Genomic DNA, 71,482 nt, shown 5'->3' on the forward strand with positions numbered 1-71,482 from the left:
TTCATCAAAGCACATCGATTCCCCTCTCACACCCTGCACGCACTTCAAACAAAATAAACAGGCGTCTCAGTCTCACGCATGTCTAGGCAGAACTGTATCAGACCGGTGTAACGTTGGTAAATCTTCCATTGCACAGAATGATTTTTTGTAGCACGCGCAACAAATGACAGTCGAAAAGATACAATTACAGTGCTGCTATCAATTTGCTTGGTATAACCGCATTTATAGTTTTCTACAAATGCAATCAATCAAATTGGCCTCCATCACTCAACCAACGCTAACGGTAACATTACCTAGGTCCTTACTGATAATATAAGATTAACGTATACCTGCAGTAAAAACCAAGCATGTCCGATAAACATCCTCAGATTTATTTCGGCTTCAAGAAGAAATGGGAATTACATTTCATGTGAACGTCGTCCTATCCTTATTAGATGTTCTCTGCGGTAAACTAGTCCTGTAGGCTTCCTACAGTCCATTGCTTTTCTAACCCATTTTTAACTTCCAACAAAATTACGTCTCACTGCAACGATGCGCCATCTAGTGGACAAACGACTACTTATCGCCAATACTGGAAATGCAGCCATGATGATGATGATGAATATTTGGCTTTCTTTTAATCCTACTGAATTTTTTAATTATGTATCGGCCGTTCTAATACCGATAGTATGTGGGTGCCTGTGTGTGTGTGTGCATGTGTATATGTGTGCACCGCCATCTACAGGCCAATGAGTGCAAATCACAAATGAGTGATTATGGGCCAGGTTGAGACCAACATACCATAAAAGATTCTTCATCCTCGGTGCCACGGTTCAGGTAGTTATTTAGGAAAAACAGCTTTTTTTGCGGTTCGTAGTGGCCCCCGGGGACGAAACAACATTTTTCCGTAAAAGTCTAGTGGGGCTACATACCCACCAAATTTCATGTGCACCGGTGTTTCGGTGTCCCGGGTATCGTTGACCAAAAATTCAGGAAGTAGATGACGGGGAAAAAAAACAAAAAAACTTTGACAATCATTATATGACCGCTTCGCTAGAAATGGAAAATGGAAGAAGCGATAAATAGATACAATTTCAGTCGCTCGCTATCTCACTCAAACACACTCAAATACACTCTCACTTGAAGACAGAAACACACACACCCATCTGTTTCATAGCGTAACCTTCAAAAAGTCAGGTCACTAAGTTTCCAACCGCAAGTGTGTTTTTTTCACGGTCATTTTGAACAACCGCAGCCTTCATGTTCTCAGTTAACTGCTGCTATTTTTAGGCGTCAGCTTGAAACAGTTTCATACCAGCCATTACTGCTGACATGATTTTAGCCTACTGAGAAAAACAGTATGAGCTTAAAGCAAATGAGCCATCCATGTGGGTGTGAGAATATGCACGTATGATTTGTTCAGATTGGTTGTGGGATATTAGACATGCAAAACCATGATATGAATGCAAATCCTAAAAAAAAAAAAAAACAGTTCTAAATATCTGAAATTAAATGGCTGTAGCTGTTTTTCTCAAAACCAGTTACAGGGCCTACTGACACATTACATTAAGCTGCTCTTGTTTTTGGAACTTAAACTCTCTTTAAAATGTTTTTTTTTTTTTCAAATACATGCATTTTAAAATGTACATATTTAAATGTTTTAATTAAAATTTGAATTCTCTTCTAAATGTCAGCTTTTGAGTGAGACTCAAACAGAGGTGCTGTTTCTGTTTGACACAGTGAGAGGTGTCAGCTTCAGGCACGACCTTGTCTGACGTTTTTCTCTCACTTCAGGAAGCTGCTTCGCAGCAGAGTGACAAAACTGACAAACAACAGACGTCCAGCTACACTTCAGAAGCGCCGCGGCCGAAGCTGCACACAGATCATCACAACAAACCCAGGGTGCAGCAGGTCTTTGCCATTTTTCTGTGCCAAATATCTGGTGAACTACCAAATGTTTGATCTTCATTTGTCATGTAACGCCGCAGAGGGACAGTCAGTCATGCACTGAAGTGAGTATGAACTTTGATTCTGTCGTAGATACTTATTTGATTCAGCACCATTATACTCAGACGGCTTGCTCTAAGTGCTGTTACGTTACGCTTTCTGACAGTAATCATATAGTAGGCCATGGTCACCTTTGTGCCAACATCCATAGGACTACTGAACAAACAATACCCCCCCCCACACACACACACACACTAACTAAGCTTTTAACTTATTCATCATTTTAGATCATTATTTGTCTTGCTTTTAGAGTACTAGAGTGTGGAATGCATGTGTGTATGTATGCCTGTGCCTAACCACAAATGAAGTGAAACAAATGAAAGAAAGTTCTCTTGACTTGAGCTACAAAATGTATGAGTTAGATATGTATAACTTTTTCAAACTGATGACCAAGAATAGCTATGCACTTTGAGTAAGAAACACTGAATAAGTTAGGCCTGCGGTTGGACTTATGATGTTTGTCTATACCTCGAAGGTTGAACTAAAGTCATATCTGTGGATATCAACTTTTATTCTAAAAGTCCATTTGAAAATACATTTTTATACAGAGTATTGCAGGAATCCTTTACGTTTGCTGCTTGCGCTTGGACAAATTCATACATTTTCGGCTTTCATAAGCAATCATGCAGCATTTTAATACAAGCCCCTTCAGGAAGTGGGTATTTCACACCTGAGGTCTTACTGTGGTTGATAAACATCCTTTAGACTAGTTAACTGTCATACTGACTATATGCATGCTAAAAACACAGAGTACAACATAGAATAGATACACTTCAGTCTCAGTAAAAATTCAAGACATACATACAATTTTATACAATATATAACAGTGTGTTAACATACATATTGTATAGGGCTTTAATACATAGGACTTTCATACACAGTCACATACAAAAAATACTTATGTAGGACTTACGATGCATGTTGAAGGGCATTATGGTATTTAGTATGACCTACACGTGAGGCTTTTTTGTCCTGTAAGGTTTGTAGATGACAATTGTGATTCCTATATGCTCTTTGCAGACCTTTATCACATGGATAATAATATTACCATATAGCCAAGAGGCACGTACAGGCATCCACACAGACAAACAGAAGAGCATCATGGGAGATTTGCCCAGCAAACGCAGAAGGCCATCCAGCACGTCCAGCACAGAGGACCCAGGCAGCTATGGTGGACAGGAAAACACAACAGGTCAGAGACAGTGCTGTGATCTTTAAACTGTAACCCTAAATTATTATAAGACTGGAATATTAAAAAAAATCTTAAATAACACCAATGGTCCTTAACAATATCATCTCATGTTTCTCAGGTGGCCAGACTGGCTTTTCTGTGGCCCTATATAATTTTCCTCATGACGGTCCAGCAGCTAACACTATCTGTATTGGTGACAGACTAACCATTATATCAGAGTGAGTAGATTATGTCCAGCGTACAAACTTTAAAGTAAAATTGATATAAAACTATGTTATTCGGTGTTATCCCCAACTAATTTATATGCCGTGTGTGTGTGTGTGTGTGTGTGTGTGTGTGTGTGTGTGTACAGTGTTGGCGATATGTGGAAGGTAAAAGTGGGATCAACGGGCAAAGACAGCTACATCCCCAAAACATATGTCGCCAAAGTAGTGAACAAGTAAGTAGCCTACCTATCTCTTGACTCTCATTTGTCTCACTGCTCAGAAGTGCCTGTGGTACTCACTGAAACAAGTGGGAGTTTAACACATACATGTCTTCTAAGTCTAAAGGTGAAAAGACACAGTGTGAATGTTTCTGTGTGTTGAGGGTGGGGGTACAATAACATACTGTTGATTTTCATCTGACGATAACATTTAACTATTGACTTAAAGGGAAACTCCGCTCTAACAACAACCTAGGGTCTGTTTTCGGATGATAACAAGTGTACATTTTCGTTTGGGACCAAAACAACCTCAACTGGTAGGCCTACAGTTTTCAGAAAGACCGGTATTTATAACCAAATAACATGTAGCCTTTGGGGACAATTTTGCTTTTTTAAGCCATTAAATAGGCTCAAAAAAAAACTTTAGCCTAAAAGCAGACAAAGTAGGCCTAAAGACAGGGAATTGAAAAAGACTGTGCAGTTTGTTCAGCATTACCTTGTTCTTCTTCAGGTTGCTGCCAGAAAGTCTGTAGGTTACAAGTATCATCCAGAAATAGAACCTTTAGTTGTTGTTAGAGTGGAGTGCCCCTTTAATATCACATAATCAGTAGTTTTTCGATTTTTATAATTATTTGTCACAAATATGTTTGTCTGCCAGTTGTGTCTGCCCCATTTCACACCTTCAGGGAGGAAATGGTGTGGTCACAATGTACTGATCTGAAAAAAGTTTAGTCTAAATGAGTTGTGAACATGATCATGTTCATGTTGCATGAAAATATTTTAAAGAAATATATCAGAAATGTTTCTGGTCTGATGTTCTTTGAAATACTGAAGCATTCTTTGCGTTTCCTGTCATCTATAGATGGCAGTATAAAGGCATCAGCCGAGCTAAGGCAGAAGAGCTTCTACTTAGACCTCAGAACCAGTCGGGCTCCTTTATGATCCGGCACAGTCAGACCGCCAAAGGTCAGTCTGTATGAGCACTCAAAGGAGCATTCAACCATCTTATAGAATTGATGTCTCTTTCGCATAACACATCTTTTATATATATTATGCCATTATTGGGAATAAGAAAAAATAAAGCATTTTCATTCATTCATTTATGTCTGAATATGAGGTTTAGTGATGATGTGAAAGCTCTCCAGCAATAATGACAAATGAAATACTTTATAACATTTTCACACACAGGCTCTTATTCACTGTCTGTGGTGCAAGGGCGAGGCTCAGGTCTTGTAGTCAGGCACTACCGGATCCATTGCTTACTCAACGGCTGGTTCTACGTGTTTACCACTCACACCTTTCCCTCCCTCAGCCGGTTGGTTGACCACTACTCTGGTGAGTTAACAGGCTTTTATATGTAGCCTTCCACTATCTTCCATTTAACTTCAAAAGTTCCTACCTGTCAATAATTGTTTAGAGTATTTTATTCAAATAGCAAAAATATGCATAAAATACTAAAATATGTACTGAGATATGTATGACAGAATGCCACCTACAAGAGAGTTTGTATCCATGGTGCATGGTTTGTCCATAGAGGGTACAGCTCAAAATGAGGTTGATGAATGAATGAGATAAAGCTAACAAAAATGTGTTGCTATTCATGTAGATTCCGTAGACGGATTATGCTGCTTGCTGACAAAGCCTTGCCACATACAAGACTCAACCTCCTCCACAGTACCCATACCAGCCCCTGTGTTTGTCAGAAAACCCACCTTTAACTGGAAGAGAGCAAAAAGGTACAGCACATGTGCTTTGAGCTCAAGTCAAAGGCACAAATGTTTGGTTATGAAACTGTTTTTTTTTTTTTATGTGGACGAGGGTGATGCTAGCTGATGACACTTACTTCAGTGTGAAATGTATGACTTTTTGCCGCTCTTTGTTATCTTGGTATCTTTTCTATTACTGTTGACAGTGGGAACAGTGAAGACTAACATGTTTGGCAACCAACCCCTGATGTCATGTTTTGGTTATGTTTTCTTAGATCCATGATATTTCCCAAAGAGGAGGAGGAGGAGGGGAACTCTGAGGATAGCCCTTTCAGCGAAGGACTTCGAGAGGCCATGAACTCCTATCTCTTCATGTCTCAGGAAGAGCCACTGGACAGCGAGGACTGTGACACAGCAAACGTCAGCCATTAGGAGTTACCTTTTGACAGACTGATAAACGTTTACTGGACACTTTCTTTCACGGTTGTGATAGATTTACCGCATAATACTATCCAAAGTGACATCTCGCATTCTGAAGGAATATTCTTTTTTTTTTGCACAATCCTTTGCTGTGTAATGGACACAGCACAGTGCAAAACTTATGCAGCTCATTCAGAGGTTTAAGGTCATCTTTGGCATTCCTTGCACATTTTGAAGAACCCGCTATCCTTATAAATTCTAGGATACTCCTGGATTCTTCTTAAAATAGCAAGGGGTTATAGCCCAATGAAAAATTTTACAGTTTGGACAATTTTACTGAAGAGTGCCTCAAACAGATGTAGATCTACAATAGAAGAATCTAGTAAGCCTTTTTGACTGTAATACAAGTACAGTAAAAAGCAATCGATCAAAAGTGGAAAGTTCCTTATTGTTGAAGGAATGAAAAACCTGGCTGTACATAATCACAAAGAGCCTTACAGCAGTATAACATATTATATAATTGGCAGGTCCTGATTAGACTGTCCTATACTTGCTCTGTTTTTGCATCCCTAATTGACCTGTCGCTAAGCCCCGCCCCCCATTGTTACCGTGTGAAAACTCGGACAAACATATACCATACCAAACATATTGATACCAGGGGCGGATCTAGATATTTTTTCCTGGGGTGGCGAAGGGGTGGCATGAGGTTCCAGGAGGGGGCCATGGACATTATTCAAAACTTAAAATTCTACGGATTTCATTGAATATGTTTTGTTCTCTACATTACATTACATGAGGTGGGAGGCAAATCGGAGATGTAGCTGGCGTTTTGGATGATGTGGGTCTTAATATGTGAATTTCTTTCTCTGTGTAATCACTATACAGTCTGTGTAGTCTGTACTTAAATTATACAGTGTCAAAAAGCAATTCTAGGGTGGTTTGGAGGTATGTTCCCCCAGAGAATTTTGGTTATACCTACCTAACCTAGATTTAGGTTATATGGATTGAAACAAGATTCTGATGATTTGGGGGTATTTTTAAAACATGACCCCTCAAATGATGTCTTCTAGTGAGTTTTGAGGGAATATGGACAAATTTAGTCATACAAAATAAGCCATCAGTAGATTTAGGTATCTGAATTGAAACAAGATTCTAATGCAGGATTGTTGCAATGATAACCATGACTGTGAATTTCCATCTGATTCAATAAAGACTAAGTAAGTACCTTCTTAGTCAAAACATTCAGGGCAGCCGTGACTAAGTAAGTACCTTCTTAGTCAAAACATTCAGGGCAGCCATGGCCCACTGGTTAGCACTCTGGACTTGTAGCCGGAGGGTTGCCGGTTCGAGCCCCGACCAGTGGGCCGCGGCTGAAGTGCCCTTGAGCAAGGCACCTAACCCCTCACTGCTCCCCGAGCGCCGCGCCAGGATTAGTGTGTGCTTCACCTCACTGTGTGTTCACTGTGTGCTGAGTGTGTTTCACTAATTCACCAATTGGGTTAAATGCAGAGACCAAATTTCCCTCACAGGATCAAAAAAGTATATATACTTACTAATACTTATACTTCTTTTTGGATTTATTATAAATTAAATTTAAAATGTACATAACAAGAATGTAATTATTAATCTACCACCTCACTAATAAACATGCAAACACGGTGGACAGTAACTAAGTACTGGGTATGGGTATCTAATTCAATTATTTAATTCTTTGGAAGGTTTTTACTTCAACCCCCACTACAATTAAAGGCCAAATATCTTTAGCAGGGATTAGAAACGGTTCAAAGAATGAAAATGAAAACCGGAAATTAACACAGTTTTTGGAAGCACGTAACTGAAAACGGGAGCAAAACCAATTGTTCCGGAGTGAAAACGTAATTTTCATTTTAGATAACCGGTTAATAATAGTATTTATCATTCTGATTAACCTTTGTTTGAATATTATTCAAAACTCCATAGGCTTGGAAAGTCACCTGCCCACACAGTGTTCCCCAGACCCCTGATAAGATGAATTTAGTCAGATGTTATGAATCGGTATCTCCCCTGCATAATTGGCTAGAAGTACTAGTTGATATTAATATCCAACACTATGTATGTAGTCTAAATTACTGAAACAATTTGTGAAATAAGATACCAGAGACATTAGGCAAATATTTAGGCCTGTCATGCTGGTAGCACCATATATAGGTTAGGCTATTGCAAGGCTTAAAGCTATTATTAGGTCTTATAATATTATAAGACCTAATATTATATAGGTATTATAATATTATGATATCAAATAATGTTTTTGCTCAGAACGAACCTAAATGGAAATCAGTCCCCCTCAGTCCCTGATCTTTAGTGCCAAATTATGTTTTAATCTCAGTCACTACTCACTCACTCACAAAGTGGTGAATAATGAAGTACATGTATACTGTATTAAAGTACCTTTATAAATATCCTATTAAGAAACGACCTCAAACACGAGTGAACAAGCAACATGTTAATTTCTTGAGGACACAAACTTCTGTGCTGGCCTCAGCTTGTTTGTTCATCTACCAGCAAATGATTGAAATCTATCACCCAATGGAACTGGACGATTTAACTGGAATCTAAGCAATTCACTCATGCACAAAGCTTCATTTGTGATGTGCTTTGACATCATCAAACGTCTAGCCTAGCCTACTCTGAGTAGGGTTTGTTTGAAAATAGTAGGCTACTTTTACTTATTGTGATTGAGTAGAATTTCACCGTGTATGAAAAGAAAGGAAAAAGAAAAACACAACCGCCACCAGCTTGACACCGATTAGATATTCTAGTTTGATTTGACATAGGCCTATCGACCAAATTTAGATAGTCATAGATGCAGGGAAAGTGGATGCATGACAATTTTGAGAACCCGTGTTGAATTATCACGTGTATTAATGGGTTGACATCGACAGCAGTATTTACAATCAAAGGTTATAAACTAGCGAAACACACAAATAGACTTTAGACTTAAAACGTTAAACGTTAAGCTACGCATGAGCATGCCCTTATTATCTGACCTGACCATCATCGAAAAATTCGATGACAGTCTTGCGGATGTAAATGACGTAGACTAACAGTGAGGTTGTTGCCAGGTTAACTGATTTATGGACTGACTATGGGTCTGATTATGGACTTTTTCGACTTGGTGGTCAAACTTACCACTTCGTTGTAGGCCTACAGACAGTTGACACATAGTTGCATGCACTGTGCAATCTGCTGCCAATGGTGAAATTTCGCGGGGGTCACTGCGCTGATGGTGATGGGTGAAACCATTGTGAGGGAGCGGGGGATTCTAAATCGGCGATTTGTGTTTGAGAGGAGTTTGGTGCGGGTTTCACACCTTCTCACAGTCCAACATGTATGAACATAAAATATACTTAAAAAAATATTTAAAAGATTTATAAATGGGGTGGCAACAGGGGTGGCAAGACTGTGTCCCAGGGGTGGCAGTTGCCACCCTTTGCTACCCCGTAGATCCGCGCATGATTGATACAAAGATATGTTAGGTTACGTTAATATTTGATGTAGTAAGAATATAGTAGTTGGTTAATGAGCATTTTCATCTTGGGATTAAACAGGGAACCTGTGCCCACGTTGTTGGCTTAGTAGCCTAGATTATGTCGAGCTGTTGCAAACGCGAGAGACGTCCTGTAGGCTAGGCCTCCTGTTGAATGAAATGAAAATATAGGCCTACCCCGTTTTCTAGCCTCTCGGGGTACCGGCTATCAGTATTACACGTCCCCCATGCAAAACGTTTGACCATGGTTATCCGTCGGGGTTTTTTGAGTTAATAAACTCCATAAATAACCATTAATTTGCCATTTTATGCCTGCTCCCTGTTGTTTCCTATGGAGTTGTCCGAGCTGATGTCCGAGTCCTGTTCAGGCTGGACTGTCATTGGCTCATCAGCGTTCGAAGGGTGGCGCTTAGCGACAGGTCAATTGTGCTGTTACTATGTTAAGTAGGATTCTAAAAGGGTGTTCCAAAAAAATGTACTTGTTCACTCATGATGATGACATGAGCAACAAATGTAGGCTACCCCCTTCTGTTTATAGGCTGATACTTTTCAGGGTAAATAATCATATTTTTCCGTTTGGAAGTATTCATTTATTCAAGAGTTTTTTTGCATTTAGCTGTTCAGCTGAATTGTTACAAATAAGACAAAAAAAACATCTTGGCTGAAACTTCCAGATCTGGCCACTGATTATATTTATTCTATTTTCATTCTTAAATGTTTTGTTGGGATTTCCTGATGTGGACGGCAAATGAACGCATCGTGTAACAGACTGACATTTGCAGGCAGGTTAAGGACAAATCCCTAGTTGCACTATAGTAGGTCTATATTAGATACCGTTGAGTGCAAAAGTCTGCATCCTCTTACTCTAAAACGACACAGTATTTAATGCACAGTCTGCATCTTTCATCAATAAAAGTAACAATAATGGCTAAAGTGTGTGAAAATTATACCAGTGTAAACGTTTGCATCCCCCTCCTTTATGGTTATGGGATTTTGCAGACACCTTTCCTTTATGAAATGTTCTGTAATGCTTTGTATTCCCTTTGTCCTTTTCACCTCCTCCAGTATCTTCATGTACCCTCTAGGCAACTTTTGTATCGTCTCAGGTGTAAGTTCTTCTTTCATTTGTCACAAATCTAGAGACACGTTACTGTAGGCCATGTATGGCCTTCTTGAAAAATCTGTGCACATTTTCTATAATAATCAAGTATGGAGACTGGGAAGCCCAAGCCAAAACTTTCATCTCAGTCAGTAGAGAACATTGTGCAATATGCACATCCTAGGTGCAGGACAGAAACAACAAAATAGTCCACACACTTCATGATTTTTTCCCCCTTTTGTTTTATTTGTCATGCTTGGCTTAAATTAACGTTTCTAAAAGTTAATCTAAGCCAAGCATGACTCAATGAAACAAAAGAAAGAAAAGAATCAAGAAGTGTGCAGACTCCTTTTTAAAGAATATTAACACTTTCATCTCTTTAATGAAACATTCACTGCCTTTTAGCTTTTTGACTGTGGATACACTTTGTTTTAAAAAATCTTTTGATATTGCATTGCATTCAAGTTTGGGTTCTTTATTTCTCATATGTGCAGTGGCCTCACAATGAAATTGTATCCCCCACCTCATGCAGAGACCCAGTGTCTGATGCATGCAAACATCAGGAGCCTTCACTTTAACTGGGAATCTACTGGTATTTGCCTCTCCTCATGGGCAGTTTTCTTTCTTGCATGTGACATGTCCAAAGTATGACCAAATAATTTGACTTTGGTCTCATCATGAGACAATAATAACAATTGCGGGAATGTTCCCTGAAGATTAGATTTTGGATGAACCATGGTTCCCATGGAAAGTTTTCTTAAAGGAACCATATGTAAGATTGTGGCCAAAACTGGTACTGCAATCACTTTCAAATTACTGTAGAGCGGTGTATCCCCTCCCCCTCCAAGGTTGCCAACCCGGATGCCAAAACACTACTATGTGATTAGTAGATAGGTAGAGGGTGGCGCTGGCGCATCAGGCCAAAACACAACATGACATGACAAAACACAACATCAACATCAGTTGAGGGCTGCAACTTCACTTTTTAAATGCCAATATCCTGGCCGGACTACTGTTGTCAGTGATATAATTATTTGAAATGAACATAATTTCTTAATGTCTAGTGACATATCAGGGCCATTTTATGATTAATTGAAATACTTTTTTTACATATGGTTCCTTCAATATTCTATAAACGTTAGCTTTTGGTTTCTTGTTACCTTCCCGGAATGTTATGCTAACATTCCCTAACATTGCAACCTTAACCCTTAGATCCATGACCTACCAACACTCTTCCATGAGTGGGGTCAAAAATGACCTCAATTAGAATGAATGTGTTTTATACTGTAAACCTAAGAAATGTATTTAATTGTGGTTAAAGATGATGATTTGATGATGATGATAATGATGAGAACAATAATAATAATAATAATAATAATAATAATAATAATAATACTTGGTTGCCTCATGGCAACATTGTACCATAATAGTAAAAAGGTAAATAATTCCTATTTTTAAGAATTAAAGCTAACTTATTAATGTAAAACACCTGTCCTTATAACTTAACACTAACACAAAATATTTATCTGGTTTTCAATCTGGTTAACAAAAATCTAATTTTAAACTCAGTTTTTGCCCCCAGGCCACATTGTACCATTGCGGAATGTAAATCAATATTTTACAGATATGAAGCTATAATAATACAAATTATCATATGAAATAATCAAAATCACTGTTATTTACTAGTTAAAAGCTCCATAAATCTCCCCAGGCATTCTCAGGTACAGTATATACACACACAACCACACACACACACATATCCATGAGTTTGCACACTTACACCCATGCATACTCATGTATGCGTACTGATGCACACTTATACACACACACATTACAACATCCACTTTCCCTCTGAGACCTGTACTTGACTTTCTGAAAGTTTAGTAAGCAATTTGCCTCAAAAGAGAAACACAGAGGGTAGGCCTATAGCAAATAGAGGGATCAGTCAGGCCTCAAACACTTAGATTGTCAAACTTGGGGCTACAGAGTACAGGGTAGCAAGTCCAAAAAGCCATGGATGTTTGTATGATAGTTAAGGCACATACTCAACCATAGTGATGGCATTCTATAAAACTTCATGAAGCACACTCATGCACTTCACATATATAGGTTCTTCCCTACTTAGTAAATTTGGTATGGCCATATGCCAGTCCGTTATGGTTCAATGTTGCCTCAGGGCAACATGCAGTTTTTTTGTGATTTCCTATGACACCTACATTTATATGTTGTGAAAAGTTGTTGATAATACATCAGTAAATGTATACCTAATAGTCACAGTTGATAAAAATCAAAGGTTCCTAGGGTTAACCTGTGAAATCATTTTTGACCCCACGTATGGAAAAGTGTGGTACTGATACAAAAAATGCCTTTACTTAAAAAATATACCAATTAGATACAAATCCAAATGGCCTCATGTCAAAGGCAACCTATTTGACGAATACATGGAAGATTAAACAATAAAAAACATAAAATGACCAAGATATTGCAAAACAAACTTTAATGTAATAGAAAACCTGTGCAGAAATCTGCATGGTAAATTGTGGATAAATATGCCCAGAACAATGGGCTCAAAGAAGACCCAGAGGATATAAAAGCTGCTCAGTCAGAGCTGCTCAGCCTCTACACAAAGAGGTTGGTTAAGATTATAAAGGGAAGATGTAGAAAGTACATATTAGGCCAATATAACATTAAATTAAAGGGAATGTAAAAAATATCACTATCTTTTTCTTTTCATAGGCTACACTCTTTTGCCATTTTTTATGTCATTGATAGCTCTATTCGTTGCATGTAGGTTAGTAGTCTAATGCAGTGCTTAAAAAACCCAGATCCGAGGTTTTGGGTAAAAAGTAGTTTTTAAAACCAGACACAGTAACATATCTTAAGTGAACTAGCCTATCCTTTTAATTTTTTGGTGTGTAGGCCTACATCCCTATCTTATTAGACTTTAAAAAATCTTTTAAATAGCCTATTTGTGGGTTGGTGTAATTAAGACAGTGTAACACTTGGGGCGTTACAACGTCTGCATCAAAATCAATGTAGCCTTTTTAAAACGTTACAGTTTGATACAATGTTTACATTTACCAAACTTGACAAGCTAAAATAAAAAAGGAAGTTGTGTGACATCATGCTTCGGCTCCTTTAAAGTGTGTTTTTAACTTCCTGTTTGGTATAGTACAGGAAGAAAAGGTAATGGCGACGCAATTGGGGTCTGAGTCCCCTTGTAAGGGGGCAAGACGAAAGAGCCGTAATGGGAATATAATCACAAATATCAGACAGTGCCAGATCACAGGACAAGGATTTAGTCGAGGGACTCAGGTAGGACACATTTGGAGCGATGTCTTGTACTGAATGAGGGTTTACTTGACAATAGGGAGCTTGCTACTATTAGCTACATGGCTAGGTAGCAGCGTTAACATTAGCCTAAACTTGTACCAGAGTTTGCTTTGTATGCTTGCTGGCATATGCTTGCAACAATATGTCATTTACATTATGGTCAGAAGACACCGTTACCGTCATTGCCATTTATTTATATAATAGCTAACTGGCTTTATGAATCACAAAGGGTTTTGTTTAGGGTGTATACTTACAGAAACATGTTAGAACAAACCACAGCTAACGTTACAACCAAGGATTGGTAAATCCTTGCTATTGCTAGCAGTTGACGTAGCCTAAGCAATAACGAAAACTGTATTACTTGAGACAGTTACTAAACTATCCCTTGGCAGCAACATAGTTTGATAATTTCATTAGTAGACATGTTCTACTCCTACTTTGTTTCCGACTGCTGTTATGACTGTAATCTAACAAGCAAGTGTGTGCATGTGAAGATATTGTAAGTTAGCTCTCTGCTATCAAACTCGCTAGCAAGGTATCGTCACCCAGCTAACTGTAAACAGTAGAAAGTAGCTAAATTGGATTGGATTATTATCTTTAAATGTCCACTGTGGGATGTTTGTCACCTGTACCTTATAATTGCGTTTACAGATATGTTTAGTGCATAGTTGTTTTTACTTCAGTACTGCCAGTTATAAATGGTGTTATTCATCTGCTGGTGTCAGATTAATTTGTTTCTATCTGTTTTTAGTTTCGGTTGTAATCAGTTACTGTTACAGTCGAGTGCACATAATGCACTCGACTGTATAATAATAATAATGCGCTTTAAGGCGTTTAACTTTGCTCTGTACAGAATAATTCTCATACCAGGGAGGAATTATTGTGTTTGTGGAATACTCTGCAACGTGTAGTTGACGTTGGTGCACTACACACAGTTAGCATATAGAGGATGGAGTCATTCATTTTGTCATTTCGCACCAGACTGCCTAAAAAGAAAATAAACTTATCCCCTGGCAAGTGTGTTGTTTTCCCCACTGTTAGAATAAGTGTTAAATATGTCCCCTTGTATCAAGAACCATATAACTGCTATATAAAACCTGCAGCAGCCCAAACGCCAAGCTTAGTTTTATTCTGTGTGAGTGATTGGACAGTTGAATAAAGGCTTTTGTGAGACAGCCACTCATGGGCCTACTTGAAATGAAGAGCACATTTCCCGGGAGCCTGGGGCAGCACTTTTTTTGGACATCTGGGCCGTCTTGCACACAGACCCATCTGAATGCAATAGAACATGTCCCTCAATGACCCATCCAGACTCCCAGGCTTGGTTCCCACCAATAGATGGGCTTTCTCTAAAGCCTGCAGCCTTCTGAAAGCTGCTCTGTGGACACGCAGGATGCTCTATTGGCGTCAAATGCAATGTGGGCCTTACCTCAAAAAAAAAATCATCTGAAAGGCCTGCTAAAACAAATTGATAGTGGTATAGCATAGGCTATAAATATTGGCAAACAGTTAGTTTGAAAGCTTGCACAATTTGTGCCTTCTATTTCTTAGTGACCCCTAACTGTGATGCTGCATTCCTTGAAAGTGACTGTCAATGTCATCTTTTTACAAACAGTTTTTGTCACTGATAAACATGCATGTAATAGCGTGAGAAGTGTTCCACTCCTGTAGCATTGGAGGAGTTGTCAGTGTTTAGGCTGTCTTGTTGAGCTTTTTTGAGAAGGCACGTCACGTGACTGTCTATCAGATGTGCCTTGATGCTATCTCAAAGGGGAAGAATGTGTGTGAACATTATGTATGCCTTGACATGTTCATATTGTATAATCTATAATGTCTCAAGGCTGGCTAGCTTGTTGGTCCGCTGTAGTGAATGGCAGTTCAGCATGATGTCAAGCTCTTTTACTCAGTAGTGTTGTGTTTATGCTTTCACTGTCAGACAAGCCATGCAAATATTAGCTATGCCAGATCTAAGCTACAACTTACTGGCCCATGTGAAACAAATGAAAGAAAACAAGACTGCTAATTAGATTTGTCAGCCACTCCTTCACAGCATGATTAGGGCAATATGAATGTGTTCATCACATTGTGTCATCATATTTGACTGGGTGTGGTCAATTGGCGATGGGAGATGACTTGTGCCCCACCATCTGAGCTTTAGGACTTGAGCAGTGAAGCATTTATTACTCATATTTCTGTTACTCATAAAACACACACACACACACACATACAAAAACAAAGACAAATTCAAAACAAAAAGCACAAAGATGTACAACTGAAAATGACACTGTGACGGTGACAAAAGCCGTCATGTTATGTGACATGACTGACTTGTTATGGATAGACATGTATTATTCTGCTCTTTTATCTGGGACTACTGTTTGTGTGTGTGTGTGTGTGTGTGTGTGTGTGTGTGTGTGTGTGTGTGTGTGTGTGTTCCCCCCCCTCAGCTCCCTGAGGCTCTGCTGCAGGAGAGAGACAAGCTGGCCAAATGGCACGGTATCCCAGTGCTCCTGCAGGGCCTGCACGAGAGTAGCCACCTCAACAGCGACTTCACACACACGCGCAGCGTGCTCAAGGTATTCGGCTGCACACACACACCACAAGGACAGCAGACCTCCATCTCCCTTAGAGAGAGTGAGACGAGTTCAGTGCTATTTTAAGTACCCTTAGGCCCCCTGCACTAAATAGTTAATTAATGAATACACTGTACATGTTATGTAAGTACATGCTGTGACTAAAGTTTTAGCCTAAAAAAGTAAGACCAGCATTGAATTGCATTCATTGTGACTCAAGTGTAGCCTGGTTAACACGCAGACCGTATCAATTGCAATTGAGAGTGGGTCTGGAAAAGGTTCATTGTCTTATGACATCCAGCAGGGGCGTAACTAGCAGTGAAATTGAACTTAAGTTGGTGCATTAAACTCTAACCAAATTGTTTCAGAAGTGTAGCAGTCTCGTAAACGAAGGTCTTAAATGCAGTTGTTTACTCAATTCCAAACAAATACACGTCCATGCCGGATTAGCGATTGTATTTGCCTGCCTGTGTTTTAGGGAAATTGGAAATGGGCAGCCTGCACACCTCTCATCATTGCTGTTGTTAATGCAAGTAAATGTGAGATCCACCAGAAATCAAATCTGATGCTGTGTCCATCCTCAGTTGGGGACTGCTCTGTAATCAAAAGCACACAGTGAAGACTAGCATGCAATTCATCTGTTTTCTTGGAAGCATCCAAGGGTGTCCCTGCTGTGTAGCTGTGATTATAGATATTTGAAAGCTAGATACCGCACCTGTCTGATTTCCAGAGTCACATTTTTCTCCATTGGCCTCCAGTTATTGTCCACCAAGATGGCGTTATTACGTACGTTCTGGAGCCCGATGCGGTATCTAGCTTTTTAACATCTATGGCTGTGATGGCATGATGGTAGAAAGGCCAAATGTCTGGATTTCATTTCAAAGGGAGCTAAAGTACAAATGGGATTGATTTCACTGCAGTGAAATGGGCTTTATATGGAAAATATCTTCTATGTAAAATAACAGGAACAGCATCTCAATCTTACATTCCCTTTGACCGCAACTCTCCGCTCTGAGTTTTTTGCATTGCTTTATAACATGACGTTTGACTCTTTATGAACTTGACATTAATTACAGTTTAGCTCACTCTGTCCCTCTCCACGCTTCCATGTCTCTGAATACTGTGATTGATGAGCCTATTTGACTGTAATGATGCCGTTCATCTGATGGGGATTTTTGGCTTTGCAGGAGCTGTCTTCCCTGCTGTCCATGGAGGCCATGTCTTTTGTGACGGAGGACAGGAAGACGGTTCAGGAGTCCTCCTTCCCCAACACGTACACCTTCGACTTGTTCGGTGGGGTAGACGTGAGTTTGCTTTGGCCCTGGTTTGGAATATTATTCCACAGACATTCTGTCTCTCGTGTGTTCAGGGCTGCAGGTCGTTTTTTTTGCTCTCTGAGCAAAGAGTATATATATCTTTGTGATATAAATCTCCCCCCCCCCCCTTTGCCTTTGTCGACCCACAGCTGCTGGTGGAAATTCTGATGCGACCTACCCTCACCGCGCTGAAGAAGAAGCCTAAGAGTGAGTAAGCTTGCACGCAGGCCAGCCGTATACTCTGTGCGTCTGCGCGAGTATGCGAGGGTCTGCTAGGGTCTGAGTGACGTAAAGTCCATGCTTCCATGGTGTCCACAGCCTTTCTGTGTACACATCCGCAACCAAGTGTAGTCAAGTCCTTTGTCTAATAAAACCACACACAGGTTTATCCAAACCTTCCTTAATGCTGTTTTCATTACTGGTGACTGGGGACTGCTGTAGGCAGGACTCTCTTTATCACCCAGAAACAGTCTAATTGAAGGGAGCACTTAATCTAGCTCCACTCTATCTGTGATGGCTCCTGTTATCATTCAGCAGAGCCAGCTGTTCAGTAACCCCTGGGTGAGTCTGACTAACACATGTGAATGTCTGGTTCTTACAGTGAATGACGACCTGGTGAAAGACTGCCTTAGTGTTCTTTACAACTGCTGTATCTGTGTAAGTACTCCTGATATATCCAGTGCCTTTCTCAAGTTACAAATATTAGTATTGTTATATAAGTGTTGTTATTATGGATACGTTGTCTTCTGTATAGCCACATCAATTTAGTGTTTTGCACTTTTGTCCTGTAAAATAATGAAGTGAAGCAGCAATCCTCTCTGTGAGATGAGATTTCAAAGTAGCTCCTTCTCTCATCCTCCAACATAATCATGTCATCTTCAGCATTATGACTGATCAGTCAGTCAAAACTGGTGGTGGTTAGTGAGGCCCCCCCTTCCTTGTGAAGCGCTTTTGAGTGTTAAGAAAAGCGCTATATAAATGTAACACGTTGTTGTTAAAAGCAGCTGTCTTTGTTTTCATTAGACGGAAGGGGTGACCAAAAGCCTGGCGGCGCGGGACGACTTTGTGCTGTTCCTCTTCACACTGATGACCAATAGGAAGACATTTCTACAGACTGCCACCCTCATTGAGGACATACTCGGTGTCAAAAAGGTCAGGGTCAAAGGCATGTTGCTCTGCACAGGTCAAATGTTGGGAGAAGAATAACACATAACAGATAGCATGGTTGAAGAATAACACAACTATTAAAAAGGTAAACATGGTTTTAGTGAAAATAAACACCCAGAACAGAGGTTGTCAAGAACATATTGAAGATATAGAATAAATACAGAATGAGTATTTCCATTTTCAGTTTTATTTTCCACTTCCAACACTACCAATAGTATAAGTAGCAACATCTGCGCCATATGTGGCGGCTTCCAATGATAGCAGAGATGGCACAGTACTTTGTAAGCACGTTTTGGCAATATGCAGGATTGTTGCGCAGTTATGGAAATATGAATTACCATTTTCTAGCCTGGAAAAGGAAAGGAATTTGGGTGGGAAAAGTCTGGAAATGTTGCTCCTAGTGATGCATATACATGAAAAATATCATAGGTCATAAGTAAAAATCCCAACAAAAATACACAGTTGTAAAAAACTTTCCAAAACCACAAAAAGTAGACAGGTCTAGAAGAAGTAATCAGTTTGGGAAAAGTCTAGAGTTATGATTTGGGAAAATTGGCTAGCACTCTGGTTTGGCTTGAGTCAAACATTGAATGAGCTGTTCTGACGACCAAAGCCTCTCTGTTTGGGCTCTGTCCCCCCATAGGAGATGATCCAGCTGGAGGACATCCCCAACCTGTGTGGCCTGGTCCAGAGCTTCGACCAGCAGCAGCTGGCCAACTTCTGCCGCATCCTCTCGGTCACCATCTCTGAGCCAGACCTCGGCAACGACGACAAGCACACGCTCCTGGCCAAGAACGCCCAGCAGAAACGCAACGCCAGCCCCTCTAGCGCTGAGCTGAACCAGGGTGAGCTAAACCAGAAGACTATCGGTTCTTCCCCTGCCACTTAATAGGGAAATGCATTTGTGATTTTAGGAAATATAAGACTGTGTTCAGACTAGGCTTCTTTTTTGAAGCCTCCAGTGTCTGTTTTGCATTATAATCCTTTGGAGTAGACCATGTTTTCAAAAAAGTCCTCAGCTTTTTTAAAACGCTGTTACAGCTACAGTTCAGAGCGTCTTTTTAAAGGCACACTATGCAGGATTTTCACCTTTATGAAGCCAATTTGATAGTAAACGAACCAGCATAGCTATACAGCATAGACATAGCGAATCCCTACCGAGAAAACCAGCCATGGAACTTCCAAGATTGGCGCCCCGTCCAAAACTCGTGAGAATCTGAAACATTACCTTGTCAGTAGATATAGCTCTTTGGAGTTTTTGCCTGTTGTTAATCTTTCACCTCCACAACAAAAGCATTTGCATTGTGTACAGGGGGGATAAGTCGCGAGAAGTTTGCTATTTACAATACCTAAACCTGCATAGTATGCCTAGTTTGCCTTTAAAGTTGAGTAAAGTTCAACTCCTCAGAAAACGGCCCACATTTTTTTTTTTTGATAGCTGACCTGTTACAGGCTGAGTAATGAGATGTTCATAATCAGCAGAAATGGAGACGGTAGCAGTGAAAAAAGTTTTTACCAAAATTACCATCGAATTTGAATGCAATGACCCATATAAGTTAAGCTGAATCACCATATTCATTCATGTAGTTAAACTGGACCTGTCGCAAATTGTCTCGACAGCTGAAGTATTTTGAAAAATTAGCATGTTAGCTAGTGATTAGCACACATTGTTATGCTTTTTGCTGCCAGCAGGTTTTCAAATGAAAAAAAGTGCCCTAGCCAACTTTTCTAGTCAAGTCTAGTCTGTTCGCACCCTATTTTATACATATATGTGGGACATTTATACAATTTAAATGAAAAATCTGTCAGCAATTTGGACGCCTAGTTATGGGTGGATTGGATGCAGTAAAAGACTATGAAACATTGAGTACATGCTTAGATTAGTCCAAATCCCATGAGTTCTGAATCAGCGTTCAGCATCCATCCCCTGCAGAAATACATGGTGTTCTACACACAGGTCCACGTTAGTTCCTTCAGTAATGTATCTCTGTCTCTGTATAGTGACATTGCTGAACATCCCTGGCTTCATCGAGCGGCTGTGTAAGCTGGCCACGCGGAAGGTGTCCGAGGCCCCGGGGGCTTCCAGTTTCCTACGGGAGCTGGAGGACTGGTACAGCTGGCTGGACAATGTGATGGTGCTGGACGCCTTCATGCTCATGGCCACAGATGAGGCCGAGCTCTCCAGCACAGGTAGCTGTACTAGTGTGGCTGCACTTCGGCCTGTATTTAGCCATAGGCAGCGTTGAAGTGGTTTTTACCCAAAACGGGAAGTATATTTCAAAGTATACTTGTTGGAAAGTTTCAAATATTGGCCATATGTCATCCTCTCTTCTCTGTAAATTCCTCCTTTGTGTAAAACATTCATGGATTTTATTTGTTTGCTCTCATTGTCACGAGAGTGACAAGTACATGAGCCCATTTATTGAATGTCTTGAGATCAAAATATTTGCACTGTTTTACTGGAATAACAACACCCTGTCAACTCACTAGCTAGCGGTCAGTCTGCTGTCATTTATGAGAGCCAATAAGACACGACTTTCAGTAATGGGACCTGGCTCAGTATGACTGGGCAATGAACACTCTTGACCTGCAGTCTCAGTGTGATGTGCTTTTTCTCAAGTTCCTGCTCTTGTGAGTGTTGCTCTACTTCTCACCGCCCCCTGCTGGTTGCTTTGTGCTATGCAGAGTCCTCGGACGATGGCAGTTTGGTGGCGAGCCCCCTGCGGCACCGCTTGCCCCAGTCCATGAAGACGGTGCATGAGATCATGTACAAGGTGGAGGTGCTCTACGTGCTGTGTGTGCTGCTCATGGGACGACAGAGGAACATGGTGAGCAGCTCCACTGGAGAGATAGGACACACTACACGGAGGAGTGTATATATCACATACACACGCACGCACACACGCAGCGCACACGCACACACACACACACACACACACACACACACACACACACACACACACACACACACACACACACACACACACACACACAATGACCAGCAGACACTACTACTACTTTGGTAAATGTCTTCTCTGAAAGTTAATCTAATTCACTGTCTTACATACACCTTGCAGCTTTGTTTATTTATACCGCCAATGGTACAGTGACTGCAGTTAAACACAATTTTACACCATTTTAATTGACCCATTGATACAAACCAAGGAATTCTGAAAAGGAGTTTGGCTCTGTCTTCAGCATTGGTGTATTGAACACTGCTCTGTGTTATGTACTGCATGTAATGTCATACGTCTAGACTTGTAATAATATGGCAACCCACGAGCTTGAGTGAGTGTGTGAACCATGTGTCTGAGTCGGGTGAGTGACTGTGTATGTGTGTGTTTATCTCCACCTGTTGCTTCTCATCCAGGTGCACAAAATGCTGGCAGAGTTCCGTCTTATTCCAGGACTCAACAACCTGTTTGACAAACTCATCTGGAAATACCCACCCACCAACCATGTGGTACATGGGCAGAACGAGAACTGTGACTGCAGCCCGGTAATGAACATGACACAGACACAGACACAGACACAGACACAGACACAGACACAGACACAGACACAGACACAGACACAGACACAGACACAGACACAGACACAGACACAGACACAGACACAGACACAGACACAGACACAATTGTTTTTCTTGGTGCCACAAGAGTGTCCTTTTCCTTCATGTCTTATACTGTGGCAACTATGCAGAGGGAGGTTTAACAAACACTGAGATAAAACTTAACCTCTGGGTTGTCTGAACCTGTGGCGACTAAACCCGAGCTGTCGGTTCCAAAACACCGGTTACCAGTTAGTTCAATCAACCCTGTGTTAGATAACCTAGAGTTGTGCGCGTTCACACGGCGAACTTATAAAAAGGCATCATCTATTGAGAGTCGAAACCATGAGTGAAACCGGGCCCGAAGGAAGAGCATTTTTCATAGGCGGAGTAGTCGAGGCTTACGAGGAGGAGAGAACTGTAATAACAAAAAAAAGAGTAATACTTAAGCCTGCGTCCGGGGACCTTGCTTGGCAGAGAATAGCCTAACTGACCCGTGTAAATCGTATGTTTAAGATAGCCTATTTAATGTCAAAAGCACAATTAAATAATTCACTGGACATCACATGTAGGCCTATTGACTGCTTTGAATGATGCTTTCTTAAACTAGCCTACCTTGTCACAGATTGAGTGGGCCATAGAATTCTTTGAGAATTCCAAATGTAATTTTCTATTTTAACGCTGGTTCTGCAGCTGTGGGCCCAAGTTAAACTTTTATCCATCATCGGAAGGGTGAATGTCGGAAGACATGGGTAGCCTATTGGACACATTTCGTGCACATTTGAAAAAATTTTATAAGTGATGATGACCTGCCAGTTGGTGAAACTACACTTTAATGATCCTCGTGGGTTTGTGTCCAGGAAAACGAATGAAGTTGCGCAGGAACTGCTTTAAGCAAAGGCAAACTTTACGGACTGACAGCTTGCCGATATGCTCTGCGTCTCCAACACTACAAAACTCCCAGTCGGAGAGCCGTGTAGCCTATTAAAATATTTTTATCCCAAATGCCATCAGCATTCTTAACCAAACTTAGTGACAACATGCATAGCCTACCCGGCTGAGCTGTACAGCTATATTTAATCTTATTTATTAATTTTCTATAGGCTATGTTTCCTCTTTTTTGTACTGTACTTGTTTTAATTATATCTTCAATGTGTCTGAGATGTTGTTTGTCCATCTGTCTGGTAAGCCAAACACAAATGTCCACTATGGTGTAGGCTAGCTACATTAAAGATTTATTTTATTCTATTCTAATCCACCATGCGTAATGTAGGGATGGAGAATGCTTTTCAAGAAGCCTATATTTAGGATTCAGCTGAAAAACTCTAGCGCTCTTGAAACACTCGTTTGGAAAAGAATGGATAGGCTTTCATGTGATGTCGTGGTCTTATCGCCCTCTCACGGTAAATTGCACGGATGAATATTACATGATTTTGTGCTTCTTTTTCAATCGGACCTTCGTCAAAATGAAACGCCATTGTGTGATGAGTGTAAAAATAGCGGCCTGATTGAACATGCACTGAAATAACCGAACATAATTGAACATAACCTGAACAAAACTTACCCCCTACCAGGTTAAGTTCAGAGCCTATGTTACCATAGTTACTTATATAGCCTGATCGTATTTGAGCGTTCTGGAACTGAAATCCCAGGTTTACCGCTAACTCTGTGTTAACATACCCAGTTAAGCCAGTAAACCTGCTTTCTGGAATACCCCTCAGGTCCCCAGTGTTAAGTGCACGTGTGCGTGCGTGCACATGCACACACATATTATCATAGATAATTTAGCATATTGTGTAGGTCTCATATATGAATATCTCCTCTCTGTGTGTACCCTCTGCATGCTATGCTAATGGCTAAGGTGTGTGCCCGATCCTACAAGCTGCACCAGAATTGTTGTAAAACAGTGTATATATATATATATAAAAACAGCATAACAAACACACACCGCACATTTATCTCATTGGTTCTGAAGGTGTTGGCCATTCACATGTGCACATCTTTGTTTCTAACAGGAAATCTCCTTCAAGATTCAGTTCCTCAGGCTCCTGCAGAGCTTCAGCGATCACCACGAGTGAGTAAACCTTGTTGTCTGATTAGAAACCCTTTCACTTAGCTTTATTTCTGCTGTACTTAAAACCGTAGATGGTTGATTAGGACCTGTTGTAGTTTGATATTTGCTAATAATCTAGAATATGATCATTTTAGGCTGCACATGTTTTAGACCTAAATATAGCATTGTGTGTTTGTTTGTTTGTTTGTTTGTTTTCAGAAACAAATATCTGTTGCTGAACAGCCAGGAGCTGAATGAACTGAGTGCCATCTCTCTGAAGGCAAACATTCCTGAGGTGGAGGCCCTGGTCAATACAGACAGGTACGCTGGTCCACATCCTAACACCGGACTTAGCTTAAACCTTCACACAAACATGAGAACAGTACGTCAGGGGCAGACATTTAGAAATGCACTTTGTAAGTGAAGACTGTCAAATGGAACCAGTCAAAACTGGTGGAGGGAAAGGTACAGAGGCAGTCAGATCAGGTGGAGAGATGATGAAGCCTGTTTGAAATGCAGGTGCGGAGATATCAGTCAGTCAGTCAATCAGGTGGATACCTAGGTCAAGTGATTGTCTGGACATAGAGAAGGACCATGATGCTAGCCATGAAGATGATCAGAGCTGACAGCACTGATAGCAATGGTCTGTGGTGTCATCTGTGATTAACACTGATCTGCCCTGCTGTGTGTGTGTGTGTGTGTGGAGTCTAGTGTGTGATGGCAAAAAAGGCCTCCTCACCCGTCTGCTCACAGTCATGAAGAGAGAGCCGCCTGACTCCTCCTTCAGGTGAGAACCATCAAAGAAAGATCTGTCAGTTAAGAAAGAAAAGTCTGTTAAGTGTGATTCCTGTCTGTCAGTGTCTAGTTCTTTCGCTCTCTCCTTTTCTCGCTCTCTCTCCTTGTCTCTCACCCTTTTGCTATCGCTCACTTTTTTCTGTACTTCCTGTCTGTGATCTTGCTCTTCTCCACTTCTTGTTGTTTTTAAATCTGGCGATCCGCTCATCTCACTGCTTGTTTGCATTAATCTTACTCAGTCCATTTTGATTGCACCTCTTTGTGGTATTCAGTCTGCTTCCCTCATTGATGTGTGTGCAGGTTTTGGCAGGCGAGAGCCGTGGAGAGTTTCCTAAGGGGAGCTACTTCCTACGCTGACCAGATGTTCTTGCTCAAGAGAGGCCTGCTGGAGGTCAGGGGGGACTCAGCAAATGCACACTTTCTCTAAACACTCTACACCATCTCTAAATCAACACTTACTCACTACACCATCTCTAAACCAACACTCTCATAATACACCATCTCTAAACCAACACTCTCATAATACACCATCTCTAAACCAACACTCTCATAATACACCATCTCTAAACCAACACTCACTACACCATCTCTAAACCAACACTCTCATAATACACCATCTCTAAACCAACACTCACTACACCATCTTTAAACCAATATTCTCACTACACCATCTCTAAACCAACACTCACTACACCATCTCTAAACCAACACTCTCATAATACACCATCTCTAAACCAACACTCACTACACCATCTTTAAACCAATATTCCCACTACACCATCTCTAAACCAACACTCACTACACCATCTCTAAACCAACACTCTCATAATACACCATCTCTAAACCAACACTCACTACATCATCTTTAAACCAATACTCTCACTACACCATCTCCAAACCAACACTCTCTACACATCTTTAAACCAACACTCACTACACCATCTCTAAACCAACACTCTCACACTATACCATCTTTAAACTAACCCGCTCACACTACACCATCTCTAAACCAGCACTCACTCTACACCATCTCTAAACCAACCACTAAACCCACTTGATACTAGATACTATACTAGCTATCCTCTCGTACTCTGCACATTATCTCTGGGTGCACTCTTAACCAGTACAGGGATTTCATTAGGTCACATTTAAAATAATTGAAGTACATTTATTTATTTATTTAAATAGGGATGACTATTCTAATGTAAACTGCATAGTAAATGGCTTCCTGGGTTGACCCTACCCCTTCCTGTCCTGTGTGCGCAGCACATCCTGTTCTGCATTATCGACAGTGGCTGTAAGTCCAGGGACGTGTTGCAGAGCTACTTCGACCTGCTGGGGGAGCTCATGAAGTTCAACATCGACGCCTTCAAGCGCTTCAACAACTACGTAAACACAGACGAGAAGGTACCAGTCCCTGCTTATGTGCCACCGGCTTGTATTGATGTATTCAATGTAATTAACTGATGAGTGATTTTTGATGCACATTTTTTGTGGATTTGTACATTCACACTGCCTCAGTTTCTCAGATTTCTGCTGAATCATGTAAGATTTGTTTTAGATGAGTACTTGTTATAAAATCTCTTTGGCTGAACAGGTGTAGCAGATGACTCATTACTGCTTGAAGCATTGGCTGTTTCCAGGTGTATTTTGGAATACTGTCTTTACAGTGCGTGTGCACGTGTGTGTGTGTGTGTGCGCATGTGTGTGTGTGTGTGTGTGCGTATGTGTGTGTGTGTGTGTATCTCCAGTTCCAGATGTTTTTGACGCAGATCAACAGCTCTCTGGTGGACTCCAACATGCTGGTGCGCTGCATTGTGCTTTCTCTGGACCGCTTCGAGAGCCAGACGGGGGATGTAAAAGGTGTGATCTCTAGACTACATCCCTCAGCCACACTTACACATCTCACCCTCTGCTTCATTACAGTTACTTCTAAATGTGTAATCATATGCTCTGCTCATATCATAGATCTTCTTTTCAGGTTCATGCTTGAGAGTTCTGCTTTTGTTGTGTGACTGATACGCCTTCATTGGGCTGTAAAATAACACCTATCCAGAAGTGTAAGTGGAGTATTCACTGTGTGTGTGTGTGTGTGTGTTGCAGTGGTGGAGGTGCTCTCAGAGTGCGCTCTCCTTTCCTACATGGCCAGGGTGGAGAACCGGCTGTCCTTCCTCTTCCGACTGGTCAACATCATCAATGTGCAGACACTCACACAGGCAAGACCACCTTCAGCCCCATTAGAAGTCCTCATGGAATGTATGAGATCTCTGTGTGGCAGTGCAAAAATAACTAGACTGCCTCAATAAAAGAAATTACTTAAAAACTGACTCTTTTAAGAGAAAGAAAAGTAGTTCAAAACAGAGTGAATATCATGATTGGATGGATGGATGGATGGATGGAATCCGGTCATAGGTTATGTAGCATTTGAAAGGCACAATAAGTTTATGATGCTGTAATTTCAATGGTCCAACAGCTTTTTCATCAAAAAACGCTCACCAGCGCAGGTAGCCGGTTTTCGCAACTTGTAAACCTTGTCACCATCCCCTCCGTTTTAGTGAGAGTAAAACAAAATGGCTTAACTTTAACAGAATAGTTACTGTAGCTGTGCAGCCAGACGACACAATTAAGGGTAACGTCCAGGCTTCCACGAAAAATAGGACTTTATTAGGTTGAGGCAACAAGTGAGTTGTAGGATGGCAATTTTCTTAAAGGCTACTCTGAATAGCGAAAAAAAATAGTTTATTTTCACTGTCTATGGAGAAAAACGAGTGGCTCTGAAAGCCTTTGGACCCGGAAAGAGATTTATTATCCCATTATTTATTACCCCCCCCCCCCCCCCCCCCAAAAAAAACAAACAAAAAAACAACGATGTTATGAATGTCTGTCTGTATTCCACATGCTCCTCCCCATCCCTGACCTCGGCTGCTGTGAGCCTCCTGATGTCCTGCAGGGAGTTTTATTGATGCTCAGCCTCTCCCCCTGGTGTCTGTCCCTCCGCAGGAGAACGTGAGCTGCCTGAACACCAGCCTGGTGATCCTGATGCTGGCGCGGCGGCGGGCCAAGCTGCCCTTCTACCTGGGCGTGCTGCGGGAGAAGGAGTACGCCGAGAAGTACCCCGGCTGCCTGCTCAACAACTTCCACAACCTGCTGCGCTTCTGGCAGCACCACTACCTCAACAAGGACAAGGACAGCACCTGTCTGGAGAATGTGAGCGCCGAAACACACACACACACCTACACACACCTACACACACACACACACACACACATATCAGAGTGCAGAAACACGCACACACACACAGTTTTTATACTTTTATAACATTTCTTTTCATTTCATCCCCCAGCAATGGGTATGGACACAACCTTTAACAATGTATTTACCGTACACCTAAATGAAATCTCTATATATACTGCATATCCTATAAAAAGATAGAGTACAAATATTTACAGCAAGTTACACATCAGTGCCACAAGTAATCACTGGAAATTGTATACACAGTCCTGAAAATGTGTATGGTTGTGCACGTTGTGTATTTCCATGTAAGGCTCTGCATTCTAAGTTTTTTTTTGGCCACTGGAAATTGGTGTTAATGTGTGTGTGTGTGTGTGTGTGTGTGTGTCCTCAGAGCTCCTGCATTCCCTTCAGCTTCTGGAAGGAGACTGTGTCTGTGCTCTTAGAGCAGGATAGGACTTCTCCCTGTGCCATAGCCAGCTACATCGACGAGCCTTACATGGACCTAGACCAGGACCTGCTAGAGGATTAACACATCAGCGCCATCACACAAAGACAGACAGATCCGGGTGGGGGGTTGTTTGTGATGGGGGTACAGGGGAATGGCGAGAGAGAGAGGACGGTGGAGCAATGGCCGTCAGAGCACCACCTCCCTCTGTCCTCTGCGTCCTCTCCTCTGGACTGCCTGGACAGGAAGGCATCCCTCCAAGCCCCGGTGGAGGCAGCACCTGAGCCCATCCGGGCCCCCACTACAGAGCCCCCTCCACTGGGCATGCTTATGCACGGCTGGGGCTTGGAGGCCAACAGCACCACACCTACCCACTGGAAGATTTGTACCCCCCCACCAGCTGAAGCCCGCCAGCCATCTCAAAACCAGTGGCCACTCATTCATCACACCAGTTCCTCAGTAGGCATGTATGTGGGGTCTTTGAGGCGGCAGTCTAGCCTGGCCTCCTGCTGTACTATAAGTGGTTTGCTCTTGGTGAAAATCATAAGAAGCCTTTTTATATAATACATAAACTATCTATTCAAATAAAGTAAACAGATAAGGTCTGATGCAGTAAATGGGCTAGTTTAAAAAGGACAAATGGGGTTGGGGGGATTTTCTGTTCTTCGATGTTCTCCGCATATAGAGTCTCAGATGCATGTAGAGGTTCCGTGTGTGTGTGTGTGTGGCTGATTTTGTCTTGATCACAGTCAGTGACCAGGTGTCCAACATGCCTCAAGAGGAGCTATCCAATCTGGGCTCATGCTCTCTCCAGCCGTGTGTGTGTGTGTGCGTGTGTGTGTTTGATGTGTGACGATCATTGATGAGGTGTGGAGCAGAAACATCTGGTGCTTGTTACTTATTGCCATGGCCATTGTAGAGTCTGAGTGGTTTCTACGGTAACAGACCGACTCCTGAGTCTTATAACTTATAACACTCACCCAGGTCCATTGTTTTATCATAGACATGTCAGAATTGCATTCTGAAATGTATTAGTCATTAGCTTTGCTATTTTTAGTATATTTTGATACATTGTTTAGATTTTTTTGGTGCCACAAGAATCCTCTTCTTGTTCCCTAAATGAATCCTTCATGGCTCATATTGAGGTTATTATGCAGCTCCTCAGTTTTAACAGCACACACGTGTACACACACACACACACACACACACACACACACACACACACACACACACACACACACACGCACACACACACGCACACGCACACCCCACCCTTGTTTGAGTCCACAGATTCATCCTCAGACTGTGTCGTAGACAATCTGATTCTGTGTCAGCTGATTGGCTGAAGACTCTGTGACCCCTTCGCTCCAGACATGGTTCCCTTAGCAAACTGCCCGTTTTCTTTTCTTTTTTCTTTTCATGATGTTGAATACTTAGGGCTGAAAAGGAAGAAATGTAAACTACCTCGTTATTTTTTGTTGTTCCTCCTTTTCTCTCTCTTTCTTGGCTCACTTTAGCTGTGTTCATACACATGGGGCTTGTGTTGTTGTGCACCTGTTGTTTTGTGTGTGCGTGCTTTATTTCACCTTGGTGCTTTACTGACGCTATGGAACAGTAGTTTCAGCTCATCCCATTCACAACTTTCCCTATTCCCATCCCTGAAGTGTGTGTGTGTGTGTGTGTTCCTCACTGTGTTTGGTCACTCAGCGGATGTTATCCTTTGGGTGTCTTCACGCTGGCAGCACTTTTTTTTTTATTATGCAATTGGTCACTTCACACCACTTTTATGTTTTTGCTCAGCCCCTGTGGCTGTTGCATTTGTAAAGGTTGAAGTTGAAGAGAGTCAGAGCCCAGTGTGCCTGCTGGTGTCCGCTCACCGCTCGTTTTGTGCGTAACTTAGGGTCACTGCCAGTGGTTTGTAGAGGACTGGTCATCACACCAGCTGCTTTGTCTGGATGTGTGGGGGGGAAGTCTCATCTTCTGCTGTTCTGGGCCCCTGCTCCTGTCGCCATAAGATGCTTATTTTTGCGTTTTGCCAAGTACTCTTTATCTTTGTTTTTCTGTAAGTTTGGTCATTTAGTGAACATTTTAATGGACTTTTTCTCTGCCTGTTGGCTGAGATCCTTTCTGTTCTCATCTGTACATTTTAAAATTGTCTTTTTAATTGATAATTTGGGGGGGATTTCAGTGTCGTCCTTAGCTGCTAATCATGGTCAAAAGGGTGGTAAATTGAATGTCAATCCCCATTCTGTGTCACATCAGACTTCTTCATTGCAAAGATGTATGTAGTATTTTGGTTTGGTCAGAAATTAAATCGCTTTAAACCTACTATAATAATATAACTCTGAAGGAATGGTGACGAGCTTATGGTTCCCTGTATTTCTGTGCTTTCTGTGATTTTTGTTTTAAATGTTTTTTTGCATTTAAAAAGATTTGTAGAATGCTCTGGAATATTCTGAAACATTGCACCCTTAGCAGAATGACAACATTGTTGTAAGTGTGAAGCCTACATGCTGCAGTTTTAAGCACGTATCATACCAACCATAGTCCTGGGCCAGCTGGTGCTTCATGGCCATACGTATGTTGACCAGCTAACTGCATACAACAAACAGTCTGCATCTTGCAGGCATAGTGCTACTCATCCACTGTTGTCAGTCCGGTTCAATATGTGTACCGGTACTTACACACCCCAAGAAGACATGTTAGGGGTGTTTTGTTTCTTTATGGATGACAACAGCAGGTACTCATCTGTTTTGATGTGATGGACGATGTGGACCCTCTCTGACCTGTTTGCATGTGCACAGAACAAAGTATATATCACAGACCTGCATTACAACATGCTGGTAAGGCTTTGCCTAATTGTGTGAGTGTGAGTGTGAGTGTGAGTGTGAGTGTGAGTGTGAGTGTGTGTGAGTGTGAGTGTGAGTGTGAGTGTGTGTGTGTGTGTTTCCCTTTTCCCAACAACCGAAGTAATCATTTTAAAATGGTGGCTGTTATTTTATACTTTTTTTCTTCCTCCCTTGCTGCTAAATACGGTTAAGAATCCCTTGTACTTTTGTTTGGGGTTGAGCCCATTGAAATTGAAGAATTTAATATGGTCTGCACACCAACATGAGCAAGCAGTTTCCCCATCAACCATCTCCCCCTCCCCCCATCCTGCATCAGATACCCCCCTCCACCCTTTCCCCCCATCTTTGTTTCCCATCCTGACTCTGATTTTTGGTTAAACTCAACTGTATAATATTGTAAATGTAATGTAAGAATGGAAAATCACAATAAATTTTCACAAACATTAAAATTGTGAGCTTTTTTTCTCCTCCTCTATCCCTCTCGGTCAGATTTTGATTGCATGTGATTACCATCTGCAAGGAAACTCCAGTGTTGCTCTCCCAGAAAGAGTGTACGCATAAAACAGCCCCATCTTAACTACAATTCCTGTGTTGCTCTCCCAGAAAGAGTGTACGCATTAAACAGCCCCATCTTAACTACAATTCCTGTGTTGCTCTCCCAGAAAGAGTGTACGCATAAAACAGCCCCATCATCACTACAATTCCTGTTGGTGTGCATGTCCTCTCTTGCACATGCACTTGAAGTAATGAGAAGGCCACATGGATGCATATGTTTCTTTCCAAGCGTTTAATGAATTTGCCATCACACAATCAAACCATCTGTTGCAGCAGCTTGACTGTAAGTGGGATGTTATGGGGTGGTCCCTCCTCATTGTGTAAGTGGAGGCTGAAATACATTAAAGATTTTTTTTAAGATATAATGTAATGTCAATAATACATATATTTTCTGTAAACATATTAAAATGGTTTAAAATTACTAGAAGAACTGCCATCATTAAATCTTAAAATGTTTGCTATGGTATGAAAATTGAACGTTTTTTTTTTTTTTTTTTTTTTTACTTGCCTTCCCCCCTTGGTCACGGGTGCGAATGCGCAGTTTGTTGGCCTGTGACTCAGCCATGTCCGCTCTCTCCTCTGCATCATCCAGCTCATGCTGGATCTTCCTGAACTTGGTCAGGTTGGAGTTGGCCTGCTCTTCCTACACAACATAACAATAAAAAGACTCATCTCAGCATGCCTTCAGTGGATAAATGGCTAGTTTTTGACCAGAATTCCTTCCCGCTGCTTTGACAAGTGGGTTCAAGTGTGGAATTTGGACTCACCGCCTCCTCGGCCTGTCTCTTATAGGTCTTGACTTTGGCCTGTAGCTTGTCTATGAGCACCTGCATACGGGCCTGATTCTTCCGGTCGTCCTCCGTCTGTAGGAACAGTAGGGGGCAGCATTTACTCACTGATCACAGTTGATTGTGTGAGGGTACAGTTATATGTGATGCCTTAATCATGTAGGTTGATCCATGTGATGGTGTCATATATATTAACACAACAATGGAATGGCCATTAAGATGGAATTTTCCTTTGTGTTATGATTGTATTTCATACAGGAATTACTATATTTGTGCATATGCATATCTGATCACTCAGGATGCAGTGCTCAGTTGATATGTTAACATTTTGGGAAATGGTGCCAACAACGTTACTATAGAGTGTGTGTGTGTGTGTGTGTACCCACGCACTTGGTAAGTGAGCTCCTTGATCCTCCTCTCATATTTGCGGAATCCCTTCTGGAACTCATTGCTTTTCTTCTGCTCCAGCTCTAGCTCGCTCTCCAGGTCTTTGACCTACCACAAGGAAAATTGTCAGACAGACAATTCACTCCAACATTCTCTCACCTTTAGTTCTCCCTGGAAAACACTGCTTAAAACCAATGAAAAACTAGATAAAACTAATAATTCAACAGATATTGATTACAAGTTCATTTTTAGACTTTTAATAGGCTATAGGCAAAAGTCCTTGGTCATTGTCAGCGCTTTGAATTAAATGGTCTAAATTGTCAGATGTGTCCTCACCCGGCTCTCCAGCTTCTGGATCTGCTTTTTGCCCCCTTTGAGGGCGATCTGCTCAGCCTCGTCCAGACGCATCTGCAGGTCTTCATTCGCTCCAGGTGAGCGCTGGTGTCCTGCTCCTTCTTCAGCTCCTCAGCCATCATGGCCGCCTATGGAGAAGGAGGATAAAAAAAAATAAGAGGTAAAATTTTTGAAAAATTTCATGGATAAATATGTCATGTCTTCTCCGCTGTAGCTAGTGCTTCTCAAACAAATACCTTAGAGAATCATGCAAAATAAAAACAGCAACAACAATCACCACACACATCAGTGATGGCCTTCTTGGCCTTCTCCTCTGCGTTACGACACTCCTGCTGGACGTCGTCCACCTCTCCAGACAGCGCAGACAAGTCAGCCTCCAGCTTCTTCTTCTGGTTCAGCAGGGACATGTTCTGCAAGGGAACAACAGGTGTTTGATCCACAGCCTGTATCAAATTGATCAGTGTGTTTTCTTTGAAAATGTGTGGGTGCGTTGTGTGTCACAGGGTCTTGGATCTTTGTGCAGGTGTTCAGTGGTTGACAATATGACCAGCGACTAATGGTGACTGTAGTTGAAAGCTGATTAACTTGTATGTGCACTTTTTCATTAGCTGTGTTATGCGGATTAAAAATCCACTCTCCTAATCAAGAGGAGAAGTTGTGATCAGCTGATGTCAGGGAAACAGGGAAACCATGTGCAAATGCAAATGTATGTAAGCAAATCCATTTAGTCGTATTATACCCTGTATGAATAGCAAGCTAATCTGCCCCACCCAAGCAAATTGAATTGTATTCACATTTGATTTCATGCCAATTTTAAGAATTTACAGTAAGGAATTCTTATTCATATTGTCAAAATGCAGATTAAAAACTTGAATGGAAGTCCAGCTAATGTTTATACACAATACAGACTCATTCAGAGGCCCAGGTGAGAGTAGTGCAGCACAGGTGTAGGCTGCTCAGGTAGACTCACCTGTGAGTGCAGCAGGTTGACCCTCTCAGAGGTCTCCACCAGCTCGTGCTCGGCCAGCTTGCGGGCGCGATCGTTCTGCTCCTGCAGCGCGCGGAGCTCCTCCACCTCGGCCACCAGCAGGTTGTTCCGGTTAGTCCGGTTAGACTGCCGTCTGCTCCTTCAGCTCCTCATTCTGGTGAATGGTCTCATCCAGCTCCATCTGCACATCCTGTGCTCAACCACACAGGCAACAGTCTCATTAAGCCTTAGCGGTGATTATTATGAAGGATAGCTTATATTGTTTAAAACGAAGCAAAAACAAGTCCAAATGTTCTTTTGTTGTTTCCCTGAAATGTGACTAGTAAATTGATCGTGTTGGTGTTCTCAAGGTCTCATGGAGAACCTTATCAAGCCTTGAAGAATTAAGACCCTTGATGCTATAGATGTTTGAAATAGGGCAGGTTCAAGAAATGTGACTACAACGGAGTAAACTAGCACTGGTGAAAGGACTGTAACAGTAGTTGTAACACTGAGTTGAAGTGCTTGAGGCCTTGCCTTAATCTGGGCCTGCAGGTTGTGGGCGGTCTTCTGGGACTCCGCGGCTGAGCGGTTGGCATGGTTCAGCTGCACCTCCATCTCATTCAGGTCGCACTCCATCTTCTTTTTCAGCCGAACTGCCTCGTTGCTAGAGACTTGGCCTCTGCGTCCAGGGTGGCTTGCATGGAGTCCAGAGCACGCTGGTGATTGCGACTGTTTTAGAAGGGGCAGAGTAGAAGGTGTGGATTAGATCTGTGAACTTAATGACTGAGCTCCAAGACAATCCAGAGGAAATTAATATATTCTATTAACCATTTACATGCTTCATTTTGTTTACCAGGAAAAAAAAATCTAAGATACTTAAGCCTTTAACATGTAAAGAGAGTTACTGTGGTCTTAAAATGAAGGAAATTAAGGACAAAATCAGAGTCACGCTCACCGAAGGTTGTCAATTTCCTCATCCTTCTCAGCCAGTTTCTTGTCAACATCAGCTTTAACTTGGTTGAGCTCCAACTGGATGCGGAGGGTTTTACTCTCCTCATGTTCCAGAGTCGCCTAAGAGCAACAGAAGTAGCTGTTGTTGTTTTCACCCAATGTCAAGCCATAAAGGGTAGAAAGCTACCAACACATAAAGCATTCACTTCACTTCAAAGCACTAGCATTGCATTGACATTCAGAGCATTCTCAGAGCTTTCATTGAGTTGTTACTTGACAAAGGCCTTGTGTGGCCTTGTGCTTGTAAAAGACTTTATTGGGAGAGTAAATTTCATTATATTTATCGTAGTGTGCTGCTAAATCCTACCAAGATCAAGCGTCACTGTTGACCACACTGGCTGCATGACTACAGTATAATGAGGGAGAATGTGGACTACTTCTTCAGTACCCACCTCAGCCTCCTCCAGGGAAGCCTGGATCTCACTCTTCTCCTGGTCCAGGCCTTTCTTGATCTTCTCCAGCTCCTGGATGGTCTTGCCTCCCTGGCTGATCTGGTCAGACAGATCAGAGATCTCCTCTGCAGGGACATCACTAGCAAGATCAGTGGACAGAACCTAGCAGTTCCCAATGTAATAGCATTTGTATCCTACAAACTACACTACCTACATGAACAGCCATTGTCTTGATCAAGAATTGAGTAGTAAAGCTTACCAGTAATTCATCATTAATAAGAAAGACATGGTTAAAGCATAAGAAATTGTTTAAGTCATCCACTGTTTCCATAATTAATCGTATGTGTGCTCCCAGCTAATATACTGTTGCAATATACTGTATGTGGCAATGAGATTCCCAGAAATAGACTACATTAGCTTGGAGCTTACCCTGGAGATTCTTGTTCTCCCGTTTGACGGTCTCCAGGTGGTCGAGCGCCTCCTCGTAGGAGTTCTTGAGCTTGAAGAGCTCGGTGCTCAGGCTGCGCGCCTCCTTCTGCGAAGCCTCCAGCTCCGCCTGGCACTCCTCGCATTTCTGACGCCACTCGGCCAGCACCTTGTCGAAGTTGCGCTGCTTCTTGTCCAGGGCAGCTGCAGCAGCGCTGGCGCGCTCCAGGTCCACCACTAGGTCCTCCATCTCCGTCTGCAGTCGGTGCTTGGTCTTCTCCAGGGACGAGCACTTGGCGCTGGACGCCTCCACGCTCTCCTCAGCCTCCTGTAGACGAGTCACAAGCTTCTTCCTGGTGGAAGAAAGGTAAAAAAAAAAAAATTGTTTTCTTTTGTGCTGTTAACATACAGATGGCTTAGAGGATGGATGCATGTGATTGAGAAAATTATTAGAAACAGAGGACAATTTGTAAAGGCAATCTATGTTTTTTAAGCCTAAATGTAAAGAAATACTTTTTTATGGTTTCAATAGCATTCCACAAACATCTAATGTCAAGTCACCAAATGTTTAACTCACTTGGCCTCTTCAAGTTCCTCGGTTTTTTGGATGGCATCCGTCTCATATTTGGTTCTCCAGTGGGCGACCTCAGCGTTGGCCTTGGACAGCGCCCTCTGCAGCTCAGACTTGGCCTCCTGCTCCTCCTCATACTGCTCTCGTAGCAGGTCATTGTCATGGTGCGCAGACTGGAGTGCATGAGCCAGGGCATTCTTTGCCTGGAAAAGCCATGGAAACCATCTGATTTTTATATACCACTGGGGAAGTTTAATTTATTCTGCTCTACTCCTGTCTATCCTACTCTCACTATTATAATTAGCCTTGCACACACAATGCTTTAATACAACTACTTTATCTACTTCTATAATACTGTCTTTTAATGATAGTAATGCCCCAATTATCTGTGGTTGCATTTCCTCCAGGATGTCTTTTAGGATTAATGAATATAAGTATCTTCAGCATGTGAAAGTTGTTTGTTAACTGGTATACCTTGTTTTCTTCATCCAGCTGTTTTTTGAACTCCTCAGCATTCTGACTGAAGAAGATTTTAGTGCGTTGCAGCTGTGAGATCAGAACATAACATAATCAATCAATGATTGAATCAATTAATCAATCAATTAATCAATTTACTAACCTGTCAATGCCCTCACCTTAGTTTTTGCGACCTGTTCAAGGTTGGAGGCCAGGTCATCAGCCTCCATCTTGGCCTCGGCGCGGTCCTTCTCTAGCTTCTGCTTGAGGCGCTGTAGGCTGTCAATCTGATCGCCGAGTTCGGCCACGGTGTCGGCGTGCTTCTTGCGCAGCGCTGCCGTGGTGGTCTCGTGGTGCACCATGGCTTCCTCCAGGTCCCGCCGCAGCTTCAGGACGTCCGCCTCGCGCTTCTTGTTCATCTCGATCTGGGCCGTGGTGGCGCCGCCGGCCTCCTCCAGGCGCTCGCTGAGCTCTTCGAGCTCACGGGACGTTTCGCTGCGCTGCTTCTCCGACTTGGCCCGAGACGCTCGCTCGGCCTCCAGCTCCTCCTCGAGTTCCTCGATGCGAGCCTAAGGATGGAGAATGGAGGTGAATATGATCGTGTGCTGAAGATGGAGGTTTCATCCAGGACATCCTGGTGTCATGTCAAGTAAAGCGTGTACACTGAACGTGTCAGTAGTATAATCCAATTGAGAAAGATTGGTTTAGCTGTAGCAGGACATGTTTCACAAACCTGTAACTCCTTGATCCTCTTCTGAAGTTGGAGGACCAGAGCCTGCTCATCTTCAATTCTGGTACTGATTTGGTTCAGCTCAAAGTCTTTCCTGTCCAAAGTGTGCAAACATGTTTATTCTTTTTTTTTTTACTAAAGGAAGGAATATAGTTTCCCCCAAATGAACATGCCATTCACAACTTATTTTGAATGTATTCAATTCTACAACTACAGGACAAATGTAGTTCAGTGTAGTTGTAAATGGAATACATTCACAATTCTCTGCTGTAAGTGCATGTTGTGTGTGATGTCTGTATGCTACTGAGACCTTGAATTTCCCCTTGGGGATCAATAAAGTATCTATCTATCTATCTATCTATCTATCTATCTAAATAAAGGTGTACTATTCATACTTTTCTCTAGTACTACCAAAAACACAGTATGGTCTTACTTCTTCAGATTCTCCTCCATCTGCTGCTTATCATTCTCCAGGTCCATGACGGTCTCTACAGACAGCTTAAGGTCTCCCTCTAGCTTGCGTTTGACCCGTTCCAGATCCATGCGCAACTTCTTCTCCTGCTCCAAGGACCCTTCCAACTGAAAAAAAATACCCCAGTAAAATGGTAAGAATAGTGTCATCACCATCTTATCAAGTAAAACCTCTGTAAGAGAAGGAACACACTATTCACACTATACCATAAAATCCTGTGTGTTTTATGCGCAAACTCACATCATCCACATGCTGCTCCAGCTTGACCTTGGCCTTAGTCAGATTGTTGACCTTGTCCTCCTCGGCCTGAAGGTCATCCAGTGTCTGCTGGTGAGCCTCCTGCAGGGCCTTCTTCTCCTTGGTCAGCTTCAGGATGGTCTCATCCAGAGCCGCCATCTCCTCGATCAGGTTCTTCACCTGTGGGGAAGCGAGAAATCCCTCTCACTCCTTTATTCTACAATCATCTTTTGTGTGGTAGATATATTATTTACTAACCTAATAAATACAAGTACGTACAAAGACATAGATAAATGCAGTGCTGGCATATGAGGAGCATTCCAAAAGGTTGAGGTGGTTTCACTGTGTAGTATAAACCACAGAGAGTTGGTCTAGCAAAAAGTCACTTTAGATATCACCACAGCTTCCATCCATCCTTCTCACCTTGTTCTCAGTGGCATGCTTCTCCTTCTCCAGCTTGGCCAGAGTGATCTCCAGGTCATCGATGTCCTTCTTGAGCTCAGCACACTCGTCCTCCAGCTTGCGCTTCTTGGCGGCCACGTTGGCATTCATCTCCTCCTCGTCCTCCAGCCTCTCGGTCAGCTCCTTCACCTTGGACTCCAGCTAGATCTTAGTCTTGATGAGCAGGTCACAACGGTCCTCAGCGTCGGCAAGATTATCTTGCTCCTGAGGTGGGTGAGGGAGAGAGAGAGAGAGAGGGAGAGAGAGAGAGAAAGAGAGAGAATGTTATTCTAAATATGTATTCTAAATATCATCACTTTGAGGTATTCCAGATCAAGACCATACCAGACCAAGACCATTCCAAAAACTCACAGTTACTCACAGCTTGCAGTTGGAGAGTGAGGTCGTTCTTCTCTTGGGTCAGGTTGACCTGCTTCTCCTCCAGGTCCTTGCGCTTGGCCTCCGACTTCTCCAGCGTCTCCTTTAGCTTGAGGTACTCCTCCTTGAGGGCGGTCAGCTCCTTCTCCGCAGTGGCGCTCTTCAGCAGAGGCTTGATCTTGAAGAAGAGCTTCATCCATGGCCATCCACAGTTTCACTGTGTTGAAGGCCCGGATGTTCCACTGGATGATCAATCAGAGCCTCCCTACAGAGTGGCACAAAAGAGCGAAGAGAGAAACATGTGAAGAGAAAATAAAGAAACTAGACAGACAGAGTGTGTGAGGCTGTGTTGAGAATGAGTGAAGAAAGAATGGTAGAAATATTGCAACAAGGAGACATGGTTGATATGACAATTGTTTGAATAGAGGAATATTATACTTTGTAGTGGTATGATCAGAAGTTCCAGGTCAACTGATTGATTAAATAGTGATTTGATATATAACATAAAAAAGGCATTATCATAAACATGACACATTGCACATTACACCCACCCATTTTACACCCATTTTGCAAGAATCACTGTAAAACTGACTTCCTATTGAAATCCAAAAGCTTGAAGTGCACTTCACTGTGGACTGTCCCTTTAAATCATTGAGACTTCACCCTGAGACAAAAGTGATCCCTCCCTCTCTTTGAACTGGTCCCACTGACACTAATACCACCGACACCTAAGCCCAGTTAAGCCATTTGGGTTCTTTCATCTGCACTTCTTTCCCAAGAGCGGAACAAATATAGACCTGTGATAAATTAAATCGGGCTGCCGCCTGCTCTCTGGCTATTGTTGGAGAGCAAATTAAACAGGCGTGTTGCTATCCATGTATAGCCATGGCTTGGTATGTTAACCATGTCAGGGATGCGTGAGTAAACAGGAATAGGCATGTGAGCATGTGTGTGGCAGCCTGTGTGTGTATGTGTGTGTGTGTGTGTGTGTGTGTGTGTGTGTGTGTGTGTGTGTGTGTGTGTGTGTGCGTGTGTGTGTGCTTGTGTGTGTGTGTGTGTTTGTGTGTGTGTGTGTGCGCGCATGTGCATGTGCATGTGCATGTGCATGTGTGTGTGTGTGTGTGTGTGTGTGTGTGTGTGTCCGCGTCTGCCTGTGTATGGAGGTGTCTTTGTGTGCCTTCAGCAGGATGAGAATCTCCGTTTATGGAAAGGCACATGAGATTATATGATAAATGGCCAAATGTGCAGTATGTCTCTTTAGTGTATTTTCACAGTTAAGTCGTCAGGTTTTGTCCATTTAATTTATTTAGTAATCAAAGCCCTCTGGCCACAGTACTGTCTAATCCTCTTTCACCACCCAGATATGCCATCTATGTGCTCATTTAAAACTACAGGCGCCACGCTGAACAGTGACAGGGTGTGTGTGAATGTCTGTACGTGCATGTGTGTGTGTGTGTGTGTGTGTGTGTGTGTGTGTGTGTGTGTGTATGCGCGTGTATGCGGAGCCGGGTGCCTGTATTTTTAGGAGGGAGCAACCAGCTGTTGCCTAACACGTGTTGCAACCTGGGTTTGAGGACACCATCAGCATTGTTTCATTTAGGGTGTGTCAGAGGGCAAGGGCCGAGCGCAGTTAGGTGTGTGTGTGTGTGTGTGTGTATGTCCGTGCCTTTGTGTGTGTGTGTGTGTGTGTGTTGGGGTGAAGGGCTTGTAGTGGCTTACTGACCACACACATGGTAACGGGGGGCTTAAAACGTCACGTCTGCCCCAGGCGCTGCTTGGAGCGGAGAGTGGGAATACCTTCGGCGTGAGGTGGAGCAGGTGGAGGCTTCATGTAACAAAGGGCCTCTGCCAGCGGCATGACCAATGTGACCTCAGGGCCTTGACACTGAGCTCAGTCTGGCTGACATGGTGTGTGTGTGTGTGTGTGTGTGTGTGTGTGTGTGTGTGTGTGTGTGTGTGTGTGTGTGTGTGTGTGTGTATTTGTCTGTCTGTGTGTGTGTGTGTGTGTGGGGGCAGTGTGAGGGCAGTTTGTGCTCATATAACGTTTATGAGTATATGTGTGTGCGTGTGTGTGTGTGTGTGTGTGTGTGTGTGTGTGTGTGTGTGTGTGTGTGTGTGTGTGTGTGTGTGTGTGTGTGTGTGTGTGTGTGTGTGTGTGTGTGTGTTTATGTGTATTCCTAAACGTGATCCATAGTTCACTGCTGAGTTGTATACTGGCCAACTGCTTTAAACACTAGGAGTGAGAGAAACTAGATGCTGACTGTATTTCTCCTACTGAAAGTGACTCCAGACACATGAGCCACACAGTCTACCAATCCTTTCTCATGGACACTGGTGTTTGAGTATAGGTATAAATCAGAGGTGTGAATGAATGGACATCTAGATAGAATGGTGGGACACTGTTGAGATGATTAGGACACAACTGGGAATGATTACAATCTATTCCATAGCACAGTGCACAGCACAGTGCCCCCCATCACTCTAAGAGCTGTTCTAGCAACTAACACCCATGGGTTTGAACTTCCTTGCTGGTACACCTGCCTCGTGTGTGTGTGTGTATGTCTGTGTGTGTGTGTGTGTGTGTGTGTGTGTGTCTGTGTGTGTGTGTGTGTGTGTGTGTGTGTGTGTGTGTGTGTGTGTGTGTGTGTGTGTGTGTGTGTGTGTCTCTGTGCCTGTGTGTGTGTGTGTGTGTGTGTGTGTGTGTGTGTGTGTGTGTGTGTCTGTGTCTGTGTGTGTGTGTGTGTGTGTGTGTGTGTGTGTGTGTGTGTGTGTGTGTGTGTGCGTGCAGCTCTCACTTCCTCTCCATCATCCTCCTCAGCTCCATCCTCATGATCTTGCCCCGGCTGACGGCCTACAGCAGAGTGAGGATTTTGGCCAGGCGCTCGTCTCTCATCTCCTCCAGCTGGCCCAGCAGCCCCGCCTTGAAGAACACCTGTCCCACAGGTACACACTCACAGTGTTAAATCAAAGCACTGCACACACACACACACACACACACACACACACACACACACACAGGTGTATGTCTGCTCCATTTCTACAAACGTCTGGCTACTCGGTTATGACAAATACCATAGAAATGTCCAAACTGAACTAAACAGTTAAAATGAACAAAACCATGTCTGACCAGACCAACACTCTGGAGGTAACTGAAAAGATCCATTGCACATTTGCACAAACGTTCAACTAAAAAGTTCAACTGATTTTTTTACTCTGGTATAAGGTGCTGTGGATGAACACTGAATAAGAGAAACAACTATATTTCATACCTTGGTGTGACCAAAGCGATACTGGTTGTGGTCGATGTCAAGAGAGCCCAGCAGCTTCTCTGCAGCTTTCCTGCTGTCCACAAACGTGTCATCTGGGATGGCATGAGGGTTCAGGATACGATACCTGCTCATTATCAAAAACAAACAGATCAGAAAAACACGGAGAGAACAGGGAAAGGGAAAATAATGTCCTGCACAGTCCATGGATTTCAATCAGAATAAGGATAGTAAATGTCCCATTAATATTTGGATTCCTTCATTTAGATAACTTCATTTCTCTTATGTCTGTGTACTGAGATGCTGAGATGCAGTGATGAGGTGTAAGTCTGACCTCTGCTTGAAGTCGGCGTAGAGGATGCGGTTGGGGAAGCCTTTCCTGCAGATACGGATCCCCTCCAGCACACCGTTACAGCGCAGCTGGTGCAGGACCAAGAACGCATCCATGATTCCTACAGGAGAGAGAGAGAGAGAGAGAGAGAGAGAGAGAGAGAGAGAGAGAGAGAAAGGGGCAAAGGATGAGAGAAAGAATAAAAAATGGAGTTGTGTATGTGTGTGTGTGTGTGTGTGTGTGTGTGTGTGTGTGTGTGTGTGTGTGAGAGAGGGGGTGGAAAGCCGAGATGTGGTTGTGATAGTGGAGACACTTGAGACAAGGTCAATAGGGTCACAGTGTGTTATTCTCTGTATGTAGTATTCTTTCAGTATGCTATTTTCTGTATGTAGTACTCTTTAAGTATGCTATCATTTGCATGCAGTACTCTTTAAGTATGCTATCATTTGCATGTAGTACTCTTTAAGTATGCTACTCTCTATATGGGGTACTCTAGAACTATGCTATTCTCTGCATGTGGTACACTATAAGCATGCTATTCTCTGCATAGTGGTACACTATAAGCATGCTATTCTCTGTGTGTGGTACACTATAAGCATGCTATTCTCTGTGTGTGGTACACTACAAGCATGCTATTCTCTGTGTGTGGTACACTACAAGCATGCTATTCTCTGTGTGTGATGCATGGTGTGGAGGTGAGTACCTGGAGTCTTGGTCTCATTGGGGATGATGCAGCGCACAAAGTGGGGCTGAGTGCAACGCAGGTTGGTCATCAGCTTATTCAGATTCTCCTGCAGATGCAACACATAGAGACCATGACCAGGGGCACCGAGTGTAACCTTCTCTATGACATTTTAAAAATCTTTTCTGTCCAGAATTACCAGGTTCTAATGTTTCCAGGTGTATTTTTTACTATTACTATTACTAACTGTACAAACACAGCTGCAACAGTACAACTGCTTCACTACTGTAGTATTATATGATTTTATTGCTCTATTTTATTGCACTGGCAAAAGGAAATGTTTGAACTTAGATGTCATTGCACAATATAAAAGTTCTCTGGATGATTAGAGGGAAAACACAGTAACAATTGTTTGTGTATCCTCCCAGCTGCACAGACAGAGGCAGATAGTGTGTGAGGAGACTGGTAGGCTGGGAGGCTGTGTGTGATGTGGTGTCCTGAGATGCTTGGAGCAGTGGAGCCAGCACAGACTTAAAGTGATGTTCATTTGATCAATGCCCTAAACATCACTGCAAGTCTTAACTGCCTCCCTCTCGTCTACAGAAGGACATTCACCAAAGGGCAGCCATTTTCTATGTGTGGCATGTTTCACAGTGTCACTACCATACAAAGTACACTTTTACTGGTCCTTCACAGTTAAAAACAGACAATATAAAGCTCTACCATATTGTAAGGCAACATTTTCAGGCTACACTGCCAAAGCAGATACCATCACAGTGACACAAAGTCCAGCTGGCGTGTCGTTTTTGTCCGTGACCCTCAAAGGCATTGAGGCTGTGTTGTGTCTGTCAGTAATGCTGCCTGGTTATGTTGCCTAAAAGGTTACCCTGTGTATCATTAGCCAAATTCCTCTTCGCGGCAGCTGATCGGCACATGGGCTAAACACTCTAAGGGCTCAGGCGGTTTCTTTCCACTACAGTGAGTTACACTATAAATAATTTGTAAAAATCCCCCTACAATAAAATTATCCCCTCTTCCAACAGTGTTGGTAGGCTCCCTCGTGCAACTGAAACTTAAAATACGAAACACGTGATGCCGTAAATGTCAGCCGGTCAGGCGATTCGCGGCGAACAGGATGGGACAGGGCAAAGTGACCACCCCGGGCAAACAGTATGACATCATCCTCACCTTATGGAGCTGAGAGACTGTCTGGAAAGAGGCCGCCTTCTTCCTCTTCTCTTTGGCGCCAGGTTTGGGATCAGAGGCTGGAGTGGAGGATCATGTTACAGATAGACTTAAGACTATAGACTACACAATACCACAGCCTTTCAAATTTGAAGCGCTGTAAAGAGGCGAAGTACACATTGGCAGAAAGACCTTTAGAATCCACTTTTTAAGTGTGGAACAATGAAGAATGTGAATGATATTTATGTAGGGGGTGGATTGCCCTAATGTGGGCCATTTTTTGCTTTTTTCGGTCTTCTGTAGTAGGCTATTAGGCTATGATGTGAGGGCAACACAATAAATCCACATCCAGTTTTGATCACAGGACCCTACAGCTTTGCCTTTCCCATAGTTTTACTGACATTCATTAGTTTGGGGAAGAGCCACACCCACTGGAGCTTAGGTGTCCCACATTAGGCAGTGTCCCACATTAGGACAATTTAGTATAAGCTATGTAGAGTGGACAGCGCTGTTACCTGTGTCGGAGCTGATGTAGTTCTCATAGAGAGCAGCCAGTAGTTTGTTGGAGGACTTCTGAAAGCAGGCCACCACTGTTTCATTCAGCAGGTCCTTGTTTTTGTCCAGCCAGCCAGCAAGGTTATAAGGCACCTGGCAAGTCAAATACAGAGATTCATAAGAGACCATGCACACACATGCTAACAAAGATGACAAATAAATGAGGAAAAATCATGAGGAAAGACAAAGAGACTGTCGGAAATTATCTAAACGGTCATCATAAACATTGTGTATGAGTGATCATTATGGTTGGTATTATGGTATTCATATATAATTGCATACTGAGAGATGCTGAGGTTTCTCAAAAATACCTTTTCCAAATGGTACTTCTTGACAAAAAAAACTGTTCATTATAGTTAAAAATACTTGTCAAAGAAACCTCTTCTAATAACTTAAAATGAGAGAACAATAATGGTGAAGGGTTCTTTAGGAATACAGGTCTCAAGATGATGACACATGGGGCAACTTTTTGAGTAATGTTGCTGGGCAACCACATAAACAGTTCCATGTGGTCTGGTTGGATGATTGTGATCATTTGCAAAAAAAAAATGATGCCTAATTTCAATGGGAACCTACCAAAACAACAATACTCAGCAACAATACTCAGCAACATTGCCGAGCTCAAAAGGTTGCTCAATCAGCTTCCGAACTGTATCTGTCTTCCATTGGAATTACACTCATGATAGCTGCTAACGCTGTGTTCGCCAAGATAAGCTACAGATGGCTATGGTAGAGTAGAGTCAGCCTACCACTCCGGCGTAGTGCATTATCTCGAACTGGGCCTCGAATTTGCGCTTCTTATCTGGCCGCGGCTTCTGGAAGTTGGGCGATTTGCCAATGTGGTTGTCGTACAGCTTGGCTTTGAAGCTGCCGTCCGTGGCCTTTGGGAACATGCATTCCTCTTCGAGGATGGAAAGGATTCCCAGGGGCTGAGATAAAACAATAAAAGTACATTGAAAATGCAATCAAATATATCCAGCTTCCAAGTTTCATTACATTCATGTGCTGCAATGATACAATTGACTAAGCCTTACACAGACCTACAACAGTCTACAAATCTAGAAAACTTAGAATCCAACTGATTCTTAGAATCTCTTTGATAACTACCATAAAAATCTAATATTGGCAATATCAATGATGAGTTAAACCTCTGCACACCTTTTCGATGAGGTCAATGCAGGCTTGGAGGTCCAGCCCAAAATCAATGAAAGTCCATTCAATCCCTTCTCTCTTGTACTCCTCCTGCTCCAGGATGAACATGTGGTGGTTGAAAAACTGTTGCAGTTTCTCATTGGTGAAGTTGATGCACAGCTGCTCAAAGCTGTTCAGCTTAAGGAAGAGAAAAAATAACATTAGACAGCTGATGGTGTCAAGTAAAATCTGTAAAAAAAAAAAAAAAAGCTGTCAAATGCCTCCATTACAGTACATCTACTTACTTCAAAGATCTCGAAGCCTGCGATGTCGAGGACGCCGATGAAGAACTGCCGAGGCAGGACAGTGTAGAGGGTCTTGTTGATACGCCCCACCAGCCATTTAAACATGCGGTCGTACGTAGCTTTGGCCAATGCTCCCACTGCATAGTTAACCTACACCGCCCACACCCCCACACACACACACACACACATAGAGACACAAAGGAAACAAACACACACACACAGAGCACAGAGAGGCACAGCTGTCATTCTTGAACGCACATACTGTTGCCTGGATACCAGGCTGAATCCACAGGGCGCTCAGTGCCTCCATATTGATCGGCAGGACAAATAAATCAATGCTCTTTTTGTTTGTGTTTTTATCAATGAAAAGGGGAAGAAAGAAAAATGAACATTACAATTATCTAAACAATTACAATTGTTTTCTTTCTTTCTTTCTTTCTTTCTCTCTTTTTTCAGAGAGGGGTCCTGTGCATTGCTACTGTGTGTGTGTGTGTGTGTGTGTGTGTGTGTGTGTGTGTGTGTGTGTGTGTGTGTTTGAGTGTTCTAGATGAGACTCACCTGTTCCACATTTTGTCCCTTCACCACGTACTCATTCCCCACCTTCACTCTGGGGTACAGCAGGCCCTTAAGGAGGTCAGCAGAGCTCACGCCCATCAGGTAGGAGGCCTTATCAGCACCTGATCAGAACACGCACACACACACACGTGATTACTATGATTACTAAAATCTGAGGAAGCATCCTTTTACTACAATAATACCATAGCTAATCATATCAATCTTCCATCTTCCATTTCATATTACGGTACTCTAAATGTGATGACTGATATCTTCTATTGTTCTGTACTGCACATGATGTAGAACCACTATGATTCCAGCATAGAATTATGAGGGGACATACATACTATTGTGCCCACTGGCTTTTGGTACAACTTGGAACTTCTGGGTTTGAAGTTAATTTAGGAATTGGAAACAAGATGACAAAAGACGGAAAATCTTAGAATTAAGTCCTCAGTAAGAGATCCAACACACTTTCAGTGCCGTCGGCCTCAGCCTGCTCCTCCCTCTGCCTCTGCTTGAACTTCATGTTGCCAAAGTGCATGATGGCCCCCACGATCTTGTAGCAGCCGTATTTCTCATCTGGACTGAAACCCAAGATGTCCATGGCATGCTGGCCAACACACAAAAACAAACATTCAGAGGGAGGACATATTACCAGGTCACCAGAGGTGTTTCAGAAGCGGTTTTGTGTCATGCACTGTGTTCACAGATTGTGCTAACTGATTGTGCTATTTTTAAGTCCTGCATGTTGTAGTATAGGGAAAAGTGTAGGCTGCTTTTATTCATTTCACAGTATAAAGAAACAACTACAACATTGATGACAGACAGCCCAGGTCAATGAAACTGCCACACAGTTAGCCAGAAAGTCATATCGCCCCACAGAGGATGGCACTGGTATTTCGACAGACTTTGGTCATTGCCATGGCTTGCGCGAGACGAGTACAAGACTTAATGCCAGCGGGTTGGTGCCTGTTGTCACTGTTGTTATCGTTAGCAACAGTGATTTCGCGGTCACTTACGTCTGTAGCCATGAGCTCCTGTCCATCATCCATGCTCTCTATCGTGATCACTCCTTGAGAGCAGAAATGGTAGTCGAAAGGGTTGGAGGAGACCAGAAGCATGTCTGCAACATAAACAAAGTTGGGGAGATGGAAAAGTACTTTAGACTCACAGGAGAGGTAATGAACTGGAAAATTAAAAACTAAGATTGCTATTTCAGGCTTGGTGACAAAAACATTTCCGATGACTGAAGCTCATTTGCACTGAGGAAAAGCTTCTAGCCACAATCTATCAACATCTTGAACGAGGACTGTAGCATGATAGTGATACTTCACTACAGTATTTTTATATTCTATTCTCTACTTCCTTTACTGTATATATCTTTGCCGTAGTGTGCACTGCACAGTCATTGGAATCAGACTAAATACTAAAAGACTATACATTTCATTGAATTTTGATATTGTACCTTGTATATGTGACAAATAACATTTGATTTGATTTGATTTGCATCATAATTGTGGTAGAAATTTGTTCATTATCGTCTACCACAATTATGTCAATGGCATATCTTGTATAAAATGTTGTGCTCAACATGATACATGAGAGTACAAGAGGACAAGAAATTAAGAGTTCAGCAAAACCCTCTAAACGCCACCTCTGTCAAACATAAGAATGGTGAGTGAATGCTCTCCACACATAGTATACGTTAATCATTTATATTGTATAATTTATACATTAATCAAATAATTTCGCTCTCTTACTGGTCTGAAATATCGATTTGTGGGGCAAAAACCTATAGGAGCCTGATAAAAAAATGCTCATTTAAAAGAAAAGTGGCCAGATGGATTTAGAGGGTTTTGCATTTGAACTCTTCAGATGTCAATAAATGTTCTCTCTAACGAGAGACTTTGACTGTTACCTAGGAGCTCTGGCTTCTTCTGAGACATGATCTGGTAGTAGATATGGTAACTTCTTTCTCTAGGCTGCTGAAATATCACTCTGGATTTTTCCAGAAGATCTGAAAACAAGGGTATTTTATATGTGCATTAATTAATGGAAGTACCACTGTAGCCAGTGTGCGCACCATTTTAACATGCACTGGTAACAATATGACACATGGTGCTGGCATTTTAAGCAAATATAAGTCTATGAGTATGATGTTATAACTCACAGATATCAATGTCAGCAGAGGCTAGTTTTCCTGTGTGTCCAAAATGGATCCTTATAAACTTGCCCTATAAAAGATGAAAACAATAATGTAACATATTTAAAACATACATCTGTATGGTACATCCCACCATTCTAACACAACATATGAGTTGTTAGAGAGACAGTTACAATTGTTAGTCCTCTTCTCATTTAATTAATTCTCAGATATTTAATCTCAGATATTTTTCCTCTAATCAAATTGTGTTGAAAACTCATAAGACTCTTTCAACTTCTACAGTAATGTCCAGCGAAATATTCTACTCACAAAGCGGGAGGAGTTGTCATTCCTCACAGTCTTGGCATTACCGAAGGCCTCCATGGCAGGGTTGGCCTCAATAATTTGATCCTCTAGGGTGCCCTAAGCAGGAAACATCATCAGAGGGTTAGTTTTCAGACAGATATCCGTCAAGATGTATCTCCAAAGGTAAATTCTCTGAACTGAAGTTTTGTATTACTTTGCATTGATTCATTTTGTATTTGGTTGTTGTGAAGCTGTGTATTACATAGTTACTGTATATTCAAAATGTTTTTTTTTAGTTGCTAATGAACTCACCCCAGTTTTGGTAGCAGGACCTTGACCCTGAAAAGGGATGAGAAAGGTTTGTTAGTAGACCTATAACAGCAATGAGGGCAAGGTTTCCTGAAATGTTCTTAATGCTACAATGTTCTTTAGTTTTAGGCCTACCTTTTATAGTTAAAAAACAAAAAAAATTATGTTAATGGCGAGACATATTCCTTCCTTGCACTTACTGCCAAGGAAGACATACATAGGCTATGTGTTGCATTGCATGTTGTGCCTGATTGTAATTTTTTAAAAAAGGGAAAAAAATAATTGCTTATTAAATGTCGACATGCATATCCTTGCTGCTATGATCACTTGCGCTGTCATGCCCATCAAACAAATCTGACACCTGCTCAAAAAGTGAATGTCAATAATGGATGCCAGAAACATGGATTTAGCCTCTTAAGGCAAGGTAGGCCTATACGTAACATAGCAAAAAAGACTCTTAAGAAATAGTTCAGGAAACACGCCTAGAGAAGCAAACTATTAAGTAAGGTATAGGCCTAATTTTGTAAAGATTAAGAGACAACGTTATCAGGAAACGTGACCTAGAACACCAACAACAATACTCTGAATTTGAATGGTTTCCACACTGAACTGAAGACCAGCCTGACCAGTCCCACTCTGGGAATCAAAAATTCCCAACCTCTGTATCAGAACTTCTGATGTTTTTTTGTAGTTGTTCACATTTGAAATCACATGGACTGGCCATTACTTGTTTCAGTTCAACAGCTTACCAGAACAAGGGTACAAATCTACCCAACAAATCTTTGTTAGTGAACATCAATCAGATAAGCAAAAATGGGTCCTGGAGGTAGTAAAAATGTTTGGAAAAAAATGAATTAAGGATGGCTGGTAAAAGTGAGAGGTTAATACCAACACTGTAAAAAAGGAGAAGAGCTTTGTGGGAATGAAAAAAGATGGAGGACAAAAATATTCTCAAGAAAAGAAAAAAGAAAGTGAACATGAGGAAAGATTTTCCAGCATGGGACCGGAAGGAAGAATGGAATTTTGTCCCAGCCTAGGATGAATGTTTATCAAAAGGTGTCTCACTCTCAAAAGGAACCACACAAAAAATATGGGGAGAAAAAATAAAATGGGGGGAAAAATCAAAATCCCAAAACACGGATAGCGTTTAGCCTTACTCCTTTTTTAGCTGCCGCTTCCCCCAGAGCTGCTATTATGGCAAAATACTGAATTACACGTTTCGTGTTCACAGTTTTGCCAGCACCGGATTCTCCGCTGGGAGTAGTCAAAAATTAGTTTAGGACAAATGGACAAAAATGTCATGCCATACAAAAAAAAATCCCAAGACTGCAAAATTCTGCATTTTCGTACATAAAGATGGAAAAAATGTCCCAATTAAATGTAAATGTCAATTAATGCAAAAGTATTGCTGAGGTCTAACTGTATTGAGTAGGCCTAGTATATTTAGCAACGGCTTATGCAAGTGATCATATGAATTTAATTTCTGTAACGTTATTAATGTTGGTGGCTATTGTGATAGCCTATTATTGTACACTTACGTGATAAGCATGGACTGGTTCTCACGATCTGTGTGGACAAAACAAATGCATAGCTATTGATATTTTGCAACAAATATTGATGTTTTAAAACACAAAAAGTAATGGTGTCTGTTATTTTTTCAGTATTAAATAACAACATTAAACAAGATAATGGGAAAAACGTAAAGAACCTACGTACTGCACAACATGTGACTGTAGGCATTGTCAGCAATGGAGTAGATATGCGGTGGGGCCTCCGAGCGGCGCTTGCCCTTGTACGCAGCCACCACGGGGGCCGTGTAGACCGGGAGCCACTTGTAGGGGTTCACCGTCACACAGAACAGCCCGGAGTACGTCTACAAAGACAGCAACATTACTCAAGAGGGAGATCTCTCCACTTCGTTGACAGACAAAAATCCAAATTCCCTCGTCACATCTCGGCAGTCAGCATCGCAATTTGTGAGCAAGTTTGGAGGATGCAGCCTGTCACTCACATATTTCATCCAGTTGCTGTAGCGCTTCCGCAGGTTAAACAAAACAGAAGCTTCGTTCAGGTGGGTCAGCATAGCCATATCCTCAATCATATCGATTTTGGGAGGATTAATTTGCTGGATGTCATCCTACTTCACGGTAAGGGTCTGCACGTGTGGAGGGAAAGACAATTTGAACTGATTGCAGAAAATGCAGTGACATGAATCAATCGCGTAGCCTACTTTTGTGCGACAAAGTGATTTAAGTCATTTTAAAAGTGCTTTAAGTTTTCCATGTATCACCCCACCAAACAACAACGCCAATGACCATTGAAAACAACTCGTTTACGGCTATTGCATCCGATAATATACTAACCTTTCCATCATTTGTCTCAACGATGACTTTGTCACCTTTGATATCTTTGATTTCAATTTCAATATATGCCTCCTTCTCGTCCGGGATCCAGGCACGCTTCTTACCTGTCACATAGCACAATAGTTAACATGTGTGTCCGCGCTGCTCTCAACACGAGAGAAAATATATATCTCGTAACAGCGACTCATAATCCATGCCTTGCATTATACAATGACAGTCCAACGATGTAAAGGACGAGTTAGCTACATCACATCATAAGAACAAAACAAGATCAAAATGTTCTACAATACCATCGAATGCCACCGTTTGTGCTCCCAGTAACACGAGATCCGACTTGCGCAGAAAGGGCGCTGCCTCTCCAAACTCCTCCATGTCCAATAAGCGGGACATGTTGGTGCCTCCAAAGTCCTGCTACACTTCTAAGGTCAATTGGATAAAAGTTTCCACAAACCTGAACAGAGAGAGTAACATTAACATTTACTCGCAATTCAACGTTACACCCTTTTCTTATTTATTTTCTCCAAACGTTGTAAAGAAAAAAACATTCACAATATCAGTTGTACACCTGTCACATATTGTTTTATGTTTGACTAATTCAATCCTCAACAAATATATGAGTAGAGTTTCTTTTTTTATTTTTAAGTCTAGATTATGAATTTCTTCCAATTTTGTTAATTAACTGAAAGAAATGTGTATGGCACTGCCACTACGCACGGATGGACTAACCTATGCAAGCGCTGAAAGGCTAGAGAGAGCGCAAGCTGTATGGGCCCTATTTATTGTCTCCATCAAGGTCACGCTTTGGGAAGATATGTCAAACATTATCATGTGTCGCCTCCTCTGCCGCCCATTGGTGGGCAGCGTGTGTCTCAATTGACACAAAAGGCAAGCTGCATTTCAACTTTGCGCAAAGCACACAGCCAGTTATTTTTGTACCGGGAAGGCGTGATTTAGGGTAAGTCGGAAGGGGTGGAGGGCGGTGCAAACCAAAGGGGGTGTTTGTGTTTATAGTGTTATTGTCAACTGTGGAACCACTATCGAGTTCGCAACTGGCCAGGTTATGCACGCGTAATTGCCTGGATAAATTGAATCGCGAGCTTGTAAGTTTTCCCTCTGGACAGAGCTGTCAAGGCTGGTAACTACGAGAAGTGAGGGTCAGCCATTCTTCAAGGTGTGAATGAGATCACTGCTCATATCTACTTACCATTGCTATATATCTGATTTGCCATTTCTGCGTGGCATTCCCTGGGCCCATTTATTTCATTATAGAGTCGTTGACACCTGGTGTTACACTCTCTTCAGTTGATGGTCCAAGTACAGTCTGAGGAAAGCTGAGACTCCTCTATAGACCTTCTCCTGGAGGCCAACAACAATTCACAAGTATTCAATTAATAAAATACACATGTGTAGCCTCACCCATCTCTCTCCCTCTAATGGCTTGTTCACAGCTTCTTTTGTTGTTGACGCCAACAGGGGGGCTGCCATTGTATACCACTACAGAAGTTGTAGCCATAGGAGATATTATTTCAGCACCCTCCGTGCTCAACACTAGACATGATGCTTAACATAAGCCATCATATTTGGCCTGTTTTGTGAAGCAGCCATTGCTGGTTAGGAATTATTTGGATGCTTGAAGTTTTATGACAGACACAGAAGAAAAAGTTCAAATTATTTTAATAGAATACTTTAACATAGGGTAAGGGTTATTTGCTTAGTTTTAAAACAGATGAAGACCATGGACGTAGAGGGAAGGATATAAGGGAATGTCAAAAATTTTGTTCCAAAAAAAGATTCTGCCTACCCTAACAGTTGGAACCTGTTAATTGCCCCCGCCCTTTAAGTACAGTAGAAGCATTCTGTGAACTGAGACATTCCACAGCACTCCAAGCATCTGTCAGCTAGAAACGGCTTCTGACACTCTGAGCTTTGAGGAAGATGTAACATCACTAACCTTTACTATTCTAATGATGTTTGGTCTTGAAGGTAATCTAAATAATATGCTAAAACTGGAAAATGAGGCAAAACAAAGCACAGTGCAGAACCTGATGTTCATATTTGCATCTAACATCTTCTTCTCCCAGTAGAATTTTAGGTATGGTCAGCAATTCAAGGACTGAACTGATCAAAAAACCACCCGTACCCTTTAAAGTAACTTCAGTGGACCTCTTGTCCTCTCCTGACCAAATCCGAATGGCATTTATCCGAATCCGAGTTCAGAAAGTGACCCCTGCCGCAGTCTCCCTGGAACTTTCCAAGTGAAGCATTAAATTAAGACCGTGGTAACGAGAGGACTCTATCAAGCCTGTCCTCGGGGAGCTCGCCAGGGCCCATTTGTTCGGCGGTGTCTGTTCTGTAATTCTGCATGTGTACGCAGGAGGAGAGGGACTCTTTTTACACTCTGCTCCCTGAGGGGTTTGACCTTGAGCTATGTGTGCCCTTGTATGCTGAGGGGGTTGGGGGGGCAAAGAGAGAGATGTGGAAAAGGGGAGGGTGGCGGTTCATAGTGTCCTGAAATAGACAAAGAATACACCCCTCATCACGAGCGGCCATCCAGCCGGCCAGTGCCACCACCAGCAGCAGTGGCGCTAGCCCGTCCAGTCGGGCCAGAGGCGTCCAGTCGTGCCCAGGCCTCAGCGTTTGGCAGCTGAGATTAATCTGCTGATGACAGCGTCTATTGTTAACATGAGGGAATGTATACTAACTACTCTACCTAGGCTGGCCTTGCTCCTGTGTAACCTGTTGCATCACCCACAGCTTTTGTGTGGAGTTGTCCTTCGAATTTGAAGACCGTTCCGATGCTTGTTCCTAAATAAATTGACGTCATGCTTTCTCCAAGATGCTTTTGTGATGATGATGAATATCATATTATTTTCCACCCGGTTTGGAGAAACCCAAGCGTGGCTGAGCGTTTACATTTCAGCTCAGCCAAGTCTCTTGTTTATCAGAGACTGACAAACACTGGAATCAACCTGCAATCACTGAAATAAAGTGGCAAAATCTGAACATAGGTGCACAGGAACAGCTGTGTGAACAAACGAACTAGAACTAATTCATGTTTGGCTTGGATGGAGAGGGCCATTCTGTTCGACAAGCCTAGCAGCTCTAATCATTGCTGTTTGGAGCACCTATCTGCTGCCAAACGGTGAGGTGTGGGGCTGATTGCTGAAACGTTCCCCAGCACTGGGGCAGATATAGCAGGCCCGTCTGCAGCTATTCTGGGCGCGGGGGGCTCTTCAAGTGAAAGGTGGCTGGGTAGTGTAGCCCTGCACTCCCAATGCGCCGCAGGCTCACATGCCGATAAAGCACGAGACGGAATGGATACTGAAGTCCTGCATGTGTGTATGTGAAGGAGTGAGTATAAGTGTGTGTGTGTGTTTGTTTGAGTGTGTGTGTGTGTGTGTGTGTGTGTGTGTGTGTGTGTGTATGTGTGTGTGTCTGTGTGTGTGTGCATTTCCCCCTCTGCATCGACATCTGTGACCTTACGACTCCACATCTACATTTGTGTGCTTGAGTAGGGAGTTTGATTGAATGCAGTTATCTGGAGATTGCCCCTATCAGACACTGAATGAATTGAGCAGTTCTATTTTCAAAAGTAATCAGTTACTATAAACTGTTACATTTTGTTTGTATTTGTTTTTGTGTCTGTGTTGTATATCAAACGTTTTAGTGGTTTCAATTGTACCTGTGAAACATCATTTACACTGCCCTCCATCCCTTCTCTCTCTCTCTCTCTCTCTCTCTCTCTCTCTCTCTCTCTCTCTCTCTCTCTCTGTAACCTTTATTTGTTATCCTTAGACAGCTGAGTTTTGCCACCCTTTCTTTGAGAGATTTGTATGGTTGCGTTTTTCCATTAGAAGAGACAACAACATCTAATTTCTGAGATGTGAACTTCTCAAATGAACTCCATGTCCCTCAGCGTACAAGTGAGTTTATTCAGTTCTGCATTTCTTACTGCATTTGATTTCACACCACAGTCTATTGTAGTCTGGTTTGAATGAAAGGGCCTGCTTGATAACCCCAGTGAAATACTCTTGAAGGCTGTTCTGCTGGTTCTGTTTTTTGACCACAAATGTTGATTTATTAGTGATTTTGTTTTTGACAGTAAATAGGCTTGGTTGCTGATTGGCCACTATGTGAAATCACCTACCTATCACTAGGAACTTAACATCTCTCTAGTGTATATATGAAATATGACAGAACAACTTGAATTTCCCCTGGGGATCAATAAAGTATCTATCTATCTATCTATCTATCTATCTATCAACAGTCTAGCACAGGTCTGTATTTTCAAGCTGATCCTATTCTACATTACAGCAGCCCCTTATGAAACTGATCTGACCCCCATCTAGACTCGCACACAAACACTAGAACAGGGCCCAATCTGATCCTGCATCAGCCACTATCTGCTTTCCCAGGATGGTGTGCTGACCAAGAACAAGGTCCCACAAAAGTGGTATGGAGCATGCAGACAAACTGGGATTCCGGGAATCAAAGCTCGGATCGCTGTTAGGGGTAACAGTTGTTTTAGTTCATCGTGCACCACATGCCAAAAGGCTTAGACTCAGAGGTGCAGGCACACACATCCGCTCACTCACACACACACACACACACACACACACACACACACACACACACTCAGCTTCAATTTTCACCCCAGCCCACAAGCACACTCTCAGACAATTACACACCTAAGACCTGCTAATTCACAATATCTTCATGGACTAGATGTGGTAATCAGGCAAAACAATGCCAGAGGGACCTCTGTCATTTCTGGATTTGAAAAATACAACTTAGGTGACATCATTAGGTATGCTCTGCCAGGCCACCCAGTGTATGAATTCTTCATGAATAACTTAACAGTCGGAGAGCACAAACCCTTTCAGCCACTGCATCAGCCCGAGCAGGACATCTATAGCCTACGTGCAGAGAGAAAGACAACACGTCTATCGGACGCCAGATAATGGCTTGGACCATTCATCCAGTGCTCACTTTCGTGCTAGCATTAACGGTAAAACTCAGTTGCGCTGCGCCCTCGACCCAATCAGCCGTTAAGCAAACGCTCAAGGGTATTATTAACCCCGTGGACCGAAACAATACTCTGTCTTTCATTGTGTTAAATCCATGAGCGCACCGGCGCTCAGCGCGAGAGTACATTCAGCTGCCATTCTATTTTGGCCGCTGGGCTGGAAATACCTCCAGCATGCCATGCCATCCACCACGGCGGGCGCGTGGCCTTATCTAAACGAACGCAGACAACCCGTCGCGCGGAGGATAACGGGAAAGACTCCTTTTTCAGCTCATTACGCGCTAGGGCAGAAGAGCACTGCTAACCAGGTCTCTGACAACACCAGCTGCAGCCGAAGGCCGAGAGATTGATCTGTCAGGTTCAACGGTTTAATCTTTGTCGAAGAAGGAAGACACTGTGTTCTTTCGTGTTTCATCATAAAGTCATGTGATGTTAAGCCTATGTGATAGCCTACTACTTTATGTCCGTTCATAGTAGTGTAGCTCTAACGCAATAGAGTGGTGGAGACGAGTTGACAGCTAAGATCTATTGGCTTTAAAGGGCATAAACCGTGGTGAAGGACAACCAAATGTTGTCTGAGGTTTAGCCGTGGTGAACCCGCTGACAAGACGGGGGCATACACTCCTTAGGGTTGAACCTGCCATCGCTTGTCCATTGTGAAGCATGACGTGTCATAAGCCCTTAACAATTTACTACCTTCTTATATGTCCTAAACAAAGTGTGTGAGACTTGTAAATGGTAATTGTGGGAAGTCCCTTTTAAAGAGGTGGTAAGCCTCTTTTGTTGAATGCTTTCCAACACAGAGTGACATGGCCTAATGACTGGGTGTCGATGTCTTTGGAGAGACAAGGGGAGCATACCTGCTCTGCTTCACTGAGCCAACTCAGTGCCATCATGTTGTCTTTAGTAACCCTCACAGGCATAGGTCAGCTGCTGGATATGCTGATAGCATTGAAAAGTATTCTGATGGCCTACTCTCAGCCCTGCAAAACCAAGGGCATCTCACTGAGCCACATACCCTGCTGGCCTGAAGCAAGACTTTTGAAAATGAGTGTTAGCATTCAACAGCTATTTGATAAGCAGACACACAAAAGTTAATTCCTTCAGTTGATCCATGCTTATAGGTTGTCAAAGCAGTTGAAGTCCTTGCAGGATTACACCATATTTGAATAATGAAAAAATAGGAGGAAAAGCTCAACTCTGTCCTTGTTACGGTCCTACATACACACACACACACACACACAGACACACACACACACACAAGCAAGCACACACACACACACACACACACACACACACACACACTCAAACACACACACACACTCAAACACAAACACACACACAGACACACACTCAATCACACACACACACACACTCAAACACAAACACACACACACACACACTCGAACACACACACACACACTCAAACACACACACACACACTCAAACACACAAACACACTCACACTCAAATACTATATCCTCTTTTTCCCAACCCCACACATTACCACTCTGCTGCCACACCCTCCCATGGGGTCACACACACCTGTCCCCCCACCACGGCAACTGCTCGAACACACACACATACACACACACATATGCTTAAAAGCACACACACTGACACTCCAGTCAAATGGGCAGATGGCGATATCCCTTTCAAAGTGCTGCCCCTACACCCTGTGCTCTTTACGTACTCTATTAATGATCCCTTATTAAATCATAATTAATTGTTTATATTAATTCTGTTCATCCTCCCATGACGGGATTGTGTCTCATCTGAGATATGCCCACGCACAGTGGACACACACATACTGTCATTTCATCTCCTCGTGATCTGCCTGTCACACAATCCTGTGCCAGTTTTATTTACCTCCGATAGAATAGAAACACAAATGCTGTTAGTTCCCTTCATTTAGAGTGCTGGGTTAATTGGTTTCACTCAAGTTAAAACAACATTTACATCTCCCATTTGAGATGTCTTGTATTTAAACTAACACTGTCAGTTGAGATTGTTTAAAAGAATCAGAGATCAAAACAAAAATAGTTTTGCAGAGAAATAGAAAAGGAATTTTATGCAAAGATGGGGTGTGGTGGAATGCCAAATCAAAAGCCCTCTCTTTCGTCTCCTCTCCCCTTCCTTCTCCCCCCTCTCCTCTGCTTCTTCTCCCTGACACCCGCATTGTGGTCTGCTGGTGTGATGGTCCAGGCATCTTGTGCAGGCCCACCTCTCGGCCAGCTGCCAGCCACTTGAGCCGTGGGTGGCTCCGGCTCTCCGTTTCTCCTGCTGCTAATGCGGGTGACCTCCACACGGACGAGGTGCAAAAGAGAAAACCAAATGCCTCCAGCTCGCCTGGACCTCCCAGCAAACTGACCTCAGTCACGGAGATCCGAGCAGTACTGTACATGCCGCTGCGAGATGTTTACACTTGTGTTGACAGTTTTCTCATATCCTTTTATGTTTGAGTCCCTTTTTTGTCTTATTTGGGGGGTTGGGAGGGGATCTTCATACATGTTGGTATCACATTAGAGTATCTATAAAAGTAAGATTAGATAGTGATGGCAAATGTTTGAATGTGGGGGCTTTACCTTAGGACTATTATGTCTGAAATAAGCCCTGAGATAAAGTGGCCCTCAACTTTCTTGGGACCCACAACCTCCTATGGTCACCAAATATTGTACAGTCTTTATTGTACAGTGGAGTTTAGTTTTATGTTTATACTATACTAATGTTTACCATTTCTGTTGTAAGTGCATGTTGTGTGTTATGTCTATATGCTACTGAGACCCTTGAATTTCCCCTTGAGGATCAATAAAGTATCTATCTATCTATCTATCTATCTATCTATCTATCTATCTAAATAGTAGTGAAATAGTAAAAACTGGTCAGTGGTCTAAGGGGTTAGGCTGGCAATCATAAGATCGCTGGTTTGAGTCCCAGATGATGACTTGATGTTACACATCATCTGCATTGTCTCAGTCCACCCAGCTGTAAAATGGGTACCAGCTTCTGCTGGGGGAGAGGGAGTTAAGTCTTTCAGAGACGAACGACCGTTGCAGGAAGTACGTCATAACAAAGGGACACCAGACCCCTTTGTAACAGCTGTACTGCAGGCTCGAAAAAGAGTTGGACAATTACCGAAATTACCAAAACCGAAAAGTTTCCCGTGATGCTTCCTGATGTTGGAACATGAACATATCGAAAGGAAATACCTTCTTATATGTAATTTCTGCAACAGTGGTACTGAAATCTTGTTGATACTAGTTGATTTATTGCTGTAGTGTAGACCAATGTCACACAAACAGAAAACACTTAATTGATGTGATATAATGATGACTTGTTAAATGTATGCCAACAATGGTTTATCTTGTCAGTCATCCTGTTCAATGAATAGGAAGGAAATTTAAACTATATCCAATGCAAACAAAATTCTGCGATATCTCCCCGCGAGTCACATCAGCTGGTGTGTCCGGGGGCCTTTTTCCCAGCTCCTCCCAGCTGACTGGCAGATCAGGTGGATAGTCAGGCGCAATCAATTATTTAATAAATAAATGTGAATTATGAATAATAAAAAAGCTGCTACCTAATGAGACTATTTTATTCCATAGAATAGCGAGTTTTTCCCGCTGTATTCTCCATAAACAGTAAAGTAAATTCACTTCCTGGACCAGTCTCTCGTTTCTCGTCTCTTCTCTGAAAGACTCTAACCCCTACTGTTAGGGGGTTTTCGTGTGATCCATTTGTCCATCGTGCTCGTCTTACGAGTAGTAAGTTGACCGAAGAAAAGGAAGTTACAGAAAATTACGCCACGGCACGCCCCTATAATCTAGTCTGATGAGAAGCAATCATACTACAATCAAATCAAAGGACCCCCAGTTCACGGCAAGTTATTACGACAAGGAAGTTACGTCATTTCACAAGTTACGGGTTGTCACAAGCTGTCAGCATGTACAAATGGAACGCACAATTACCTGCAATGGACTGGTATCCAATCCACAGGGAGTTTACAACTCTCGTCTGCTTAGCACCACCGAAACCGGACATTAGCGCCGGCCCAATTGGCCGCCATGGCTAGGAAAGGATTAACTAACACAATAGTACAATATCATGCATAAAAACATAAACCTAAAACATAAAAAAATATATAAATACACATTTCATCCCTGCATTCTGGTACAAAAACCTGTCACCAGATAGACCCAAGAATAATGACCCACTATTTGAATACAGCCCCACAGCAGAACAAGACTCACACACATGTATTCACACACTACAATCTTAATCTATGAGGTCAAAATGATAATGTCCGTTTACCTTATACTGAAGTGTCAGACCAGAAATCTTCGGGACTGTGCCAAAGTCCTTATAGGCAAGTCCCCCCCACTCGGCGGCCATCTTGGTAACACACTTTTGGCAGTGATTGGGCAGCTATTTTCCTATTCAAGTGAATTGGGAGGCCTATGTGTAGACTACTGCCATATTGGCATTACACTTACTACCCAATGCATTTCTATAGAGGATTCTTTGAGTGCTGTGTCTCCTCATTAGAAAGTCTCTTGACTGTATCCTGTGCAGAGGTTAGGTCATAAGCTGGAAGTTGTATGTCACCATCTGCTGGTGAACAATGAGAGTTAGAGGCTCTGAGGTGAAGAAGGGGCTGAGTTGTGCAGGAAAAGACAATTCTCTACCTGACTTCATACTTCTGAGAAATGTATTTCTGTTGCTGTTGTGGAGTCAAAATTCTTTGTTATTGTTATGTTCAATGCAATTCAAGATTCACAAAAAACAATATATTTAAAAATATTTCTTTTAAAAAAGAAAATGATATTTGATTAAGTAAACTAATTTGGGGCAGTGGTAACGTAGTGGCTAAGGAGCTGGGCTAGGATGCAGTAGCCTAAAAAGTTGTGGGTTCATTTCCCGGCCCTTGTTTGAGGTAATCCTGAGTTGCTCTGTGGACAATGGCCCTTGTAATATAATTGACATGTTGCAGTCGCTTTGAATAAAATATGTAAATGAAACTCAATACTTTAAAGCACTTCAACCAATTCAGAATCAACATCCTGAACAACCAACATCAGTGGATATATCATTGCTTCCACAGATTCACACAATGAATAATCTGCCAGTCAATCATCCCTTTATGACACAATAAAGTATGTGCAGGGAGACAGACCCTTTGACAGCACTGAAGAAAGTAAATGTAGCCTATTTACTACGTTTCAAAACATCTATAGCCCAGCCTACATCCAGAAAAGTGACTGATGTACCTTTACCTTTGATTTACCTTTAAACCATTGCTTCTCACTAAACAGCAGGGGGAGCTGTAGGCTTATAGCTAAACTGAAGGTTGATGTATATTCAGTCTTGAATTTAATGGCTGACTACTACTTTTAGCTTCCCAGTTAAAGTCAACTAACTCTCCATCCTGACTTTAGTAAACCCTATATTATTATTTAGGCGCTGTTTAAATTCATCATGACTGATAAGTGACTGTAAGCTGAGAAGGTCAAAATCATCTTGGCTCATAAAAAAATAATAATATTGTTGCTGCAATATGTTGCTGCAATTTTAGTATTATCTGATAACAAATCTCATATACAACAAAGATGTGATCATAGGTTCAAATAATGCATACACAACAACTAATTATCTTCAGGGAATACATTGAATAGATCCTTTCTTAAAACTATTTGTCATATAATATGCAATGCTTCATAGTGAAGCTATGGTGTGACTAAGTTTGTGTCTCCAGCCAATACCAGCAGCAGGCAAACTGTTCCTGGAAGGAGAGCGAGGGACATAGCAAGTGTAGTGTGAGCGTGTGTGTGAACGTGTGTGTTTGAGAGCAAGTGTGAGAGTATGTGTGTGGTGGAGATGGGGGGAGAAGGGGGGTGAGGCACCTTGCAACAGCTGGTCTGAATTAGTTAGAGCTTGCGGGGTGCATGGGGGGCACATAGACGACTGGCGCCAGCATTGGGGCAGCAGGTCGAAGAGGGGGGTGGTCAGGATGTGTGTGTGTGTGTGTGTGTGTGTGTGTGTGTGTGTGTGTGTGTGTGTGTGTGTATGTGTGTATGCTTGGGGTGGGGGTTATGAGGGGTGAATATTATCTAAATACAAGCAGGCAGTCATGGCCCTTGGCTAAAGGCTAAGGGTGTTTGCATTATGTGTATTAGTGAGAATTTATGGTGTGTGTTTATGTATGTGAAAGTGTGTGTGTGTTTGTGTGTGTGTGTGTGTGTGTGTGTGTGTGTGTGTGTCTGTGTGTCTGTGTGTGTGTGTTGGGGGAATGGATGTGTGTAAGGGAGAGTGAAGTGTGTGTTTACATGAACAGTCTGTGGAGCGACTATGTGCCGTGAATGAGTGTAAGTGTGCGCGAGAGAGAGACACACACGAACAAGAATGTGTGAGGATGTGTGTATGAGAGGAGGAATGCAATCCGCTATGTATGTGTGTGAGAGTTTGTTTAGACATGAGTGTGTGAGCAAGACTGTATTTACATGATTGTGTCTGTTTTGTGCAAGAGGCACAGAGGGTCTGTTGGTTTGTCCAAGTGTGTGTTTATGTGAGACAAACTGTATGTGTGCCTGTATTCGTATAAGTGTGTATGAAAACCTCTGTGTGTGTGTGTGTGTGTGTGTGTGTGTGTGTGTGTGTGTGTGTGTGTGTGTGTGTGTGTGTGTGTGTGTGTGTAAAGGGAAGAGGGAGTCCAGGGAGGGATCCGGGCGGGACTGAGGCAGAGACCGCTGAACCAGCGACAGGATGGAGAGCCCTGAGGATTCTGGATGGCGGGAGGGGAGGGGGTATTTTTGACTTCCTCTTCCTGTAAGATAACCCTTTCCTGTCCGCATGCCAGTGAGAAAAATCTATGAAAAAGAAAAACATGACAAACTTCCTCAGCATTGAAATGGTACCATTTCAGCAAAGCAGGAAGACTGACCAGGCTAATCTGAACACCACACAACTGGCTGATAGTCAGACTGTGTACAGATTAAATGCAAAGTGTGAATTTAATTCAGTTCAGGTGGAACTATTTTTGTTATGGAGCTAAATGCACGGACACCGGAGATAGCACACAATTAAATTCAGTGTAATTGTTACCAGTTGACTAATGTGTGAACTTTATTACACTCATAAAATGTCCATTTCACTTTGGACATTTACAGCATATGAATGTGTGTATTTAGGAGCAACAAGTAAATACATGCAGAAGACTTGCTCATCAGTCTGAAATGAAATTGCTAGTGCTAAAGGAGCTGTTTTTACCAACAATAATAACAAACTCAAGCTTATATTTCTGTCCGAGGAGCAGTTCTCAATATAGATGAGTGTTTTTCATGTTTTGACCTTATATTACTCTTCCACTTCTCACACACATCACATAGATCCGGTTTGCACTCTCTCTCTCTCTCTCTCTCTCTCTCTCTCTCTCTCTCACACACACACACACACACACACACACAACACACACACACACAAACAAACAAACTCTGAGACATGCACATCTTGGCTAATGTTATTGGCAGACATACACATACTCTGGCATGCTGAAACAATGACACACATACTTCTCATAAATGTGGAACCTCTCTCTCTCACACACACACACACACACACATGGGAGAGCGCTTCTCCATATTGGAATCACATGAGAAGCATAATCAGTGGAATGAATGAATGATAGAGCCCCCACTGTTTCAACTCCTGAGGGAAGAATGCAGGGATGCACCGAGAGAGATAGGAACTTTGACGGAGGAAATGCGTGTGTGTGTGTGTGTATGTGTGTGTTTGTGTATGTCTGTGTCTGTCTCTGGCTATGTGTTCTCCCCATAGAAGGTGTTGTTTTTGTTAAAGACTTGAGCATAGCAGGCATGTGCTAAAAGGCAATAGGGGACTCTTTTTATTGCAACATTTTATTACCACCTATACACCGACTAATGACTATGTTTTCTCTCTCTTTCTCTCTCTCTCTCTCTCGCTGTCCTTTTTAGAGGGGGTGTGAGAGGTGGCACAAAAGTGGGTTTTGCTGCGCTGGTAAACTCAGGTTGCACTGGGATTTCCTGCCTCAACTCTCTGATCTTTCCCAGTCACTCTCTTTCTTTCTATTTATCTCTCCCCTGTTCCCTCCATCTCTGCACTCTCTCTCTCTCCCTCTCTCTCCCTTCCTTACTATATTTGTCCTTCCTCAAGTTTCTACTGTCAATTCCTCCTCTGTTCTCTGCACTCCTCCACTCCTGCTTCCTCTCTCCCCTTCTCTATCCATTCATTCCTTTCACCTCTCCTCTGTCCGCTCTCTCTCCCCCTTTCTCCCCCTCTTTTCAGTTCCCTTCATTCATTGCTCTGATTCATCCCTCGTTCATGTCTGGATAAGTGTTGTTTAGGGAGTCCATGTACCAATCCTCCTCCACACATCTTCCCAGTACAGGCCCTGCATCATTTCCACAACGATTAGATACTTCATGTAGTAAGTCAAGAGGAAACCAGAGATCTTGCGACACAACTTGGCTTGGACCCCCGAAATCTGTAAATCCTTGTTTGAAGTTGTTTTCTAAAGTTTCAACAATGGCGCACACGCAGCCCGTTGCTAATAACGAGCGCATTGTGCTTTTGGGGGAGCTAATCAATGCAAGGATTTGTGTTTGATTAAAGGCACATTTCTCCCGTTGAATCGGCCCAGACTCCCCCGCATGAACAGATGAGCTCATGGGCTAGCTCGGGACCAGTTTCCCCACAACGTGCTAAACCAACCAAACCAAACTCAGATGCATGGCGCCATGACTTCAGATAGTTCAAGGCTACGCAAAGGCCCCTTGCCGGCCAACAATACAGCCACAGCAAGCCAGACTGTCCCAGGCAAGTCTCCCTTAAAGTTTCCTTTTATGTAAGCTGAATTATGCTCTGAGTTGTCTGGCCTAAGAAATCAATTACTTACCTGATTGAGAGAATGTCTAATGGAATGTTAACGACTAAGATAATAAATATATGCACAGATTTATAAATATATTCACATAGGAGCAGGAAAGCAGGAATAGCCATCAACATTTCCTCATAATGGAACAGACTGGAATTCTATTAGTTAAAATCATCAAGTGCCATGCGACTCAGAGAGTGTTAAATGCGCAAGGGTCCTGAGAGATGGAAAAGTGTAGCTCCCACCAACAGCTGACCTCCTCGGCTGTTTGCACGTGGGCGCCACCATCGCTGTCTGAAAAGACAGGTGCCTCAACATTTGTGTCTGGCTGAAGTGTGGTGGTGGTGTCAAGAGTAATGCTGGGAAGGGAACGAGGGAGGAGCAGTGTGTGAGGTGTGTGTGTGTGAGAGAGGTGTGTGTGTGTGTGTGTGTGTGTGTGTGTGTGTGTGTGTGTGTGGGCAGGCCTCATCCTGTTGGCTTTGATCTGGGGTGTGAACGCCCGGATGGTGGTGCAAATGTCACTTGTTTAGCACCAGGGTGAGAGCTCAATGGCTGTCTGATGACTCTCTGCTCAAGTGTGTGCATGGATGCACACACACACACACACACACACACACACACACACACACACACACACACACACAACACACACACACACACACACACACACACACACACACACACACACTGACCACTGATCTGGTGGAATATAAGCTAGAGCAATGTTACTAGACCAGTACTCTTGTAAACATTATGTCTCGAATGTCTTGTTCTCTCTCTGTGTCTGTGTCTCTCTCTCTCCCCCTCTCCCCCTCTCTCCCTCTCTCTCTCCCTCTCTCTCTGTCTGTATGTGTGTGTGTGTGTACCAAAGGCCTGACTATCCCAAAAGACATAGCTTAACAACAACAGAAACAAGACAGATAGCATGGCTTATGCTTTATGGTGCTATGCTCTAATAATTTTCATTAGAGAGACCTTATTTTCTGAGGCGGATGGTAGTAGTCAGTAAAACTGAATAACCACAAATGGCTCAACACCAGCGTGACTCCAAATGCTCTGGTGAGTCAGAACACATTTTCGAGCGTTGAAAATCCATTTGCATTTCATAGAGAAGTCCAACAGTTTCTCCGTTGTTCATTTTTTCTTGTCCTCTGTCAGGAAAGGAACATGTGGTCTTCCTCCTCAGTCTTACTGGAGAGCAGAGAGAGAGAGAGAGAGAGAGAGAGAGAGAGGTGCCTTCAGTCTCACCTGCTCACCAACTGAGTCAGACTCCAAAGTGTATATTCCGCTCCATATCGCCATTCATTTAGCATAAGCTCTCAAGAGCAACACAAGCATGTTATGGCTGTTGGGTCAGTTCCCAGAGAGTGGAAACAAGGATTCATGTAGGTGCTTTCTCTCTCTCCCTCTCTCTCCCTCTCACTCTCTCTCTCTTTTTCTCTCTTCCTCTCTTTTTTTCTATATATTTTTCTCTCTCTTGTTCTTGTTCTCTCTCTCACTCTCTCTCTTTCGCTCTCTCTGGATAAGAACATCTGCAGAATTAGTACATGTGAAATATTGCTTAGATCAACACACAGACATATTCCTTCAGAAAAGTCTTCTATCCAACCAATCTCTCTTCTATCTATTCCTGTTTCTGTTTATTCTTTACAAATCATATCTGAGTACTGTAAACAAAAAATGGCTTTAGCTGTAAACACATTTGACACAAAACATAAACAATACAAGAAAGACTAGTCAACAGTAACTGGGCAAACATCCCCGCCTCAGCACATATGCATGCCTACTCTAAGTATGTGATGAACAATGAGGAAGAAGGATAGAAGATAAAAATGTGTTTTGCTTTATGTGTCTAATGGATGGTTTTGTCAGCTCACCAGAGCCTGGTGGTGTTATGAGGAGCACATGGAAATCATCACGACAGAGTGCACATTTAAGTGATGAACATTCACAGGAGTTTCCATATACATCAACATGTTTTTTATCACCGCGGTCGTAACCCCATGTTGCCCAAAGTCAGAGGGTGTCACGAAGGAAATATGGGGTTCCGTTTAATTTTAGAAACAGCCCCATGTTGAGCTCAAGAATAATAGCGGGGTTAGCACAACTTGAACCAAAACTTTTTACAGCTCCTGGGAAAAGCAAGCAGCACAGGTGATTACACATAGCTTGGGACAGTGTTTAGTGTTTAGTTATAAGTCATGAACTCCATGCTGGAGTTAGGTAGCTTGTTTGATGTTCTCATGTCTTGGCAGAAGCATGTATGACTGTAAACATAGTGTGCCTTTTGAACCTGGACTCTGGGGGATCTTGGAGTTATGGGTGGCAGAATGATGGTGGGCACGGACCACCCCCTCTGGTAGTGTAAACAAAGTGATGCCACATGGAACCAGGGAGAGAGAGTGTGTGTGTGTGTGTGTGTGTATGTGTATGTGTGTGTGTGGGTGTGTGTGTGTGTGTGTGCGAGAGAGAGAGAGAGAGAGAGAGAGAGAAGAGAGAGAGAGAGAGAGAGAGAGAGATAGAGACAGAGAGAGAGAGAGAGAGCGAGATCAAAACACTTGTGCCAGGGGACAAACTCCTCTGTGTGGCATTGCTTGTTGTTGAAAAGAAATATATTTTTAAAAAGCTTCATGAAGCTCTTAAAAGTTTGTGTATTTGAGGTTTCCCATGCCTCACTGAGTGGCCTGCGTTTTAAGTTCCTTTCCCATGTCTTAAAGCTCAATTGGGTGGCAAATCTCTCAGCATTCCCCCTGCAAAGACTCCCTCTCATGGGTAAGGAAAACAACGCACTGGCCAGTAATCACTTCAGCATGTGTCTGTGTGTCTGTGTGTGTGTGTGTGTGTGTGTGTGTGTGTGTGTGTGTCTGTGTGTGTGTGAGTGTGTTTGTGTGTATGGCTGGGGGTGTGAGAGCTTGAAGTTTGCATGGAGGGGGCGGTGGTTCGCTGCCAAAGAAAGGAGGGGGAGGCAGAGAATGGGAGTGAAAATGAAAGGAGCAACATGTGAACAAACAGTAAATGAACAATAAAATAAAATAAGTATAAGTATATATACTCTTTTGATCCCGTGAGGGAAATTTGGTCTCTGCATTTATCCCAATCCGTGAATTAGTGAAACAGACACAGCACACAGTGTACACACAGTGAGGTGAAGCACACACTAATCCCGAGCAGTGAGCTGCCTGCATCAACACCCATTTCGGCCCGAGCAGTGAGGGGTTAGGTGCCTTACTCAAAGGAGCACTTCAGCCCCGTGCCTACTGGAGGTTGAACCCGGCAACCCTCCGGTTACAGGTCCGAAGTGCTAACCAGTAGGCCAATAGAAACCTATAAGTGTATGTGTACATAGCGTGATCACTTCGCAAAGTCTGTGAAGTCCACCCATCCAACTGCATATTGTTTCCTGTTCTAAGTCCTGGCTGTTAGTGCAGTTAATTCTTCGCTTCCTGTGATGTGGGGCTGTCAACCATTCCCCAACAGCAGGTTGACACCATCAGTGGAGTCCTGGGACACAGAGCCAGCCTACGCACTTATGAGGGACACTTTTATCATAAGCAGCTGCAGCTCTCCTCACTCAGCCTACCTCCCAGGGTGTGTGTGTGTGTGTGTGTGTGTGTGTGTGTGTGTGTGTGTGTGTGTGTGTGTGTGTGTGTGTGTGTGTGTGTGTATGTGTGTGTGTGTGTGTGTGTGTGGGAGTGTGTTTCTGTGTGTGTGCATATGCGTGTGTGTCTGTCTGTGTGTGTGTGTGTGTGTGTGTGTGTGTGTGTGTGTGTGTGTGTGTGTGTGTGTGTGTGTGTGTGTGTGTGTGTGTGTGTGTGTGTGTGTGTGTGCGTGCAAGAATAACAGGGGGGTGTGAGAGTCAGTGCAACAGCTAAACAATATTCGCATGAGGAGGAAAAGGAGAGTGACAACACTAATGACTATGTATATATTTTTGCCCAAACCAATTATATACAGACATACATCATCCACCACTGTTGTTTTATCACACCAAAGCCAGCAAGCCTGGGACCACAGAGTTTCCTCCCCACCACTGGGTGTAGAGGGAGCGCTCCTCAGTCCTGACCAAGATCATCATCACATCTCCAACAACTCCACCTTCCCTAGCAGGGAATGATTTAAATGCTCAATAACACAGGACAGACAGCAGGTGGTGGTGGGGATGGTGGTGAGGGTGGTGCTGGGGGTCAGCGGAGTCCTCCTTAAGGGAGGTGCCATTGATGGGTGTGATGCTGGGCCTCAGAGGTCTCCCTCTGCTTTGGCATCTTGTCTGGCAGGCTTGTGGCTGGGTAATTTCGCCCGGTTTTCCTCTCACATGGTTTCTGGGGGGGACAATACTGAGCCAGGGAGAGAGGGAGGGTGCACAGGATACGGGACTGCCACTATCAGGGTCGAGGCTTGACCCTGAAGGACACACAGACTAAAAATGGACAGGGAGGGAGTGAGAGTTTTTGCAGGCTTTGGACTTTTTCCTGTCTCCGGGTTATTTTCACAGATTCCAAAAGCTCACGAGAGAGGTCGCCAATTTAGATGTGGTTTTGTGTGGGCAGGGAAGAGAAGTGAAAAATGATTTTTATTTCT

General features: G+C 42.7%; 3 protein-coding genes across 4 annotated transcripts; 2 read left to right on the forward strand and 1 right to left on the reverse strand.

Annotated features, from left to right (window-relative positions):
• Positions 1-754: 754 nt before the first annotated feature.
• LOC125302159 (src-like-adapter 2) lies at positions 755-6,962 on the forward strand. 2 transcript variants are annotated; one of them, XM_048255200.1, is made up of 9 exons: positions 755-816; positions 1,774-1,991; positions 3,007-3,178; positions 3,297-3,396; positions 3,531-3,617; positions 4,465-4,568; positions 4,791-4,937; positions 5,209-5,338; positions 5,584-6,962. In XM_048255200.1, the coding sequence occupies exons 3-9, from the start codon at positions 3,088-3,090 to the stop codon at positions 5,738-5,740; spliced, it is 816 nt and encodes a 271-aa protein (XP_048111157.1). In that variant the 5' UTR covers positions 755-816; positions 1,774-1,991; positions 3,007-3,087; the 3' UTR covers positions 5,741-6,962. The 2 variants fall into 2 exon arrangements, with proteins under 2 accessions (XP_048111157.1, XP_048111156.1); XM_048255199.1 differs by lacking the exons at positions 755-816; positions 1,774-1,991 and having other exon boundaries at positions 2,796-3,178.
• A 6,576-nt stretch (positions 6,963-13,538) lies between these two features.
• Positions 13,539-32,428, forward strand: trpc4apa (transient receptor potential cation channel, subfamily C, member 4 associated protein a). Its single transcript, XM_048255201.1, has 19 exons — positions 13,539-13,668; positions 16,134-16,262; positions 17,447-17,563; positions 17,725-17,782; positions 18,177-18,232; positions 18,599-18,727; positions 19,386-19,587; positions 20,744-20,932; positions 21,428-21,570; positions 22,113-22,241; positions 24,308-24,366; positions 24,565-24,666; positions 25,049-25,132; positions 25,441-25,531; positions 26,407-26,547; positions 26,892-27,003; positions 27,244-27,356; positions 28,141-28,347; positions 28,766-32,428. Exons 1-19 carry the CDS (start codon positions 13,543-13,545, stop codon positions 28,901-28,903), a joined length of 2,325 nt encoding a protein of 774 aa, XP_048111158.1. The 5' UTR covers positions 13,539-13,542; the 3' UTR covers positions 28,904-32,428.
• Positions 32,429-32,434: 6 nt separating this feature from the next.
• Positions 32,435-53,710, reverse strand: myh7ba (myosin, heavy chain 7B, cardiac muscle, beta a). The gene is given in 46 exon segments (XM_048255202.1): positions 32,435-32,554; positions 32,732-32,866; positions 32,991-33,086; positions 33,402-33,506; positions 33,735-33,814; positions 33,817-33,880; positions 34,037-34,162; positions 34,723-34,860; positions 34,862-34,930; positions 35,257-35,391; positions 35,394-35,451; positions 35,678-35,793; positions 36,126-36,250; positions 36,555-36,904; positions 37,129-37,325; positions 37,597-37,746; positions 37,749-38,147; positions 38,312-38,402; positions 38,742-38,887; positions 39,021-39,197; positions 39,441-39,683; positions 39,841-40,044; positions 40,046-40,097; positions 42,632-42,768; positions 43,106-43,229; positions 43,437-43,554; positions 44,137-44,224; positions 45,304-45,380; positions 45,816-45,948; positions 46,605-46,784; positions 47,014-47,184; positions 47,292-47,441; positions 47,850-47,968; positions 48,321-48,459; positions 48,869-48,972; positions 49,768-49,866; positions 50,020-50,083; positions 50,323-50,415; positions 50,611-50,637; positions 51,765-51,861; positions 52,146-52,173; positions 52,324-52,480; positions 52,619-52,762; positions 52,971-53,074; positions 53,261-53,421; positions 53,697-53,710. Coding segments are annotated over 45 exon segments (5,727 nt in total). The 5' UTR covers positions 53,361-53,421; positions 53,697-53,710; the 3' UTR covers positions 32,435-32,536.
• Positions 53,711-71,482: the final 17,772 nt, after the last annotated feature.

Source organism: Alosa alosa, chromosome 10 (assembly GCF_017589495.1).
Source record: "Alosa alosa isolate M-15738 ecotype Scorff River chromosome 10, AALO_Geno_1.1, whole genome shotgun sequence".
NCBI lineage: Eukaryota > Metazoa > Chordata > Actinopteri > Clupeiformes > Clupeidae > Alosa > Alosa alosa.

Excerpts from the sequence above, each read along its gene's own strand:
- LOC125302159 (XM_048255199.1), top strand. The coding sequence starts at position 2,974 with ATGACAATTGTGATTCCTATATGCTCTTTGCAGACCTTTATCACATGG. Across the intron at positions 3,397-3,530 it reads AGACTAACCATTATATCAGA|TGTTGGCGATATGTGGAAGG; the intron begins GTGAGTAGATTA and ends GTGTGTGTACAG. Across the intron at positions 4,569-4,790 it reads GCACAGTCAGACCGCCAAAG|GCTCTTATTCACTGTCTGTG; the intron begins GTCAGTCTGTAT and ends TTTCACACACAG.
- trpc4apa (XM_048255201.1), top strand. The coding sequence starts at position 13,543 with ATGGCGACGCAATTGGGGTCTGAGTCCCCTTGTAAGGGGGCAAGACGA. Across the intron at positions 19,588-20,743 it reads TAGCGCTGAGCTGAACCAGG|TGACATTGCTGAACATCCCT; the intron begins GTGAGCTAAACC and ends GTCTCTGTATAG. Across the intron at positions 24,367-24,564 it reads AGCTTCAGCGATCACCACGA|AAACAAATATCTGTTGCTGA; the intron begins GTGAGTAAACCT and ends GTTTGTTTTCAG.